The sequence below is a fragment of the Vitis riparia genome, chromosome 14, assembly GCF_004353265.1.
Source record: "Vitis riparia cultivar Riparia Gloire de Montpellier isolate 1030 chromosome 14, EGFV_Vit.rip_1.0, whole genome shotgun sequence".
Lineage (NCBI taxonomy): Eukaryota > Viridiplantae > Streptophyta > Magnoliopsida > Vitales > Vitaceae > Vitis > Vitis riparia.
In genome coordinates this window covers 3,485,762-3,556,418 of record NC_048444.1, presented here as the reverse complement: position 1 = coordinate 3,556,418, position 70,657 = coordinate 3,485,762, and the positions used below count along the sequence as shown (strand labels likewise).

General features: G+C 33.3%; 8 protein-coding genes across 8 annotated transcripts in view; 3 read left to right on the top strand and 5 right to left on the bottom strand.

The window, feature by feature from the left end:
- The window catches only part of LOC117930948 (protein SIEVE ELEMENT OCCLUSION B-like), a 4,142-nt gene extending 3,136 nt beyond the window's left edge, over positions 1-1,006 (bottom strand). The window contains exon 1 of the mRNA XM_034851763.1: positions 410-1,006. Coding sequence (XP_034707654.1) covers positions 410-949 — 540 coding nt within the window. The 5' untranslated portion in view covers positions 950-1,006. The remainder of the gene's footprint in view (positions 1-409) is intronic.
- A 10,860-nt stretch (positions 1,007-11,866) lies between these two features.
- LOC117929829 (protein SIEVE ELEMENT OCCLUSION B-like) lies at positions 11,867-15,002 on the bottom strand. The gene is made up of 7 exons (XM_034850252.1): positions 14,754-15,002; positions 14,521-14,628; positions 13,985-14,436; positions 13,676-13,785; positions 13,414-13,556; positions 12,637-13,134; positions 11,867-12,521 (listed from the first exon to the last, which is right to left on the bottom strand). The coding sequence occupies exons 1-7, from the start codon at positions 14,964-14,966 to the stop codon at positions 11,904-11,906; spliced, it is 2,142 nt and encodes a 713-aa protein (XP_034706143.1). The 5' UTR covers positions 14,967-15,002; the 3' UTR covers positions 11,867-11,903.
- Positions 15,003-20,633: 5,631 nt separating this feature from the next.
- On the top strand, positions 20,634-24,930 carry LOC117930115 (28 kDa ribonucleoprotein, chloroplastic-like). Its single transcript, XM_034850582.1, has 4 exons — positions 20,634-21,187; positions 21,487-21,588; positions 23,621-23,902; positions 24,626-24,930. Exons 1-4 carry the CDS (start codon positions 20,699-20,701, stop codon positions 24,689-24,691), a joined length of 939 nt encoding a protein of 312 aa, XP_034706473.1. The 5' UTR covers positions 20,634-20,698; the 3' UTR covers positions 24,692-24,930.
- Positions 24,931-25,597: 667 nt separating this feature from the next.
- Positions 25,598-43,002, bottom strand: LOC117930113 (GATA transcription factor 7). Its single transcript, XM_034850581.1, has 9 exons — positions 42,824-43,002; positions 31,004-31,369; positions 30,014-30,187; positions 28,324-28,449; positions 28,164-28,253; positions 27,692-27,781; positions 27,476-27,534; positions 26,314-26,461; positions 25,598-26,213 (listed from the first exon to the last, which is right to left on the bottom strand). The coding sequence occupies exons 2-9, from the start codon at positions 31,346-31,348 to the stop codon at positions 26,142-26,144; spliced, it is 1,104 nt and encodes a 367-aa protein (XP_034706472.1). The 5' UTR covers positions 31,349-31,369; positions 42,824-43,002; the 3' UTR covers positions 25,598-26,141.
- Positions 43,003-48,703: 5,701 nt separating this feature from the next.
- On the bottom strand, positions 48,704-50,097 carry LOC117930926. Its single transcript, XM_034851734.1, has 2 exons — positions 49,524-50,097; positions 48,704-49,290 (listed from the first exon to the last, which is right to left on the bottom strand). The coding sequence occupies exons 1-2, from the start codon at positions 50,055-50,057 to the stop codon at positions 48,970-48,972; spliced, it is 855 nt and encodes a 284-aa protein (XP_034707625.1). The 5' UTR covers positions 50,058-50,097; the 3' UTR covers positions 48,704-48,969.
- A 3,372-nt stretch (positions 50,098-53,469) lies between these two features.
- Positions 53,470-56,227, top strand: LOC117931086 (cytochrome P450 724B1). The gene is made up of 9 exons (XM_034851948.1): positions 53,470-54,007; positions 54,128-54,452; positions 54,547-54,699; positions 54,800-55,036; positions 55,125-55,211; positions 55,289-55,367; positions 55,469-55,575; positions 55,655-55,773; positions 55,924-56,227. Exons 1-9 carry the CDS (start codon positions 53,802-53,804, stop codon positions 56,033-56,035), a joined length of 1,425 nt encoding a protein of 474 aa, XP_034707839.1. The 5' UTR covers positions 53,470-53,801; the 3' UTR covers positions 56,036-56,227.
- A 4,457-nt stretch (positions 56,228-60,684) lies between these two features.
- Positions 60,685-65,601, top strand: LOC117931129 (ras-related protein RABB1b). The gene is made up of 6 exons (XM_034852025.1): positions 60,685-60,855; positions 61,067-61,206; positions 63,340-63,422; positions 64,216-64,420; positions 64,540-64,608; positions 65,219-65,601. Exons 1-6 carry the CDS (start codon positions 60,810-60,812, stop codon positions 65,303-65,305), a joined length of 630 nt encoding a protein of 209 aa, XP_034707916.1. The 5' UTR covers positions 60,685-60,809; the 3' UTR covers positions 65,306-65,601.
- Positions 65,602-68,139: 2,538 nt separating this feature from the next.
- LOC117931443 (pentatricopeptide repeat-containing protein At4g35850, mitochondrial) overlaps positions 68,140-70,657 on the bottom strand; it is a 6,844-nt gene continuing 4,326 nt past the window's right edge. The window contains exons 9-13 of the mRNA XM_034852444.1: positions 69,891-69,984; positions 69,235-69,300; positions 69,052-69,129; positions 68,821-68,922; positions 68,140-68,446 (exon numbers count right to left, since the gene is read on the bottom strand). Coding sequence (XP_034708335.1) covers positions 68,348-68,446; positions 68,821-68,922; positions 69,052-69,129; positions 69,235-69,300; positions 69,891-69,984 — 439 coding nt within the window. The 3' untranslated portion in view covers positions 68,140-68,347. The remainder of the gene's footprint in view (positions 68,447-68,820; positions 68,923-69,051; positions 69,130-69,234; positions 69,301-69,890; positions 69,985-70,657) is intronic.

Below are 70,657 nucleotides of genomic sequence, written 5' to 3'. Positions count from 1 at the left end.
TCTAATGTTCTTGAATTAAATGATTTCACCCCATGGAAGCAGCTCGAGCATTTGGAAAAAGAAGAAGAGTGTTATTGTGAAGGAGTTGAAATTTTGAAATAGATGTTATCCTCAAAACATATAGTAGGAAAAAGGTGGACTTCGGCAGTAAAAAGTTTGTTATTCTGAAAATATTTTAGATATAGATAAATGACTATATGGCGTAAAACTTTCTTGTGTTTTATTTTGTAGATAACATGGGAGTTGGCTAGTTAGTATGACATTGTGCTGGCTAGGAACCCTTGGTTGGTATGTGCATTTACTTTTGTTTTGGCTATTGAAAAAAATGAACAAGGTCAAGTAATTAAAAGCAGCCTGAACAAAAGAAACTTAGGCCTTCACTACAGAAGAGGTTATAGGAGTGTTATACCGAAATTAAGGGATCAACACCCGGTGTAGCCCGATTCAGGATGTCTTCCACGAGTTGGAAAAGAGGCTTAACATCAAACTCTCGGCCATCAGGAGCATGGGTTGCCTGAATTTGTTTCACCATCATGTTGTCATCAGACATGGTTATCATACTCCTATCATGCCTGATCAGTTGATGTAAGGGAACTGGGTTGATTTTGGTGGTTAATTCGTGCTGCATTGGAGTTGGGTTGACCGCTTGCTGCCCTGTAGATGGGTTGACCGCTTGCTGCCCTGGAGATGGGTTGATCACTTGCTGCATTGCTGATGGTTTCATCAGTTGATGCAATGGAGTTGGGTTGAGCATTTGCTGCAATGGAGTTGGGTTGAGCAGTTGCTGCATTGGAGTTGGGTTGATTTTAATCGCTTGCTGCATTGGAGTTGGGTTGATCGCTGGCTGCATTGGAGTTGGGTTGAGCACTTGCTGCATTGGATTTGGGTTACTGAGTTTGTTGGGCATTTGCTGCAATGGACCTGTGATGGCCTTGTTTGTAATCTCCATTTTGGGTATGCAAAGGAAGGCAAGTAGCGAAGATTTGAGGCAGAACGGAAGAGGAGAAGATGGCTTGTGTTCCTTTTGCAGACTGCTTGCCCTTTATATACCCTTTCACAAACGAATAAAGCGACCTCAGTGAATCAACTTCTTTGCTTCCACCATAATTAAAATCCAGAAACGTTTGGACCAAGACTTGCTTTCGTGACTCATCATCTTGTCTCACGATTTTATTCTTTCGGGTGGTCGCAGAAGCAGCAGTTACTTCTAAATCAAGAGCCAGATCTGGGTCCCGCGAATTTGGCACCAAAGAATTTTCTTACTCCGTGTAGACTTTTTTTATCCAAACATCCAAACTGCAAATCCCACCCGTTCCTTTTATCAAATTGGGTGGTCCAGTAAACCGGAGCATTTGCTTCTGACTGAAGATCCAAATTTGGATCCTGCCAATTTGACCCGTCAGGAATTTTGTTACCACGCATAGAACTTTATAAAAGCATCAAAAACGTGTTTTCATACAAGGTAAATCCTACCCATTTCTTTTATTAAATGGTTCAGTCAATGGACTAATTAAGCTTTTAGAGATGATCAGTAGTCAAGTTTGATGGCAACATGGACCCAGAAAAAAAAAAAGGGGCATGATCTGCATATAATGTCACATGAATGGCATCTATGCATGATAATTAGGTGCTTCCTTACCTGGAAGCTTTTATCAGTATGCAAAATCAAATGTGAGAATATTATTTGCTCAAAAACACAAAAAGTGAAAAGAGAAATAAAGTAGTGTCGGTTCCTTGCTTCAGTTTCTAGAAATAAATGGGTCGATGCATTAAAGAAAGCAGGAATGATGAAGGCAACAATCCAACAAAGGGAAAGCCAGATATATTTGCTTTACTCTTTCTTTTGGGGGTATATTTGCTTTGCTTTTTTTTTTTTCTCCTTTGGGAGATATTCAATCATGCCATGGAGAAGCATTTCAGTATAAACAATGTTTAAATAGGATCATGGTAAAACCTACTGGTTGTAAACCTACAACCCTAAGTATCCTTACCTAATCTCCAGTATAACCGGGTTCCACCAACAAATTTAAAATTTTAGGCCACCCCAAGGGCGCCACACTTTGAATCTGGTTTGAGCCTTTTGGGAAATTTTGAGCGACGTGATAGCATTCTAAGTTATTGTCTATGAAAAATGCATTCGAGCAACTACAGAAATGTATATGTATCCCATAAAAAATCTTGGATAACTGGCAGAGCATTCCTAGTCTTCAGAGCAATGTCCACAAGCAGAAGGCATGCAGTATAACTTTTCTAGCACTCTGAAGAATGTTGTTTCAGTGGAAGCTTCAATGCAAACATACTAATAGAAAAATATATACAAAAATAAAATCATTCACACAGATAAACAAGGTTTTAACATGGTTCAACCAACCATGCTTACCTCCATGAATAAAAGATGACATTTCACTATACATTAGATAATATTATAAAGGATAGAAACAGATACAATCTTTAGGTACTAGAATACTCTCACATTTTTCCACTCTTTATATTTTGCCTTAAACCACGAATCCTTTTACTTCATTAGGCGTCTCTCACCCTTCTTCACATCTACACCTTAAAACATGAGCTCTCTCTCTAATGGGTGTCACTTGTTCTTCCTCACATCTTTGTTTACCACGTATGGTCTTCATAAGTTTATATCTCTCTCATAACCTTTTCCTCTCATGACTTAGAATATTTATAGATATATTTCTACTACATTTTTGCTTATGAACTTAGGAAATATTCTATATATTATTCCTTCTATAAAAAATATATTCTAATTAAAAATTTAACATACCTCCAACAATCCTCACCTTGAGTCAAATTTCATTAAATAAATCTTTTTTCTCTCCATGATATACGCTTTCCTCATGCATTTTGCTCTCCTCATATTCCATGGTTCCCTTCATTCACCACGGTCTTGTCATGCGCAATGATCCTATTGCTTCTTGTAATAAGAGAATAATTGACTCCATCTTAACAAAAATTCCTTTTTGCAATTCTCTAGATCCTTTGTGCTTTGTTCTTTTTTGCTCTTCCTAAAATCTTCAAATAAGGTTCGTCCAAACATCTTCAATTGAGGGTCATCCAAACATCTTTAATCGAGGGTCTTCCAAACATCTTAACCAAGGTTAATTTCTTCCAAACATCTTCAACTAAAGCTCTTATAGACATCTTCAACCAAATTAAGCCTTTCCAAACATATTCAACATAAGCTTTTCTAAACATATTCAACATAAGCTTTTCTAAACATCTTCAACCTAGCTTGGATACCACTTGTGCTAACGAAAGCATCAATATAAATCTATTAATTTCAAGAAACAAAGATAAAATAGTTCTTACAAAGGTATAAAAGATTTAACATAGTTTGGTCAACCATGTTTATTACCATGGATGAGAGATAACAATCCATTATGCAGTAAATAATAATGCAAAAGATAAAAACAAGTACAATCATTGGGTCTCGATATCTCGCATTTTCCTATTTTTTCTATCTCCACCTTGAACTATGAACCCTTTTGCTCCATTAGGTGTCTTTTATTCTTCCTCACATCTACACACTAAACCACGAGTCTTCTTGTTCCATCAAATATTGTTTGCTCTTTTTTAGAACTCTATCTAACATATATAGTCTTTACAAGCTCATACTTTTCCCATAACTTTTTCCTCTCATAACCTAAAATATTTATAAAGATATTTTTATTACTTTTCCTTATTCAATGAAGAATCTAATTACAATCATATATGAACTTAGGAAATATTCCATATAATATTCCTTTTACAAAAAAAATAAATACATTCCAATTAGGAATTTGAGACACTTCCTAACAAAGAATTAATGTGTGATGCATTGTTGTCTTTCAATATGTGTGTTGTCATTAATTTGTATGTAACTATAACTATTCTCACATTTGTCTGTGTTGTTTTCTTTTCACTCTTTTTTTTTGGAGAGCTGGTTAATCTAGAATTTTTAATATGTGCAGTGTCCATCAATCTTCTTAATTTCTCCAAATTTACCAATGTATGAGTCTTTCTCTAACTAGCACCATTGCTTCTCCTATATTTAATGGCAAACTAGGCATATGTGAGGCTCTAAATCACCCAATTAAGAGGCAAGATATTCAACATGTGCCCCATAGGGTTTGAATCTTGTCTCTCTCTCTTTTTCTCTCTTTCTTTTTTATTAAATAATTTTTGCATGGTTATAGGAATGTGTATGTTTAGGTCTTGTATATAATTAAGATTTCTCCAAGCTTTTAAGCTCGATCTATTTTATCTACATCATTTAAGATTGACTTGGATCACATATTCTTCTTTTAGCTAAAGGATATTTAGTTAAAATAGATTGGGAATTCCTTATTATTGAATTGAATTGTAGTTACAAAATCCTAACCTATAATTTGTATGCAAGGGAAATTGTTCATAGTAAAAAACTTTAGATAATGAAGAAGTCACTTGATTATTCTCATGCATCCTTTACTATGAACGTCTAAAAGAACAACAATTAATGTATGCTAGGAAAATTGTGTTATTAACAATTAATGTTTATCCTTAATTTAAATCTTAGTATTTATCTATTATTAGTTTAACTTAGAATAGAAGATAGAGTTTGAATTAGAGTAGAAGATAAATTTGTTTTTGAATTAGAGTAGAAGATAGAGTTTGAGTTAGAGTTGAAGATAGACTAGTTCTTTTAATTTTAGTTAGTCAAGATTTATCCCCTCAAATTTTATCTGTATATAAATATTAATCAATTATCAATGAGAATTTTATGTCATAGTTTCTCCTCTCTTTTTTTCTCTTTATATATGGTATCAGAGCACTAAGCCCCTTGGCCACCAAATATTAAAGCAATTACCAACCAAACTACTTATTTCAAAGCCATTTTTGTTAATCATCATTCTTCCCATCAATCACCTTTTTCCCCATCTGCCAATTCTCTGCCACCTACAAACCCTAGCCTTAACATCCATGGCTAACGACCAAACCAATATCATCATTTTTCAAAATACCAACACACTTTACCCCAGTGCTCTTATCACCATCAATGTTGCCACTCAACCTCCCCTTAAACTTACATCCACAAATTATCTCACGTGGAAACTCATATCCATACCAAAATGGACTACTTCTATCTCAACAACCATACATTATCGATCTTCTTACCCACATTAAGATGGCTAAAGCAAACCTTGTCTCCACACTATTTCTTACAAGTTCATTGCTTTTCATTCACATTGGTTTTGCTCTTTATAATCTAATTGAATATCGTGTCATCGTTGGAAGTTTGTAATGTTTGTGTCTTACACAGCCTGACATAGCATTTATAGTAAACAAACTATCTCAGTTCATGAATTAACCCACTACCTAACGTTGTGCTTTTCACTAGCTCCTCTTGTGCTATCTTTGTGGTATTTCTTATCATGGCATGTTACTTTATCAAGACTCTCCACTAGCTATGCATGCTTTCTTAGATGCCAATTGGCCAGGCAACAAGGATGATTTCTCATTTGCTAGTATTTACATTATGTATCTTAGACACAATCCAATCTCCTAAAGCTTCAAGAAACAATGCACAATTGCTCGCTCCTCCACAAAAGTTGAATATAGATATGTTGTCGTTATTATTGTTGAACTCAACTGGGTGTGCTCTCTACTAACCAAACTACATGTTCAGATTTCTCAACAACTTATGATTTTTTTTTTTTTTTTTTTTTTTTTTTTTTGCAACAATGTCAATGCAATGCAATTATACTCCAACCTAGTGTTTCATTCTCATATGAAACATGTGGTCATTAATTTTCAACCGTTACACTACAACTGTTTTCTTTCTCTTACAACCAAGATTGGAATTTTTTTATTAGAGCTCTATCTTAAGGGGGCATGTTAACGAAAGTTACTGTTTATCCTTAATTTAAATATTAATATTTATCTATTATGACTTTGACTTAGAAAAGAAAATAATTATTATTAGTTTGATTTAGAGTAGAAAATAGACTTATATTTGAATTAGAGTAAAAGATAGACTTGTCCTTTTAAGTTTAGTTAGTCAAGGTTTATCCCCTCAAACGTTATTTGTATATAAATATTCATCAATTATCAATGAGAAGGTTATATCATATTTTCTCAATTTTCTTCTTTCTCTATAGATTGTTCATAGTAAAAACCAAGTACTAGTTTTCATGGCATATGTCATGTGAGTTCAATTATTGTGTGGTAATAGTGGTTAGATTCATCAATCCCGTGATTTGTAAGACTCAATTATCAAACAGCTATTTTTCCACTTCTGGGTTGCCCATTTTTATTGTTGACCAACCAATCTTGTTTTCCAAATGTGAAAACAAGTGAGAAATAAATTTACACCAAAATACACTAATATTTGTTGAAAAATATAATAGAAAGAGCTAGAAATGATTTAGAAAGATGTGACTTTCCTCACCATTTAAATAGCTCTTATGATGATTTCACTTGCCTAAGGTAACAATTTAGAGTTTGTATCAGGATATACAGGTTTCCTACCTAAATCTTAAGGTTAATTCAAGGATATGAAATCAAAACTATGATCATCAATCAAGATACACTATAATCTAAAATTATAGGTATGTTTGTTGAAGATAATGTGTTGTGTATAGTGTCTTACTCTTTGTACATAACTATGGTTTTGTGTATAGTCAAGAGGAGTTCCTGCATATAATGTTAGAAACTTTTTCCCTTATCTGATATGGGATATCACAATCATCCTTCCCATATACACACAATGTCCTCATCATATTCCATAAGATTGTGTAGCCAAACAAAAAGATACCCTTTACAACACCAAACAAACTCCTACATTATGGTTGAGGGCCAACTCTCATACTATTTATAATAACTTACTCTCTCTTTTGTAGATATCTATTGTGATGTCAATGAATTATCACGACTTTAAAACATGTCAACATAGTTAAGAAAAGTCCACATACATATATAGTATTAATAGTTTTTGCCTTATATGATATGGGACGGTCCCGGCCGTAAAGGGATGTCTATCTATTTAGCCCTACAATCCAATGGGACATGATAAGGATGTTGTGTTTTCATGAAATGATTGTGATATATCACACGGATAGGAAAGAAATTTTGACACTATATATGTGTGAGTTCCTCTTAACTATGTAAATGCATTTTAAGTCCACAAGAGTTTATTAGGCTCGTAATTGACAATATTTATAAGGTTGAAAGCTAGTCATTATACATACACTTTTGAGTCAAAGGTAATACCTAGATGTTTAAAGATAGTACCTATATTATTAAAAAATAATACCTATGGTTAAAAGTCGTACCTTTAATTAAAAGAAATCCTCATTATTTTTAAATAAATATATTAAGTTTGGATTTTATAAATTTGGGTTCTCATTTTCTGTTTTTTAAAATGTGTACCAAAATATGGTGTTTAAACGTAGTGTTTCAGTTAGAAATCTAAAGAAGAAGAAAGGAATTTCTGGCCAGAAAAATTCACAGCAAACTCAAATAGATTTCAACAATGAGTTTCTAGAAGCCTTATATACTAATCTTTGATGGGGAAAATTATGACTTCTGATGTTTGAAGATGAAGACCTTATTTTTATCAGTTGATTTGGGGGCTATGTTAAGAATGGCTATGGAGAACTAGACCAGGGAGTTGCATTGGCATATGCCCAACAAAGACAGTTGAAAGAAGACCGAGTGAAAATGCAAATGCACTTTCCATGCTATAGAGAGTTGTATCAGATTTCATTTTTCCGAGAATCATGGGAGCAACAAAAGCTATAACGAAGCTGGGGAGATTTAGCTGCTAGAATTCAAAGGAGATTTGAGGGTAAGAGCTATTAAACTTCAATCCCTTAGAAGAAAGTTTGAAAATATGAAGATGAAAGAAAGTGATTCTTTAAAAGAATAATCTACTAGATTTACAGAAGTTATTAATCAAATGAAGAGCTATGGTACAGAAATTGCAGATAAAAAGGTTATGGAGAAACTTCTTATTACCTTGCTTAAAAAATTTAGCCCAATAGTGATTGTAACAGAAGAAATGAAAGACATCTTAAAATTGAGTATCAAAGAGTTGTTGTGTTTCATTAAAATCATTTGAGCAAAGGATGATATTGTATTCTTAAAAAATCAGTTGAAAATGCTTTTCAGTCTAAGCTTAATATTGGATCCAAAAACTTTGAAAGACAACCTTACCATTGTAAGCAAAATAAGGGTGAAATGTCAGTAAGAGGTGGAAAACATAGTAGAGGAAGAGAAAGAGGTTCAAGAGGAAGAGGTAGAATCAGCTTTGATAAAAAATTCAATGAAGAATATTCATCTCAAAGATGTAAAATTTGTAAAAGAAAGTCACACAGAAAATGACTGTTGGTCCAAATGAAAAAAAACAGTGCTTTAATTATAAAAAAATTTAAGCACTTGCAAAAGGATTGTAGATTCAAAAAGATACAGTAAGAAAGTTATTCAACAGAAAATGAGGGTGAAAAAAAATTATTCTATACATGTCAAAGTACTCCAAACCAAAGAAATGAAGCTTGCTATGTGAGCAGTGATTGTGCTAATGATGAAGCATCAAAGTGGTTATTAGATGGTGGTTGTAGTAATCATATGACAGTAAAGAAAAATATTTTTATTGACATGGAAATAATTGGAAATTGTTATGTGAGGCTAGGAAACTGTTCTTTGGTGGATGTGAAAGGAAGAGAGACTGTTGGCATTCAAACCAAGAAAGAGTCAAAAGTTGCTTCAAGATGTCTTGTTTGTACCTGACGTAGACCAGAATTTACTTAGTGTCAGACAACTTCTGGAGAATGGTCATTCATTGCATTTTGAAGACAAATATTGCACAATCTATGATAAAGATAGAGAGCAACTGATCTTGGCAAAGTTGAAGATGGAGAATTGAAGCTTTCATCACTTAATTTCAAGCATGCAAATTATACAACTTGAAAAGTACATAGAATTTTTTATGATTCATGGTTATGGCATAGAAGATCGACCTGGGCACTTCAATTTTCAAGGTCTCAAGCTGCTTTATTATAAGAATGTGGCATAGGGGCTTCCAAGAATTGAAGAAAAACATGGAGCATGTGAAGGAGATGCTCTTGGGGAGCATCATTGGCAACCATTTCAGAGAGAAATAGCTTAGAGAACAAAAGCGCCACTGAAATTGGTACATATGGATGTGTGTAGGCCAATGCAAACACCTTCTCATTCTCAAAGCAGGTACTTTATCCTTTCCATTGATGATTATATAAGAATGAGATGGGTTTGTTTAATGAGGCAAAAATCAGAGGTGTTTACTATTTTTAAAAAATTTAAAGTGCTTGTTCAAAAACAAAGTGATTGCTTTATTACAATGCTGAGTGATAGAGGTAAAGAATATACCTCAAATGAGTTTGAATAGTTTTGTGAAGATGAAGAATGGAAAGACAATTGATTATTGGTTATCCTCTATAATAAAATGGAGTGTTGGAAAGGAAGAGTCAAAACTGTTACGGAAATGGCAAAATCAATGCTACATGAGAAGAAGCTTCCTAAAATTTTCTGGGCCTGAAGCTGTTTATGCAGTTGTATATTTGATTAATAGATGTCCAAGTTGTGTGGAACCAAACTCCTATAGAGCCTTGGAGTGGAAGGAAGCCTTCTTTCAAGCATCTCAAAGTCTTTTGATGAGTATGTTATGCACAGATTCCAAAGTTAGAAAAGATATAAACTTGATATGATAAGTGAAAAGTGCAAAGTGCATTTTTATTAGTTATAGCTTAAATGTCAAAGGGCTATAAGATGTTCAACTTGATGAGTAACAAGGTAATCATTAGTAGAGATGTTTTGTTTGGTCAAAATGCTATGTAGAATTGGGAAAAAGAATGGAAGTTGAAAAGGATATTGTTGTTCCAATTTTTTTGCCTCAAAATCAACAAATGAAGATGGTAATGATGGAGGTTCAATTCAGCCAAGCTCACCATCCTTACTACCAAGTTCAAGTTCACCCCCAAGTAGTCCTTCAGTAAGTTCAAATTCATCATCATAGAGTTTAACTCCCAAAAAAAAAAAAAGAGAGAGAAGCTTGAATGATATTTATCAAGCATGTAATTCCTAAATCAGAAAATTTTGAAGAAGTTATGAAAGAAGAATATGGGAAGAAAGCTATGGAAGATGAGATTGAAGCAATCCCAAAGAATCATACTAGCGGGCTAGTTGATGAACTAACAATTAAAGAAATCCTTGGAGTAAAATGGATCTATAAGGTGAAGCATAATTCAGATGATTCAATTCAAATAAAGAAGACAAGATTGGTCGCTAAGGGCCAACTACACACAATAGCTTGGGATTAACATCCATGAAACATTTGCTCTGGTTGCTTGTTTAGACACTATAAGAACACTCATTGTACTTTCTTCTAAAAAAAGGTTGGTTATTATACCAACTAACTGTCAAGTCAACATTTCTGAATGGAGAATAAGGAAGAAATATTTGTGTGCCAATCTCAATGATTTGTTGTTGAAGGAGAGAAGTAAAGATTTAAAAGCTAAAGAAAGCATTATATATAAGGACTCATGCGAGCTCTTAGAGCTTGTTATTGTCAAATTGATGGTTATTTCATTGACAAGGGGCTTCATAGGAGCAAAAGTAAAAACCTACTTTGTATGTGAAGCACCAAGGTGAATTCAATATTTTCATCATTACTCTATGTTGATGATTTGATATTCACCTAAAATAGAAAGAATATGATTGAAGAAGAGTTCAAAAGGATATAATGACAACATATGAAATGAATGATTTCGGGCTACTACATCATTTTCTTGGCATGGAAATCTATCAAAATGATGATAGAGGTTTTATTTCTCAAATATATATAATTCTTTGACAATTTAGAATGTTTGGGTTGCAACTTAGTTGCCACTCCTCTTGTTTGCAACGAAAAGTTAATGAAAGATGGTGGTGAAAGAAAGGTAGATGAAACTCTTTATAGAAAACTAGTTGATAGCCTCCTATGGTATTATGTATACAAGAAGCTTACTTTCAAGATTCATGAGCAATCCCAGTCACATACACTTAGGTATTGGAAAAAGAGATTTGAGATATATCCAAGGCACAGTGAATTATGGAGTCAGATATACAAGAGCCTTGGAATCAAAATTATATGGTTTATGCATGCAATAGTGATTGGGAAGGATGTGCTAATGATATGAAAAAATATTTTAATAATTCCGATATAAATTTGGAATACAGCCTTCCATCTCGTCCTTTCTGCTAACGTTGGCTCACATTGTCACACAATATAACTATCACAAAACTGTCTCTTCTCCTAAGCTTCAAAACACCCGCTATGTTTCCAACTTGAACTTACCTTCAGAATAACTCTCAAATAGCTCAAAAGACAACCCTTAGGCATTTCATTTATTGTGCTGGCTTCAAAACAATTGAAAATGGTGTGGAGGTACTACCTTCTAATGGAAAAAGAAAATTCAATGAAGATAGAATTGTATGTAACTATTGAAAGTGAAGGTGAGTTCAAGAATAGCATATTAAGGAGGAGAATCTTGAAGATAATGTACTGTATACAGTGTTTTACTCCTTTGTATATAACTATGGTTTTGTAACAAACACAAGTTCAAGTTAAATACATTTATACATGGATGGCTCAAAGGCAACACCTCTACACCTGAGATTGAATCTTGAAAAGGGTTCAAGAAAGCCATTTTGTATCCTGAGAAAAAGTGAATGAAAAAGTGGAGAAGAAAAAAAAAAATCAGATTCGTCTCTTCCTCTCTTCTGTCTTGTGCAGATATTTTTGGTCTTCTCCGCTGAAACAACAGCCAAGAATGCTACTGTAAACCTAACACAAACAAGAAGCAACCTTGACAAATAAGAACAATTATAATAGAAATTAATAATGTGTCCATTTATACATCACAGCAGCGGTAAACAAAGAACTTCTCCATTTTGCGGCCACACTCTGAGCACACAAGTGTTTCAGGAATCATCCCAGCAGCAACAAGGAGCTCGAATTGATTGCAGTGATGTGGGGGGTGAATTTGCAAAAGATGATCATTCAGTGCCTGCAGGAAACCCTTTTTCTGCACATGCACCTCCCACTGATTATACTGCCGTAAACAAGTTAAAAATGAATCCCCTTTTGCCTTTGTGATCTCCTCTGATCCCTTACTGAGCAGAGCCCATCCCTCATGGCTGTTATCGAAACTAAGCATCTTCAAGATTTCCTGCATTGTAGGATCCTTCTCAACAGTTTGGCCAAGTCGCATTTTGGAGTACAACATGCTCTCTATTCTAACCCAGAAGTACCAAATTGAAGTCAGGCCTTTCAAATGGTGACTCAATTTGTCCTCAATTATGGTCTTAATATTTGTATAGACAAGTTCCTTTGGATTGCTCTTTCCCACATAAACCATCTCCAGGGAAATGCCTGCTGATTCTGCAACCTTCTTTGCAATGGTTGTAAACCTCTGGATCCATTCTATGTCATCTCCTCCATATAGGCATATGATTTTTCCAGCTGCTATCTGATGAAGCCAGAAATTATTGTGAGAACTATATAAGCATAAAAAATGAACCAAAATAAGGGGACTACTTGAGAACATTTTTAAAATGTATGAGTAGTCATGATGGTGTATGTACCCATTCGGAAATCCTTGGATCAATGCCATCCACCAGAAAATCAAGTTTCCAAGTTGCTTCCTTCCATAGATCTTCCTCCCTTGAGGTAGTGAAAGGGAAGGCCTCATCCTTCCAAATCCACATCATATGGAGAGCATTTTGGCACACTACCTGTCCTCGCGGACCTAAAACCACGAGAATAGGCTTCCTTCCATAGTGCCACTCCTTTTTTATGAACGTAATCACAGCACCATCTTCCGGTGAAGGGCTGCGCAAAGGGTCATGCCTGGTGTACCATGGCATTCTGGCCCGATGATTCTCAAACAACTTTTGACTGCTCTCCATCCATGGATCAGATTGGTCTATGATTGGGAGCCATACAATCTCATACTGAATACCAGGCCTCTTCTTCAGTGACTCTCTGTATATATCTTCAAGAACCTCAAGTTCATCATGGGAGATGTCTAAGTTTGATATGAGCAAAAGCACATGTGTGTCCTTAAAGACGTCTATGTCAACCTGTTTTTTGTCACAAAAATTCCATCTGCATTAGCGGTGTCCCAGAACAAGGAATTGAATCATGTCTTAATAACAGGAGTATAAAAGTAAATAAAGACACCAGCTAATGCAGCAATGTAATCATTCTAGAGCTATTTAGGCTAATTAATCCAGAGCTGCGATCCCTATCTTCAACATACATGTGAACAATAGGCCAACTCTGGAACCTTTTGGATATCAAAGTAAAAATTTTGCCAAGTTGTTGTGATAAAAGAGTGAGATAAAGATTCAAGAGAAAACCCTTCTGTGGGTGGCTCCATGAAAAAGTGGATTCTGGTTGTCTCTTGCATATATCAATGCTTTGAGAACCTTCATGTTGTCGCTGTGGGACGTCTTGAATAATTCCAAAAGCATCTGGTAAGCTTCCATGCGTCTCTTGTCATCTGCATCAAATGATGGCTTCTTCTTGGACATAAGAGTCTATAGGTTTATTTTGAAATGTTGCATTACTTGCATGACAAATTAGCATCACATCCATAAAATTGCAAGAGATCAGGCTCACCTATGTGCTTATGGCAGGCATCTAGTTTATCCCTGAGGTGGTTATGTATGTTGCTGACCTTATGAACCAAGGCTGAGATCTCCCAAGCCTCCGAAGTTGACAGTGGGTGCCTGAAACGCATATGAGAAACTCATCTTTCACATACTAGCTGCGTAAGGAGCCGATACAGCTTTATAACAGTATACTACTCAGGATTGATAGATTGTTATGCATCGTCTAGTACAAGGATAGATATATTCATTTAGATGAAGGATCAGAGATAATTGAAACAGAATAGCATTATGTTGAAACTTAGCTTTGAAAACGTACTCGTCACCCTGCAGCCCTTTAAGCCTAGCAATCTGGGAAGCACAGGCCACAACACATCTAATTGTCCAATACACAGCTATGGGAATATTAGCCAGGGCTGTGGAGAATGCTGATTCATCTGTGGTAATGTACTGAGATGGGAGCTCCCTAAACTTGACAATGCAATTGGCGACATCTAGCATGGCTTTTATAAGGTCTTTGATTGAATTGAATTGGGGTTTCAGCATGCTTGAACGCCCCAAGATCTCAGGTACTTGTTTAAGGATTGCCATAGATTTGGCCAGATCATTTGAGTTATATGACTGGAAAACAAGCCAGAACTCTCCATAGTTTACTGCAAAAGCAGAGAGAGTCAGCACCAATTTGGCATCCCATGGATGGCTTGATACCATGTTCAACACTGAGATTGCCCTTTGATGTGCTTCTTCTCCGCCAGAGCACTTGCATCTTATCTGTCAATACTATGATTAATTAAATGCGGGCATAAACACACCACATCCTGCAAGATGATATTCTATAGTTTTATACTTCATTACCTCACAGGAAATCCTGTCAATGGTATAGGCCAAAGCTTCAAGCGTGGAAATGAAGCCAGCTTGGTGGGTCTTGTCCTCCAAAGCTTCCACATCATTTGTTTTCAGGTCCTAAAGATTACAGGCAGATCAGCAACATTAACTAGTTAACTGCATCGAAGCTATAAGCACCTCTTCCATATCAAAAGCTAAATGTTTGATTCTAATTTCCTTTTTCTAGTGCTGGAAAATCATACCAAACTATCGAAAGTGACATCGCTCTTTGGGGTAGCACAGGTAAAGATCTGCTCCACAAGATGAAGAAGAGGTTTGACATCAAACTCTCTCCCATCAGGCTCATGAGTGGCCTCAATCTGCTTCAGCATCATATTGTCCTCAGAAGCGGAGAACTTGAGCCGGTCAAATTTGATCAGTTTCTGCATATTCTCTGAGGTTTGCTCACTGGACATCTTGAGCTATACAAAAGGCATAAGCTCTAGTTTTAAGGTGATGGAGTGAAGGATGGTTCTGCACTCATCTGCCTGACCTTTTTATATAATACAAGGAATGGAATAAAGTAAAAGTGAATCAACTTCCTTGCTTCTATGTGTAGTTTAAAGCTTTGAGGATTGAAATTTGAGACAATGCCATGGAGCTTTAATCGATCATCCCAGACACTTTCCCTTTTTTTGTCTTGGACAATAACAAAAGCTCAAAACCATTGGAACAAAGTGCAACTCATTCAATGCTTTTGTTATATTTGTGGGTGTTGTTGGCCACCTTTGTCTCCCTTTCTCCTTAATAACAGTAGAGGAAAACTGATGTACATGAACATTGAAATAAAGGTTCTAATGTGATTCACTTTGTTTTAGTAAATTGAAGGCCTTCCAAAAGTGCTTATGGAATGCTACAAAAGTGACTTGATTTTTCAGTTTTTTAAATTGCAGAAGAAATATTTGAAATATTTAGATCATCTTTGTTAACTGTTTTTTAAAACAGTTTTATATTTTTCCAAAAAAATATATATATACAAATATAAAAAAAATTAAAAAATAAAATACTACACCTAATGGAAAATAGTTTTTATTGGTCAAAATAAAAACCATTGGTATTTTCAAAAAATATCTTTGAATCATCTTCACTTGTTTTTCAATAACTATTTTAAAAAGTAATTACACAAATATAAAAAATAAAATAAAAAAACGATACATATAAAATTTAATTTTAAAACATATTTAAAATATATTAAAAAAAATGGATTAAGAATATTTCAAGTTTCCAAATATATTTATGTTCTACAAAATATCAAAAAACTATTTTAAAAATTATTTTCAATAATACTAATGTTTTAATTGTAAGCATCAAAAATCACTTAGGCTCATAAAAATCACTGAAAATCATTATTAAAAAGTGTTTCTACTTGTTATTATATAATTACCAAAACATGTTTTTGTTTTTAATTTTTAAAAACAAAAAAATAAAGTTAGAGTTACCAAACATGTTTAAAATTTTAAAAATCAAACAAATAATATAAAATTCATTTATATTGTTTATTATTTAAAAAAAGTTTAAAAAATAAAAAATGTATCTGAAAAACTACCTAAAGGTATAAAAAATCTTGGATTCCCAAATTTTTTTTTAACAAATTTTAAAATAAAAAATTGCATTTGCAACTCAACCACATTTTATTCCATTTTATGGACTCAACAATATTGGTATCTCAAATATGAACATTGAAAATAGCCAAATTCAGCCAAAAAAAACATTGAAAAATCATCCAAAAAACAACTAGCATAGATTTTTGGTTTTTTATTTTTAAAATTAGAATTAACAAACATGTTTCATATTTTTGTAAATTAAAAACATATATAATTGAAACGAATATTCTTTGCTTTTAAGAGTAAAAAAATGAAAGGGTATCAAAACCAAACTTTCTAAAAAGAGGTAACAAATAGAGGTATCAAAGAGGTAGTTACGAAACTTTTCATTCATCTTAATCATTGAAAGTGTATGATTTCAAGTACGAAATAAAATTAAGGTACAATGCAATGAAATTAAACTTAATTCAAAGTAATATGATATAAATATATAGACACATATCACAATGTGATTAGTCATATTCGTTTGTTACATATCTTCAATACTAGAGACGGATCCTAAAGTGGTGTGTACATCAAAAAAAAAAAAATTAATAGAATAAAGTGAAAGATATGGGATTGAATGCAAATATTGGTTTTTATTTCTCTTCTGCCACAAGAATTACAAACGTTGAATATGAAAATGCTCAAGGATTACATATATGAATTTTTTGTTAATAAAATATATTATATAAAGTAAATATATATCATACAAAGATGGAATCACTTGATAAGGGTTATTTGTCATCTTTATTACTCAAGTCTTAAAAAATTTACTTTTATTTTAATAAAAAGTATCACCTTTTCACCTTTTATTTTTCAAGCTTTAACTTCGTTATAATACTTAAATTCAATTTCCCACACAAAATAAAACCAAATTTATTTTTAAAAAACCTAGACAAGTACTCTTTGGTTTGTTGTTTAGAATGGTACCTTAAATGTTGTTTTGTATTGGAAAAAAATTAAAGAAATTCCATTCAACATTAGAAAAAGAATAAGTTTGTGAGACAATGTAATATAATACAGAAGGTTAATGTTATAACTAATTAGAATGTTAAAATCTCTTAAATTTTCCATTCAATAGCAAAGATAATCGCCTCTAATCCAACATTAGGTGATTTTTCCATTCATTAGCTTATCAAAATATATCATTGAAGGATAACAATTTTAATTAAATAAAAGAAGTACTATGAAAATTTCTAGTAAAGAGCTATTTTTCTTTTACAAGTTAACAATGTAAAGTGTAAGTCTTTGAGGATAATTTTGTGAGAAAATGTAAAATAATACAGAAGGTTAATGTTATAACTAATTAGAATGTTAAAATCTCTTAAATTTTCCATTCAATAACAGAGATAATCGCCTCTAATCCAACATTAGGTGATTTTTCCATTCATTAGCTTATCAAAATATATCATTGAAGGTTAACAATTTTAATTAAATAAAAGAAGTACTATGAAAATTTCTAGTAAAGAGCTATTTTTCTTTTAGAAGTTAACAATCTAAAGTGTGTGTGTGTAAAGTTAACAATGTAAAGTGTGTGTGTGTGGTTTTAAAAACTTAGTTTAGTGAAATTTGAATAATATTAGCAAAGATGTTATTGAGAAGAATGTGTGTGAATGTGTGTGTGTGTGTGTTGGGGGGGGGGGGGGGGGGTTTAAAAACTTAGTTTAGTGAAATTTGAATAATATTAGCAAAGATGTTATTGAGAAGAATGTGTGTGTGCAAGAGAGAGAGAGAGAGCACATAACTCCGGTTTTAAAAACTTAGTTTATTTGAATAATATTAGCAAAGATGTTATTGAAAAGAATGTGTGTGTGAGAGAAAGAGAGAGCACATAACTCCGGTTTTAAAAACTTAGTTTAGTTAAATTTGAATAATATATATATACACTATAAATTAGTAAAGATGTTATTGAGAATAAAACTAAATATGGCTTGAATAAAAAAATTTTAATCCTTTTTTCATCTTATTTCTCAAAAAAATTTAAATTCAAAATTTTTTTCAGAAATTATTACTCAAAAAAGAACCAATGACATGAAAATATTTTAATTTGAGTAAGAAATTAATTTAAAATAAATTCACAAAATTTCAAAACCCATACCAAAATTCTACCCAATGCAACAACTATTTTTGTTTCTCATGATTTATCTAGTTCTCAACAAAATTAAATTTCATATTTTTTTTGTATATTCCTCATTTTTAAAATAAAAATAAACAACATTAAAAATCATACCCTTGTTGTACAACATAACCAAAATAAACTAACAATCATCAATTTGAACAAAAAAATTTAATTAAACTCCATAATCATATATAATTCACATTTATCTAAACATTTATCAATATCAGCGATGCTAATTAATTTTGAAAAATAAAAAAGTTGGGATTTAATATTCTTTTCCAAAGTAAAAATCTAAAAATTAATGAATTAATCTCCCAAAGATTTCACTCATAAATTTACAACTCCCAAGATATGCCACATAAAAATAACGTTAACTTAGAAAAATTCTGTCATTTTCCTTGCAGCCCAACCATAATTAGAAGTTCTAATTATTTCCCAATTACCAATTTCTTACTAATTATATAATTAATCATAAAAAAAATTTATTATCTTAATAAATTCTGATATTTTGAGATATATGGAAATATATTAAATTAGTTTTTTTTTTCAAATTAAAATAAGAAGAAATACAATAATTAATTTTACAAATGGTTTTTAAGATGTAAAAATAAATAAATTTAGTACTTAAGTGAAAAACAAACAATTTAACATTTAACAGCATTCAAATATTGATATAAAAAATTAAAAAAAATAAAAATCAATTAGTGTAAACACTTATTTAAGTCTACTCTAATTCAAATCAAATTTAGATCTATTTAAACTTCTAGCAAACAAATAAGCACAACCTAAATCTTTTTATAAACTTTTTACACCATTGGGCATTTTTATTATTGTAAACTGCAACTTGTATGTAATTGTTCTTTTTCAAATATTCTTCAAATTTGCAAAGCAATGAAATAGAAATAAAATACCTAATAAAATAATTAGTTTTAAGACAATTTGAATAAGGAAAATTTTGATAATGTGAAATTATTAGAAAGTAAAAAATAGATGAATAAACAATAATAATATATAAGTCATTTAATATATAAATAAATTGAAGTTTTGCAAATGTATTGTTGTAAAAGGAACCATCGCGACTATCATGACTTTATAGATGTTGAAGAAAAAAATTAGTTAGATAAATCATAAACTTGTTTTAATTAATTTGTTAGTTATGTGTCTAAGTATTATTTGATTTGGTTTTGTTTGTTAAATGGTGGTTTTATTTGTTAGATGGTTGTTAAAACTTGAGTTGTAATTGATAGAACCTTGGCTTGAATTCCATTAGTGAATGAAATCAATTACTTCATAATTTGTTTCACTCTAAAATTTGTCTTTCATCGATCACGTTATAACTTCCCTATTCAACAATGGAAAATCCTTCATCATCAATCAGAGGAGCTTTTTCCTCATCTTCTACAAAATTCATCCTTCTTTCCTTTAGCCACACAATCTTTATTAAACTTGATAATAGTAATTTTCTTTTCGAACACCATGAAGTTCTCACTGCAATTCATAGTCATAAGTTTTTATATTTCATTTTTTAATCAAAACCACCTCTAATGACATGTCTTGAATCAAATGATGAAAGTATCAACAAGATCAATCTTGCTTTACTTGATTAGGAACAATAAGATTAATTATTGGTTTCATGGCTCCCGATGACTATAGGTGCTATAACTCTAGTAGTAGGGTGTAAAACTTCTTGTTAGATTTGGCTTGGAGATCTATTTTATATTATAGATAAAGACAAAGAATGTTTTGATTTTTTTTAACTAATTTAAATTAGTACAAAAAGAAATAGAGTTTTTAAAAAAATGAAATTAAGATGTCATCTAAATGCATCTCTTTTTTTTTTTTTCTAAAATTTATTATTTATTATTTTTAAAAATAGAAAATAAAAAGTATATGCATAATTAATTTATTTGGTTTATTTTACAAAATACTTAAATTGGAAAATACAAAAACATGGGATATAAAAACTAAAATATTTATAAATGGTAAAAAAAAAAATGGGAAAATGAGCTATTATGGAGATTAAAAAGGAAAAATTGGACATCGTGACATCGTACGATGTCGTTAAGGGAATGAGATCGGTGGAATGCTCTAAACGGCGTCGTTTTATGTGTCTCTAAAATCTACTGTGACGCACATGGACCCTCTTCCCAATAATATCATGGCACGACATCAGCAGTTTAACTATTCAACATATTAACCCTAGAAGCAGTAGGAGAAACAGATTCAAAATTACTATATTATCCTCGTTCAGGTCAGATTGCAAAGAAATACATATGTTTTTAAAACACCAGATAATTTTTTGCTTTTTGAAAAAAATAAAATATCTAAGCCTGCAAAATTGGCCTATTTGGACCATATCCTAAGCCCGCTGTGACCCAAAGCCAAACCCCTTCCCTCTCCCTTCACAACTCCTTATCTTCTCCATCTCTCTCTCTCTAGGGTTATGGCTTCTTCGAATGCTCTCTTGAAGCCATTTTCAATGGCAGAAAGCTGCTTAACCTCTGTACCAACTACACTCTTCACCACCAAAACCCCACACCCGCTCCTCTCACTCCCACCAAAGCCCGTCAGACTCTTTCACCTCTCCTGCTCGTGTTCCTCTTCATGGGTCTCCCTCAAAACCAAGACTTCACCGACCACTTTGGTCCCATTTGTGGCTCAGACCTCGGACTGGGCTCAGCAGGAGGAGGAGGAAGAGAAGGGTGGGTTGACGTGGGACAGTGAAGGAGGGGAAGAGATTGAGGCTTCTGGCTCTGAGGAAGCTTGGGAGGGTGAGGTTGGGGAAGATGGAGAAGAGAGTGAAGGGAGTGAAGATACTTTCAGTGAGCCGCCTGAGGAGGCTAAGCTTTTTGTGGGGAATTTGCCTTATGATATTGATAGTGAGAAATTGGCTCAGCTTTTTGACGAGGCTGGAGTTGTGGAGATTGCAGAGGTAAAATTTTTATTTTTATTTATTTATTTTCGGTTGTGCTTAGCGCCTCTTTGGTTGATGAGAAAATTGGGGAGAAGGAAAGAAAGTAATCGTTTTTTTAATTATATGTATTTATTTTTCATTTTGGTTGAGTAGAGTATTATGATTTCTTGAGTCCCATATGATGAAAAATCAAAGGCCCCAAAAAATTCATTTCCTTTTCTCAGTAAGGAAATGGACTCCAGTCTCTCTTAATTATTGGAGCATAGGGGATTTTCTTCGCATTTGGGGTTCTGATGTTTTTCTTTTTCTATTTGTAGGTAATTTACAATAGAGAAACAGATCAGAGTCGTGGGTTTGGGTTTATAACAATGAGCACTGTTGAAGAAGCCGAAAAGGCTGTGGAGATGTTCAACCGATATGTAAGTTGCTTGTTTTCTATCAATCATGTTACTTTGTTGTTTTCTGGTTTCCTGTGGGTGGGTGGTGGGGAAGTGAAACAAAGCATGAAGATGATACTTTAATTGCAATACTTCAATTTGTGAGGGCCTATATGGAATTCGACATTCCAATTTGTATGTAGTTTTCATAATGTTGTATCTGCATGTTAATTGTCTGTGATCTATTATATGTAAGCCTAACAAGAAGATGAACAGAAGCTTTAGTTGTAAGATTTCAATTGGTAAAAGCCTATATGGAGTTGAAACTTTCAATTTTTTACACAAGGTTTACTAAGTAGTAAATGCGGCATGTTAGGGGTGAGTGTTTCCTTTTCTTTCCTGTACATCTTGGGTTGCTATTTTAGTTCGTCTTCATAGTACAATACTTTCCTTACTTATAAAAAAAAAAAAAAAAAGTAGTAAATGTGGCATGTTAATCTTTTGAGATCTTGTTTGAGATAAGGACTCTAGATTGAGTTGATTTCTGGCAGTGCAATTTATGGTCTCCCTTTTATGCATCCTTTAAGTTACTACAGTAATAATCAAATTTGGTCCATCAGACCAGATTATCTCAGTTTCTTTATAACCTACTTTGAACTGGCGGTACAAATGTTTTGCTAAGGACACCACTTTTATTGAGATCCTGAATAGCTTAGTCTATGGGAGCATAGACCTCTCACATGCATGTGCTGGAGGGCAAGTCCCACCTTTAAGGAATAATCCATATGAGTGTCTATACTCATAACCATAATTGTGAAAAGTGCGCTTAAGCATGCCTAGGCTCAAGGCACAATCACTCCCTAGTTATAGTGCCTCGCTTATCAAGGCATGCCTAGTCTACTCTACTTTTTCTTTTTAATACACTTTTATTCTTTAAATTTCTAACTATATTTTGAAATTTTTATAATTTCATTTCATTTTTGTTGAATGTCCTTTTTAAATGTTTGGAACCTTAAATTTTTTGTTGATTGAATTGGATTTTGGATCATATCTTATAAAATTGATATGCATCATAAGTAGCATTTCACTTCACTCAAGTGTGCCTTGTGTTGCACCTAAACCATTGGAGACTTTTTGCACCTTGCACCTTTTAAAACTATGCTCATAACTACCTCATCTGATAGCAAACTTTTATTCGGTAATTGGTCCAGGCAATGGATTGACTATATCTTTTAACTCTTATCATCCATTGTCACCCAACAGCATTGTTTTCATGGGTTGTATAGTACTTCTCAACTGAGGTTGGTCAGATTAATGTTTTCCCATCTATTCTTTGATGCTTTTAAGAGAAATTTCTGCAACAGCAGCAAAGCTAACTGCAATTGGAAACAAAGATTGGTGAACGGAAAAGTATGTGAGGGTTCTTAAAGAGAAATGTTGTAGATAAACTCAATGTTCTTACAAACTAAGAGGGATTTATGAGGGGTGATATTAACTGTCTTATTTCCAAACTATTCAACTTATCTCTATCAAGTGATAACCTTTAAAGAGTTATGGAAGATAAACCACCCAAAGTGTATAGATTTAGCACATGGCTGCTATATCTTCTTGACTGTATTTTCTGAGTTCCAAAACCCAACCTTTTGTTGAGCAGTGCTAGCTGACCAATAGAGCTCTAGTCTATAGCATCAAGGTCTCTTGGAGTAGCACGAGAACACCATTGATTACCTGTTACTGCAGTGGGCATCTCCAATGCCTTTTTATGGAGACCTTTCAGTTGTGCAGCCCCAAAGTGGATGTGCATGAGTCATGACGACAATTGAAATATGATAATATAGGCTAATATATTTCATTGAAATAAGGTAAAATATGGTAATATATTTGTAGGATAAACCCTTATTGGGTCTCTCTCTCTCTCTGTCTCTCTAGTTTTGCATCTATAGCATCTAACTTGGGAGGCTACCCCATGAATGATTAAAATGCTCTATTTCTTAATTTAGAATGCATGCATGCTTGGTAAGTTTGCACTTCTGTAATTTTATCGGGATGTGAGAGTTTCATTTATTCTGAACAGGATTTAAATGGAAGGTTTTTGACCGTCAATAAGGCTGCTCCAAGAGGGTCACGTCCAGAACGACCTCCGCGAGCATTTGAACCTTCATTCAGAATTTATGTTGGCAACCTGCCGTGGCAAGTGGATGATGCTCGTCTGGAGCAAGTGTTCAGTGAGCACGGTAAGGTGGTCGATGCCAGGGTAGTCTATGACCGAGACACTCAACGTTCACGTGGATTTGGCTTTGTGACAATGTCCAGTGAGACAGAACTGAATGATGCCATCGCTGCTCTTGATGGACAGGTTATATGCATGCCTCCTGTTTCATATATAAGTTTTGAAATTTCTATTTTCCTCTCAATTGAAACCCATACTTAGAGAGCTAGGAACCACGCAGAGGTCAATAGTCAGTCTAGTGAAATTATCACAGCCCTATTTGATGCTCAGAGAGCAGTCCATAAAAATTTGGTGGTCAGAAGGATGCAATCTCTTTATGGATATCAATGCAACCTTGAAGATATCATTCGGGGATTCCACCCAAAAATGGAGGAGAGTCTTGAATTTCCTACCGATTAACCTGGGTAAAACTTAGTTGTAACAGCTTATGGTAGTTCAGCATTGTTAAGGGCTTTAAACTCAATAGAAGCTTTTAACCTGGCCCTTTTGAATTATGGAAAGTGGAAAAGATGAGAAAAATTAAAAATAAAACACAATAAAGGACCGCGAGTAATTGCTGATTCTTGCAGACACCTTGAACTGAAGATTCTTTTTCCGCTTTTCTGGTATTAATTTTCATATGAAGAGACCAAGTTCAAATAGAAGCATGTTCAAAGTGAACAAGTAAAACATAGTTAGAATGACATTCAGCAAAGAACTTCTTTGATTTGTTTCTATTATATATTTTAAGACTTAAGTGGGCTTGCTATTTTCATTTGATCACAACAATTGATCTGTTGGGGCTAGTGATTTACCAGCTTCTCATTTTAGTAAACATACAGCCTGATTTTACATTTCTTGGTGTTTCAGAGTTTGGATGGCAGGGCAATCAGAGTAAATGTTGCAGAGGAACGGCCGAGGCGTGGCTCCTATTAATTTCTGGAGGTTGTTTTTTGAGAGGTTTACCTGAACACTTAAAGGTCCAGTGTCTCCTTTTTGACAGAAGATATCTTAAGGCACTTTTTATGTTCTCTGTTTTATTATTTATAATTACCTTTTTTAAGGGAAAAAAAAAAGGCTCAAAGTAACGGCAAGTTTTGTATTAGGAGTTGGAAGCTACTCAAGTTTTCTTGTGATTACATTTAGAATGCATTTGACAGTGATTCTAGGAAGTATTTCTAGCTTTTTTAAAACTTAAAAAATTTTATCTTTTTAATGTTAGAAATGTTAAAAACGTTTCCAAAAATTTCTACCAAACTGATATTTATTCAGCTTGGTGCAATGATCCAATTAATCTCATTAGATAATCAAATCTTGTACTGAAACCAATAACACTGTTGATATGTTGTTGGCTTAAGTTCCCATTTCTGGGGATGAGAAACTGCTAGGAAAATGAAATATTGCACAATATTTTTTGAACACAAAAATCTGTCTTCCCCCAACCCTGGGCTTACAATGAAGGTCCTCTGCTGAATTGGTTGGGCACTGCAGTTTATTTGACCAACTTGTGCACTGGGGATGGTGCTTAAAACAATTGGAGTTGAATCATTTACCTTAATGGATTTCCAAAGAACCTGGCAAGATACAAGAAAAACAATGTATCTTGTTCCCTGTTTGCCTGTCAACTCCCAACTAGTTGGTTTAATCAAATTGAGGTGACATTATGCATGCCCTGCGTCCAATTAACACAAAATTATATTCTTTTAAGCCTATGTTTGGTTCTCATAAAATGCATAGCATATGCTTAGAAACTATATTACTTGCTGCAATGAATCTTATTTTTTGCCGGGGATTACATTGCCTCCCATAGTTGATACACAATTTCAACATGATCCAAGTAAATTAGAAAAGAAAAAGAAACATTAGTTAGAAATCCACTTCAGCGATTAATTTCTAGTATGAAAGTTACATGAAATCTCGCCCACGCTATACATTGTTTAACTCATTCCGCAACCCTAGAGAATTGCATGCCACACCTACATTAAATGTTTAGCTAACCAATGCCTGAACTTGAACGTGAAAACGCCTGTGTCTTTGAGTTTAAAAATTTACAGTATGAATATCTGAAGTACTAGACATCATGAACAAAGGGGAAATGAAGAGTTCAACTGCCGAGACCTACCTACATGCTGCAGAACCTTATATCCCAATTCCTTGAGAAAATGGGGTATGCTTGAACCTTTTGCCCTTGGTTCTCTTAGTATCATTTTTACCAGGTCGATTTGCATGTAATTTTGTAAATTTACTCAAGTACTGAAAATTGGTGTGAGAGGCTCCCATCATCTCTTCTGTAATCAATCTTCAGAAAATTAAGTTGAGGCTACGCACTTCAGAGTTCAGCAAGGGAAAGCCCCCTCTCGCCCTGATACAGATTAATTCAGTGGAGCTACCTTGAAAGCTTCCTAGCCTTTTCAACTGCTTCAACGTAGTAATACAATCTCCACAATGTTGCATTATCCTATACAAATAACAACACAAAATTGGCATGATTGGCTTGGTGAAGATCTTTCTCTCTCTATATATATATAGGCAATCATAACTTGATGGTTTTTACTTACTTCTTTTTCCAGATTGACATGGATTTCATCAGAGTGTATTTCTGGTGGCTTACCACGCTGGATAATTTCCACAGCACGTTCAAGATTTTTTGGAGGTAGCTTCTGAATCATTTTTTGAAGCTGTTGCTTCTCACGGCGGGTCATTGGCCTGCAATTTAAGTTAAGATCTCTGGTGTTACTGATTCAGTCAAGTTAAAAAGCAAGGCACTGGGGCATGTCATTCACAGATGTAAGCAAAGCCAGTCATTAAGGGACAAATAGCAGTCAATTAACAGATAGAAAACTATCAGAAAATAAATAATTACAAAATGCACATTAAAAAATGGCACCATCTACGGGACAGTATGACAGAAGGCAAATGCATCTTAACGGATGAGCCCGCAGGAGCCCGAAGGAGGTAAAATTTCTCCATCTTGTGTTTCGTGGAATGCTAAGGAGTTAAGATACACACCCGGTCAAACGTAAAACAAACGCAAGTTTTGTCACGGAAAATATCTGGGCTACCATATATCCCAAGCAGCTGAGTTCTGACTTAACTCTCATTAAATCCCATTCCTTGTTTAATTTAGTTGTTGGGGGGGTTGGTCAGCTTGAATGGAATCCACTGGCTCTCGTGTCTGAAGCTCTCTTCCACCCAGAGCTCATGCAACAACAACCTTAAGGCACAAGGTGGGCATTCCATGGAATAATATTATTCCAGGAAGCAACAAAACAAAAACCTCAAGCCATACATGGGACATCCTAGAGAATATTATAATTCCACTATGGAAATATTCAGATCATACTTGATTTGAGCTGTTTGAAACCTAATGATTCCCTTCACTTGGGGTTGACTGGCTTTGGCCTGAGCTAACCCACTTGAGTCATAGCTCGACTGTCAAAGGCTGCTAAATCACGTCACATGTCTTCCAAAAAGTCAATGTAATTTTTTATATTTGCACGAGAGAAGTGCTGGCATGGACTTCTAGAACCAATCATGCCAGCCAACTATAAGGTTTGCGCTTTCCATTTTCCTATAAAACCACCAGTCCTTTATAGCCAAAAGCTTTGAGAGGGCATATATTTTACATGCATAAACCCATATGCCTTTTCAGTTGAGAACAAAGGGGACAAACCAATCAAGCTTCCCCTCAACAAGTTCAATGAAATCGAAGCAATGTACCTGCACTGGCACATTACAGTGTCCAGAAGTTCTTCAAGTTGCTGCTCCATAAGCCCTAGCTGAAAAAAAAAATAAAAAAGAAACTTTCAGCATACGAATTTCTGATTCAAGGCCAGCATGAAAACCACAAAATAGTTGGCATTGTAGCCATAAGTAAGAACAATAAGATAAGAAATGCTTTGGAGTTTGGGAAAGAATGAATTTTTGGAATATTACTGTTCCAGATAGTTCATCCGAATATTTCTTCACTCTCTCCTCAACCAGTGAGCAATCATTCTCTAGAAGGATCTTCAGATCGTCATTCACCTGGGACAAAACAAATTAAGGCCACCCACATCCATAAGTTTTCCATGACCAACCATAAAGCCCAAATGTGTACACATAAACTGACTTTAATTTAGAAGCCAATAGAAGTATTCTTTTGTCTTTAACAGAAGTAACAGAATTATTGTGAATAACAATTATACACAGAAGAAGAGCTGTAACCATACTGAGCTGAAACTCTAGTGAGACAGTTGGAGGGACAGAGGAGGGAGGGAGGAGCAAGGAGGAAGTTACTGGCCTATTGCATGCCACTTCCTCTCCAACCCTCTGATACCTCCTCTACCACTGACCACTGCACAATATTGAACATTCCAAATCCAGCAAATCTATCTAAGATCTAAACATCAAAGTTGATTGTTCTTACTTCTCCATTTTCTTTCTCAGCTCCTGTATTTGAACAAAAAAGAGGCTCCCTTTGCTTTTCAAGTCTGATTCCACAAGCATCACATAGAGACTGAAAATGGAGAACCAAAATAAATAATGTATACAATATATAATGGAGTAAAAACAGAATTGATAGTCACCTTATGCCCCTCTGGACCAGTTCGCCACCTCAAGGTCTCTGTAGTGTGGCAATGAGCACAGCTTTTGACAATATTGGATTTTCTTTTTTCCGAAGAAGCCCCATCCACGCACTCAAATGCTGAACCCTATATATTTAAAGAAGGGAGAGAGAAAGAGAGAGAGAGAGAGGAATCTCAACATTTGCTCAGTTTCATATCAAGCTTTGCATGCTTCATTCTCTAGAAAATAAGAAAAAAATTGATCACTATTAACAAACAACCATTTGTCGGAAATCTTAAGGGAATTTCACTGAACAAATGGAGGCAAGTAGAGGAACAAAAGCAAAGAAACAATAGAATGTTATTGCTGAGGGGAACAACATTCACCCTAGAAGTCATCCAAAGTCAAAGCTTCAACTTTAGATGACTTTTTTTTTCCTGGAAATCAGCCTTTGAATTGCGGATCAAATAATACAAAATAAAAGGCAGTTTAATACTCTTGAAATATCAATGACTTCTCTCATTATGTCAGCATTCCATGAACCTTTAGCTACCACAATCACACATGAGAAAACATCAAAAAATAATTTTCGCACGTGGCCACTACAAAAAACTTTAATAGCTTTAATAAAGCAGCAAGAACTCTAACCAAAAATAAAACCACTAAGCTTATACATACATATTCATATAAAGAACATCAATGAAAGAACAGGGCAACTATTCTAATGATTCTCTTCTATCTTTCTATGTTGTTTTATCTTAAGCAATGATCCCTCAGTTTTGTATTAAAATACGTAATCAAATGCATGTTTTCAATTAGGATGATTGTTTTTTTTTTTTTTAATCAGAATTCAATTATGATGATTATTGCCAACATATATTCAACAGGTTCAATTCAAAGTTCCAAAATAACTTAGGTGTCATTAGGACGCACTTCCTATTTTTAAATTTTAAACAAAAGGTGTGAACTTACCTTATGTTCTTAAAAATTGTTTCTAAAATTTTTCAAATTAGAGGTGGTAAAAGTTTTTCAATACCTCAATTTTTTAGAAATGGTTTTTAAAAACCATTATCTTTTTAAGGTACATCTGCAAGAGTTCTTGCATTTTATAGGAGTTACTACCACTTTATGTTTTTAAAAACAGAAAATAAGAAATGTATCCAACAGACAGTTAATTAGTTGTTTAAGTAGACCATCCAAAAGACATCTGCAACATCAGATGCATAAAACAACAAAAACAAGGAACCACATCTAAACATAATTTGAGCCGTGTGCCTAGTCTATTAAAGTCAATTAGAGAAATACATATTACTAGATTTGAAGATCTAACTAAATGCTTTCATCTATATAATGATGTTTACAGACATTCTTGGGTGCATATAGAGTTCAGCTTAAAAAGAAGTTTATTTCATATAATTCCAATTATCATTGTAATCAACCAAAAACCATATTAAATCTTGTCAAGTTAATATCAAACAAGAGGCGGAATAGAATCAGTTTATGGGTTCCACACAACCAACTGAATAAACTTGAACTATCTTTCAAAAGCAGAGAGTATGAGCACTTCCATCAAGGTTCTGAGGGTAATTTGGCTTATAATTTTAGAAATATAGTTGTGGACCATCAAGGGGTGTGTATGTGTGTGTGTGTTAAACAAATATTTAAACAGAAATAGAAATTATCATTATAAAGAGTTCACAAAAGGCTAACCTCTCTACTAGATCCACAACTGATATGACTAGCATTTGGAGAGGACATCTTACGCTTCTTACAGGGAAATTGCCCTGCACAACCATCAGATTCACCATTCGAATTACGGGATTGATGCTTTTTGTATCTTAAATGTGCTTGTATCTGACGTATAGCTAGAACAGGATCGAGCATCTGCTTCCAAATGCCATATAGATGAATATTGAAACATTAAGATTCTTAAAAGTATCCAACATGTGACATATAAGAATTATAGGGTTCAATAATTTAAAAAAAGAAAAAAACAGTTTTCATCAGAATGTTTTTCACATCCTGCAGGAAATAAAAATGCGTCCTCAAGGTTAACATGTAAAAACAGTCTTATATTGACAATAAAATAGTTAACAGATTTTAACCTTTTCATACTTCTGAGTGGATCACATGAAACCAAACTAATGAACTTAAAAAGTATGCCTCATTCCATAGGTCATTTCATTGTTCAAAGACATGCCAAACATTAAATAACCAATCTTCAAAAATTCATATTCCAGGAACCTACAAGTAACCGGAGTTTGCTTCTTTATTTGAAAAAATAAAAAATAAAAAAAAAACGCAAAGATTAATTTATTAAAAGCACCTACTTAAAAGAGAAAGGAAGGGGGATGCACCAAAACAGTATAGAAGAAAAGAGAAAGAGAACAAAATATTAAAACAAAATAAATTAAATTAAAACCTCTTCTTAACTACAACCCAACCAATCAACAAAATCTAAGAGAAGGATGTCATATCCATAAACTTTCCGCACTAAACAAGAAGAGCACAAAGGAATGAACTTTTGAGAGTGCATGACCAGAATGCTCCTCATCATAAAATGAAATGTGATTTGTCTCTTGTCATATAGTCCAAAATAAACACAAGGGAAGTTTGCTCATACTGCGCATCTATGCTTTAAACAGGGGAATATAATTAAATTTACCTATATGAATGAATGGGTGTATGTAATTAATTTACCTCATCAACTTCCTGTGTCAGAGAAGTCACACTCTGCCTGAGCAATGCTTTCAATCTCTCATTTTTAAAATCTGAAATCCCAGCTCCAATGCCATTACTAAACAAAGAACCAGAACTAGAAGAGCTCTTGGCCTCTTTACCATCACAACCATGCTTTATTTTATCCCCATCCCTAACTTCTCCACCTGTTCTTGCAGATAATTCAGAGGCTTGGGAAGAGCAAGGTAGAAAATCCTTATCTTGCGAGAGTAACTCTGCTACTTCACGCACATAGAAACCAAAGTAATTTGGTCCTACTTTATTGTGTTCAGCAGAAGCAACCACACGCTTTGATCCTTCTGACATGTGAAAGGGAAACCCCCAACACTGCAAATGAAAACAATAGTTTATCAGCACATTTTAGAACACAATCCTGAGTCTTTAGTGATAAGTAATTAAGGGAAGGGCTCAATACAAGCCTTCCCTCCTTCTATAAGGAAAAATGGTGTTGCAAATTAAAACATTATATATCGAAGGTGTCAAAAAATTATGATACAGATATGATACATATAACATAACACTTTTTTCATGTAAAGTTATATAAAATCAAAGGTGCTTATCAGAACTTAGTGCATTTTATACACACACACACAATGATGGTGGTTACACATGACATTTATTGATTATGCATGACAATTATTATTGCACTTTGAATTCCAAACAACCCAAGGTCTGAGGTATGAGCAAGTTAAAATAGGCCCTAAGGTTATTTTATTACTGTTTAAGCTGTACCTAAAGATTAAAAATGGATGATAAAAATTAAAGGAAGGGAGAGGGATGATACTATACAGAAACTATTGTGCGCATGTCGCCAAAGGCGCTCGCAAAAAATTAATGTTTGAGTGTAATTATTATTCCAACGAATATTGAGAAGGTATTAGTTGAATTAAAGATATATATCATTTGGATGATTTGATGCTGACAAGACTAATAATGATGGAAGAATGAAAATGTGTGTTTAATTTATTAGTTTTCCATTTTTGAAGTTCTTGTGAGGATGGTAACAAACTTTAAAATGTAGAACATTGATCATAGCACATAACACACATATGTCAATAGTCCATGTGAATATAACGTTAAACTTGTATATGATCATAACTGCTCTACATATATTGGTTCGGCACTGTTAGGAACTTGAAGATTTTGGTGTAACAGTATTTATTAGCAGACTAGTTGGAACATAGAACTAATACTTAAAAATTTACGAAGTTAGAAAACTTATTTTGTAGCTTTATCAAAATGTATGCATTTAAAGTTTACATACATATATAATATATAAGGATTAATATATTTACCTTTTTTAACCTCAATATCTTTTCACAAAATTAGTAATATATTTCTCTACGTTCTTGAAATAAAGGTTTTCATATAAAGTTCAAATATTATTTCTGTTTATTTCCTAAACTTAGATATATATATATATATATACACACACACACATACACACCTTAAAAGCTAAGAAACAAGGACACTCCTAATTCAACTTTCCCTTTGCCATGCCATACACCAGCACCATTTTTGGCACTAATCCATTGTCTTCAGGGTTCCATGCCAAACATCTCATATCTTCATTGAAAACTAACACCAATGTTAATGTGTGCTACAAATTTACAAAAATAACTCTACACTTGAGGCTTGGCTCAAGTGGCAAGTGGTTGAGGTGAGGTTGTGCGAGGTTTAGGATCGAGTCCTAGTGAGGACCCAGAAAAAAAAAGTTTACCCGTGAAAAATGATAATAATAATTTGCAAACATAACTACATATGCATGAAGGTAACTAATTAAAAAGAAATACATGAAGAAGAAAATCGAGAAATTTTACTATTAATGTAAGACAGTTAATGAAACAACGAACAATTACCCAAAGCACTTTGCAACAAAACAAGAAAAACTCGATTACAATTTTTGCAACATAAATCATAGGCAAATGGTTGAATCATTGTCATTAGAAAGCTATTGCTGAGGATCTTCCAGATTTTTTGTCTCATGTTTGTTATTTTGATTAGCGAGGAACAAAAGAGTTTTTTAAATGAGCAATGGACTGTTTTGGACTAAATTCCCCAACCTTTATTTTATCTTGAGATCCATTAATCTCCTACTCTCGAAAGGAATAAATAGAGTAATAATTTGATTCTTCATTGCTATACTAGGTAGTAAATAGGAGAGAATAGAATTTGTTTTATCTTTACAAAAAAAAAAAAAAAAACGGGAGTAATTAAGTGTGACACCTTCACAAAAAAATGGCAAACAATTCATCCTCCTTGGTCACTTGTAAGGATCAATTTGGTCCCTCCCAGGATTTTGGTAGACATGATGATTGTTGCCTTTCAAGAGTCCACAGGTCTACTAAGATCAGTGTTATCAAAGGCGATTGCCTAGATCACCTAGGCCATCAAGCCCGGCAAGGCAGATAAAGGTCACTTCTTAAAGACCTAGGCAAGGCTACTTCAAAGAGGCAACGCCTAGGCAATCACCTTGGGATAAGGCACAAAGCATAGAGGCGATAGCCTTTGACCATGAGTTAAGATTAAACATACCTCAATCATAATTTCATTCAATCTAGCATTGGATTAAACAAAGTATAAGATGAAATATTATATTATCAATCATAAAGATAATAAGATAGGCCTATCAATCTAGTCTTGATGGAAGTGATGACAATTTTAATTTCAACGATGCCTAGAGCTTCTCTAGAATGTTCAATCTCTTATTTTGTTTTTTATTTTGCTTTTTAGATATTTGAAAAATTAGAATATGCATTTAGACAAGATGAATATCTCTAAACAATATGATGTTTTTTATGATATAGGATATAATATTTAACGCTTTGAATAATTATTACTATTTTGTTAACTTTATAAGACATCATAAGCAATGAAAAATTAATAGTGCTAATTGTTGAAGATAACACTTATATTGGTTAAGTATCGAATAGATAAATATATATATATATATATATATATATATATATATATATATATATATATATATATATATATATATATATATATATATTTTATCACCTTATTATAGTCAAGTTATCACCTTGTTTTTCGCCTTTCGCCTTATGCTAGAAAGAGTCATATCACCTTGACATCACCTTTTGCTTTTGACAAAGTGGTATAGAGTTATGTGGAGAGTGGCACATCTTGCTTTGATCTAATAATCTAGTTTGAGAGAAATGCCAAAAACATTTGAATAGATGAGGTTGATGGTTGTTTATAGGAGGTTATACATTATCTATCTTCCTTTGTGGCTTTAGTAACAAAGTCTTTTTAAAGTTCCATTGCGGTGAATCATACTACTCTTTGTCTGGGAGGAGTGATGATGAGGTGCAAGCTAAGCAGAGACCTCCACTACTAGGTGCCCTTAAGCTAAAGTTTGATCATTGCTTTTTGGGTAACCCGGGTAGCAAGGGATTGCAATCATGATTAGGGATAAAATAGTATTATGCTAAGAGCTTTCTCTAAGACTTGTTGGACTAGGATCAACAATTGAGTCGAAGATTTAAGCCTCTTCAGAAGGAATAAGTTTGGGCTAGATCTTTAGGGTTGTGCACTCTCATAGTTTACAAAGATTCTACTATTGGATCTCCTAGGTATTAAAGTAAAAACAAGGTTCATGGAAGCATGAAGGATGATTGCATCAAATAACTCAACAAATGCTAAACTTTTATGTTTCTCCTTCACTTAGATTTTCTTAACTAATTAAATATCAGATCATCTAGCTAAGGATTTGGCCAAATAGTTGTATGATTGGAGGAATTTCTATCTCCATCAACCGTAGTCTTGGTTCTTGTCTAAAGAGTTGCTTCATTTTGAAGGGTTTTTGGTAATTATCCATTGTAGTTCCTTGTTTGCTTTCTTTTCTACTACTCTTTCTCATTTTTGGTTAGATTTAGGTTTTTCCCTTTTTTTTAAGGACTACTCATCCTTATTTATATATTCTTGTAATTAAATGGAATGAATTGTTTATTTCTTAAAAAATAAATAAATAAATAAATAAATAAAGGTGGAAAAAGAAAAGAAGAGAAGAAAAAAAGAAACATAAGAGAACTCCAAATTATGTAAATAATAACATCATGTCATCATCTTGAGTCTTATTGTAAGTATTAAAATCAAAGTTTCCAAACCAAGACTATTTATTCCTTAATAGGTAAATCTTTAAGCAATAAGTAACTAATTCAAACCATATTCTACATAGAACTTCAACCATCACTAATGCTCCTAATGACTCCAAATTTCATTACAAGTGACCAAACAACTTCAAATAATAGAAACATATCTTACATCTTTCAAATATCTTGGGTGGCAAAAATACAAAATATTTTTTTTCACATATCTTAGGTATCTCGGTCAGCAAAAAGTAGAAAATCTTCTTGTTCCTTTTTTTTCTCTAAGCATGTGTTGCTTTATCAAGGCTACCTACTATTAAAATGCAAGGTTCAAAGTATCAATCAAGAAGGGTACTACTTGGCCGAGTTAAATCCAAAACAGCCCTTGCCAAGATGTTTCAAGACTTTTTGATAGGTAAAAGCAATTGTCTTAAAAGCCCCTAAAGAAGGGCGCCAAGATGTTTCAAGACTTGTTACAAGATTTTCCAATTGAAGCATTGAATTGCCTTTTACAATCCTCATGCCGAATTTGCACCATAGTGTGAGTAAATACAACCTCTAAAGGCATATTATACTAATTATGAATTGACAAGTAAATCATCTAAGCTAAGAGAATCGAGCTTTGAACAACTTTACAACAATACCCCTATTACGCAAATTACCAGCCCAATTCAATTTTATTTTTTTATTTTTTTGGATAGGCAAAATAAAGATAGTGTTGAATAAGAAAAAATGGCACCCAAAAGGCATCCCAAAGCATATAGGAAGTATGCAATTGTTGCCTAAAGACAAAACCTACCAAAAGGAGGAGCCACAAAAAATCTCACCTGTCCTCATCTAAAGCCTAACCAATCAAAAAAATTAATTAGAGAAAGAGATTTTTCATCTATACACGACTTTGTCCAAGACCAGAAAGTACAAACAAAAGAATTTTTCAATCTTTGTACCAAAAGCTCTTCGTTATCAAAAGCAATTCTATTTCTTTCCTTCCAAATTGTCTAGAAGATGCATAAAGAGGATGTCTTCCATTGCTTTTCGCGCTTCTTGCCCATAAAGCAGTCATGCCAACCAAGGAGAGTCTCTCTAATCAACAAGGGTAAGACCCAAGACATGCCAAAAAGAGCAAAAAGTAACTACCACAACACCCTAGCCTTAACGCAATGAAGTGATCTATGGTTTCTTTTTCAACATGGCCAAGGAAATATCAATTTGCTAAAGACCACCCCCTAGCCCCTCCTCTTCACCTAATCCAGAGTTAAGGCCATTCCTCACAATGCTTCCTAAGCGAGAAAAACCCGCCTTAAAGGTACGCAAGGGCTCCAAATGATAATCCTTGTAAATGGGACTACACCTTCTAGCTCCAAAGCAACATAAAGGGACTTAACAAAAAACATCCCGCTCTTTGATTTTGTCCAAAGCACCTTATCTTCCAAGTCTTGGGACACCCTCTTCTCTTGGATTCTCGAAAGGAACTTTTCCACAATTCAGCTCTCAATCATTAAAAGGCCTAGAGAAACTCATATTCCAACCACCATCCTTAACCGTGGAGCCCCAAACATCTACCACTCGTGCCTCTTTTGAAACCACTATGGCAAATAAAAAGGGAAAAAAAACACACAAAGCCTCATTTCCACACCACTTATCCTTCTAAAATCTTCTATCCTAACAAGTGGCTTCTTTAATGTATCTAGAAATACTCATCACAACCTAAACATAGCCAAAAACATGTCCCACAACTATTTGGTTCACTTACATTAGGTAAGATGATCTATTAATTCTTCATTAAATTTACAAAGATCGCATCTCTTTACCTTTTCCACCCTCTACTCATAAAGAGATCAACAGTTAGGATCTTCTCTCACACATCCTCCCAAGCAAAAAAAAAAAAAACATATCCTTAAAGGAACACAAGTACCCCAAACTTCCTAAGGCTCCTTTTGAATTCTCAACACATAAGGAATTATAACAAGATTTTACTTGGAAACTTCCCTTCTTTCCTCCCTCAACCCTATATTATCCTTTCCTTTTGCTTGGAAGGTTTTTTTTTTTTTTTTTTTTTGATAGGTTTTCCTTTTTCTTGGAAGCTCATCATGAATGAGCCTTAAAAATTAATCATCTTCCTATCCCTGAAAGAGTCATCTAAAAAGAAAGGGCTAATGACCTCCACACTCATTAACCTCCCATGATCTGCCACTCTAACCTTTTATGAAGAAGTTAGACTTAAAAGTAAAAGGAAAGCCTCTCTCAAAGAGTGGAGTAACTATTAACCAATACGGACATTTTCATTAGTCATTATTGATATAAAAAATGAATATGCCTTATCCATCTTTGTTGAATCCCATTTTTTTCCATGACAAACAGGAGGAAATTCAATTCTACATTGTAGTAGGCTTTCTTTCTATCCCATTTGCATACTAAGCCCACCCTAGAGCTTCTCTTCCTTATATCAATAGCTTCATTGGCAACCAAGGCTGCACCTAAAATTGGTCTACCTCCAACAAAGGCATTATGAGACTTCATCACTACCTTCGCGATCACCCTTCTCAATCTATTCACTGACACCTCTATTATGAGTTTATATAGGCCTCCATGTAAGTTGATTGGTGTAAAATCTTTAATGTAGTTTGTTCACCATTTTTAGGGATAAGAACTAGAAAAATAGCATTAAGGCTTTATTCAAAGGATTCATTCAAATAGAACCCCTTGTAGAACTCCATTATTTCTCTTCCCAATGTAGTGAACAAACCTACCAAAAAGCCATTGAAAAGTCATCAACACTACATGGGTTATCTACAACCGTACCTCAAAATGTAGTAAATACCTCCTCTTCCTTGAAGGGAACTTCCAAACTTCTTTATCCAAGTCATCAATGAAATTGATAAAATCACCCTTAGCATTATGTCACAACCTACTAAAATTACCCCTCACTTGAGCTTATATGGGGGTAAGAAGCTTCCATAAGAAGCTAGAGACATCTACTCATCTCTACAAATGGGTAGGAGTCCTTAGAGTTGTGTGGAGTATTCTATAGAATTTTTACATATAGAATATTCTAGAATTATAAGGAGACATAAGGGTTGTAAAGAGTTCCACATGTGCCTATAAATAGGAGAAGGCCTCATTTAGCCAAAGCGCGAAGCACTTAGGGGCTTCCAAAGCATTGTAAAGTCCTTTTGAGTACAAAACTCTCTAATTATTGCCTTCTTTGCTCATCTCTTGTTTATGTGACATGTATCATTACTTATCATTGAAAGCTAAATTTGGAAAAGACTAACTTTGCAACTTCTAGAACCTTCAATTGTCTAAGTGTCGCATGATTGCTTAAGAAACACCTAAGTCTATGACAATTAAGACTCCTACATTGTGGATTCTCAAGTATAAAATGAAAAAAAAAAATGACAAACCCCACCCTTTGAATCTACTGCCTTGGAAAATGATTCCTTATTCTCTTTGAGCCTACTTATAACATCCCTCGTATGCCCCTTCTAAAACTGTGATGTGTTATTTTACTAAACGTTGTTAATACATTTCTTTGCTAGCTTATCAAAAATAAAATAAGATTCTTTCTCCAATAATCACTAGTCATGCAATGAAATTTTTTCATGTTTTTATTCTCTTCCTTAAGCCATAGAGGCCTTGATTTTTGTCTTCGAGAAATTTTCTCTAAAATGGCTAAATGACTAAATTTATCATCAACCGCTTTTGGATTATCCTCATCCTCCTAAGACAAAAGGTCCTTCCCTTTGTTTAACATCTCAAACTCTTGTCTCATCAACATCTAAAAATCTTATCTTGTCCAAAACTCCTTCTTTCCTGAAGGACATATTGACAAAGACCTCTTATCTTGTCCAATGTTGCATCTTTCCTAAAGGGACACATTGTCAAAGACCTTTCAATATCATTTCTTTACATGTTCCTTCATATTTTTCAGCTTTTTAACAGGTATAAAATTGGGATTGCCCCAAACTCATAACTCCACCACCAAATCTTGTCAAAATCCCCAAAGCCCTCCACTTTTAACACCAAGCCCCAACAAAAGAAAACAAAGGAACAAGAGATAATCTAAGATGGGCCTTGGAAATAATTGTTTGGATACAAAGGAAATTGTTCCTCCTAAAGTGGCCCAAATGAGGTTTAGACAAGCCCTCATTGTAAGTAAAAACACCTCCTTTTAGTGGAGGATCCACCAACTCAAAACTCCTCTGTAGATTTTGAGAATTCCCTTATCACTAATGTTATTTGACTACAATTTCATTTTTCACTAGATATTGAATCACATAGAATTCCCCAACTAAATACAATGTTCTTCCCACAAACCTTTAATGGAGCCCAACTCCTCCCATATCTCCATTCTCTTCATCCCCATCAAGACCCTAAATACTTATGAACCCCTAAATGAAATTGGATCCACAATTTATAAATAACAAAGAAAATCTACACTACCCTACCTCAATTTCCAAGCATTCCAAGAGTTTGCAACCCCACATCAATAGAATCCCTTTGGCTAAACCCTAGCATCAAGATAGCCTCACCCATAGTTGTTAAAGGCAAGGCTAGCTCAAGGCACAACAATTCCCTAGCTATAGCACTTTGCCTACCAAGAGGCCCACCTCATCTATTTTCTTTTCTTTTCTTTTTTATTTTCTTTTCTCTTTTTTAACACTTTTACTGTTGAAATTTCCAAATAAATCAAAAGTTTGCATAATTGCAATAGTTTTTTGTTGGATGCATCTTTTAAATTCTTGAATTCTTTATTACTTGGATTGAATTTTGGATCATATTTTATAAATTAACATGCACCCTAGATTTTGCTTCATTAAACTCAAGCTCACCCTAAGTTGCGCCTAAGCCTAAGCCTCAAGAGACAACTTAGATGCTTCTTATGTCTTTTAGCACTATACTCTATCCTAAACTCCAACCTAAGCCCAAGCTCCTACCTTTCTCAAGGGTTATTTAATTGATTTTTGTTTCCTATAAACAAACAAAATTGCGTTTTTCGCATAGTTTTAAAAGGCTCAAGGCACACCAAGGCACAAAGTACTCTTGGAGCTTGAGGCGCAAGAAGCACCTAAAGCGCGGGCTTTAGTGAAGTGAGGCGCACCCTAATTTACATATATATTTTTATACAATATAATCAAATTTAATAATCATTTATTTGTCTTAAACACATAAATCATCAAATATTATCTAAAACTTCAATTTAATCAACAAAAAAATATAAAATTAAAGAACTCCAAGCATAAAAACAAAGCATCATGATTGCTAATACATATCCAAATCCAAATCCAAATCCAAAGTTTCCAAACCAAAACATGAAATTTGTCCACAATTCAAAAACATCATTAAACACCAAGGTTTAGGAAAGGTAAGTCTATTTTTCCTCCATTTTTTCCTCCTTTTCTTCATTCTCATCGCTTCTTCACAGCACAGCAGAGGCTAGGGCAATGTTTTGGGGTGTTGTCTGGTTGAAAACTACCAGAAAAATGGGCTGGAATGAAAGACAGGGTCAAAACAATGTCGTTTTGGCCTATTTTTTATTTTCAAAAAGCAGGCTCCAAAACATCGTCGTTTTGGCCTGTTCTTTTAAAACAACGGGGAACAAAACGACATCGTTTTGACCCTTTTAAAAAAAAAAATTAAAGGTCCAAAACGATGTTGTTTTGGTCTCACTTAATAAAAAAATAAAAATAAAAAGCTTCTTTTTGCCCTTTGCAACTTGTCGCCAGAGAAGAAGACCGGAAGAAGAAAAAGAAGAAAGAGATAGGAGGTGAAGGCGCACCTGTGGGCGGCATCGCACCTTGCTGGAGGCGAGCGCCTTGCGCACCTAAGCAGCACCTTTGTGAAAGGGCGTCGCTTGCCTTCAGGCGAAGCGCCGAAGGGTCACGTCAAGCCGCTTGGAGCCAAGACGCGCCTTTCACAACTATGGTTTTTCCCCCACATAAAGGATTTAATCACTTTGCTCTTATTTGGATCATGCAAGCCTCCAATTTTCCTCAAAAGGGCAAAAACCTAACAATTAGTTGCATTCTCAACTACTTTCTTTCTTGGACAGGTTCTTATTACCTACTTCTTTAATTTGATTTGAGCTATTTAAACCCTTGCTCACCTCTTCTCGCATCAATCTCCATTTATACCCCCAAAATCTCATTATCATTGCCTTTAATGAGAACTCCCACATCCCTCCAGAACCAAAGAAATTTCCTATCGCTTTTTTCCTCATTCCCTTCACCAAGAGGGGACCAAAGCATTCTAATATGTGGGTGATTGGAAAGTAACAAGCATCCAAAATAGTTTTTCCTAAGAATATCTCCCAAAAATTGCTAACATCAACTTTCAATCCTCGCATAAGATATAAGGCGGCTCATTTAAGTGATTCTCGTAAAAGCACTTTTCAGCACTTCTATCAAAAATACTTTGATAAAAAATCAATCAATGTTTAAACATCTATATCTATAACCATATCCATACAATATATAAAATTATGAAGAATTCATGGACTTTTTTTCTTCCCAATGTACCTCAGCCACATCACTTATTTCCCCTCATACTCCACATTTTTATTATTCACGGGTTATAGTGGATGAAATTAAATTCATTTTACTTATTTTGCACTTCAAAATTCTTTTTTTTTCTCTCTTTTTAAGATAAGAGTTTTTATTTTTTTTTATTTTCTTCCTTTCCTTCCAAATACTTCCATTTATATTGGGATTCACTTGCAACATAGTAGATATCATTTATGTTTACATAGTAAAATTAGCAAACAAATTAGTGAATATTCAAGCCAAATCTAATATATATATATATATATAATTATGTAAGGTAATGTTTTCATATAGTTTATTTTATAAAAAATCTAGCTTGAGTTGTAGTCCAAAATGAAATCCTATAATTCAAAATTTTTTACAATAGCACTCACAAGTTAAAAGCATCAAAGAGAAAACTCCTCTGTTTGGTTTCCAAGAAAATAGAGCAATAAAAGAAAACACCATTTTCAATAATTTGTTATCTCCCATCTTTTCCTTCCAAAAAGATGAAAAAAGCAAAAACACCCGTCACACCAATTAAGCCAAACAGTCAGTGTGAATTGTAATTGGCATTTTTCTGTATTCCAGAGTCATCGCTTGTGAAAATTGTTCCTTTCAAAATTTTGTTACTTTTTTTTTTCATATTTTCTCTGTATGTAAACTAAATCTATTTTTATGCAAGCGAACATTCCCAGATGGCAAAGACCGCTAATCTAACAAAAATTTCAGTCATCCAAACTAACAATAGTTCCACGGTTATAGAAAGAGAACCCTAAAATTCAAAATTTCCAGCAATAGCATTCACAAGTTATAAAGCACTCAGAGTGAAATCCGACCCTCTGGTTGGTTACGAAGAAAATGAAAGAAAAAAAAAAAGACATATTTTAGTTACTATGTTATCTCTCTCACTTTCCTTGCAGCCGAAAATACAAAACAAAAATAAAATTAAAAAACTCGGATCAACAAACCAAAGAGTCATATAAGTCTTAGATAAAGTGCAATTTTCTATCTTCTCAATCCCTACATGGTGAGAATTCTACAATTCAAAATTTTCTTTCATTTTCTCATTATTTTTTCAGCATTCAAACGATCGTATCAAACGTAGAAGTCGATCGATTGAACTGGAATAGAGAGTGGAACAGTACCTTGAACAAAGAGCTCGACCAAAACGAAGCGTCAGGACAAAGAATGATTGAATGCTTCTGTGTAAACAGGGATGGGGCAAGGAAACCCTAAAGGGCTGTGGAACGTGAGTTCAGTCGGTTAGAAACTCATGATCAAATTTTGCCATTCGTACACTTTGAGATGATAATTCCGTACCCAGTTATGCAGCGGTTCTTTTAGAACCGCTAGAAACGCTTTTAAATTAAAATTTTGTATGATATATTATATAATTAAAAAATCATTTTGAAAATGATTTATAAAAAATTCTCCCAATTTTTAAAAATAATTTTTTAAAAATTGTTAAATATCCAATCTCTATAAAATAAAATAAAGCTTTTTTAATTTCTAACGCTTTTCAAAATCAATCATAAGATTCTTCATCAAATTTAAGTCTATGAGTTTCATAATAAATAATTTTAATTTTTTTTTAATTTGTATATTTTATATTCATCAATATATTAATTTTATATTTAATCCATTAATTAATTATACTTTTTAGATTGCTTTTATATCAATTTTTTATTATTTTATTCATGATAACAACATTTTCATTTTAATTGTTTTATTTTCACTTGATTCATATATAAATTACTTTTTATACATTTATATTTCAAAATATTTAATTCGTGCTTTTTTATTTTTACTAGTAATTAAACACATGCGCGTTTAACATGGGTCAGTGATGTTGGTTTGTAGGTTGTCCAAAAACATTATCTAAATTAATTACATATAATATATAATATATAATAATGATAAAATACAAGCGTACATAATAGAAATGATAAAGCTATTTTTGAAAAAAATATATATTTAAATATTTTGTACTTTTATATGTAGCATAGATAAATTTATCAAACAAGTTATATATACAAATTTTATTAATTTGAAAAATCTTTTATAGTTGTGTTATATTTACCTTTTTTTAAAATGGAAATGATAATTTAGATTAGAAAAAGTTTATATTTTAAATTTATATATTTTTAAATATTAAATTTATAATTATTGATATTTTGCATTTGATAAATATTAATTTTATATTTAAGCGAATTTAAAATTTTAATAGTAATATGATTTTTTACATATGGATATAATTATTTTACAAAAAATATATTACTTTTATCCAAGTTAATGTAATTTTTTCACCTCTCCCCAAAAAGATTATAAAAAATATCTATTTAAAAAAAATTGTTTTTCCAATTTCCAAAAAAAAAAAAAAAAAAAAAAACAATTTTGTATGTTATATAATCATCCAAAGATAATAAAAAATAAATTAATTTTAAAAATAATTCATCAATATTCACAAATGTCTCAAGAAAACACAACCTATTAATTTGATTATTTAAAACTTCAAATAAATTAAAAGGAAAAAAACTAAATAAAATTTCTATTATTTATGTTACAAAAACCCATAACTTTTTTACAAATATAAATGAAAGTTCTAAACGATTTTAAAGTATTGGATTAATAAATATAATCGCCATCGTGTACCTACATTTTTCGATCTTTTTTTTTCAAGAAAAGTGTGTTGACCTCCTTGCTTGCCAATGAATTAAAACAAAAAAAAATCACAAAAAAAAAAAAAAAAATCAATTAATTAAACAAAAGCAAATATATATCCTTACAAAATAATAATAATAATAATAATAAAGTAACAAGAAAACTAATGATTCTTTTCAAAAAAAGGAAAATTTTGAATCTTATAACAAGTTTGACCAAAAAATAAACCAAATGAATAAACCCAAAAAATATCAGATCTATAATGAAGAATCAACATAAAAAAATTGATCTCAAAATAATAACCATAAAGAATCAATATAATAAAATCTTGATTCCCTAAAATAAAGAATATATGTGGTAATAATAAATTTAAAAAAATTAAAAATTAAAAATTAAAAATTAACAAATCTTTAAAAATAAGAAATGTTAAATAAGTAAAAATATAACAATCTATATTAACAACCTATTCATAATTAAACAATTATAAAAAGAAAATCTAGATACTTCTCAAGACATATAATATCTATGCAACAAATTTTTTAGTGAGGATTCTTCATCCTTTTCGCATGTCCTCTATTTTTCAAATATCATAAAAATATATTGAGTTGTTGTCTACCTAATATGAAGAGATGAAAAAGTGAGATCGGACATGTAGTTTGTGAAAATTTTCTATTAACTACTTCATATGAAATAAGTAATATAAATAAAAATGATAGACAATGGAAGATGTAGAAGCATATTAGAATTTAATAAATGAGTAGAAAATAAGAGTAATAAATAAAAGGAAACGTAAAAGCATATAAAAATTTACTAGGACAAACATGTTTATGGGGTAAATTAATGAGATGAAAAAATTGACTTTTACGTTTTAATTTGTTAATATTTATTATCTTTTGAAATAAAAGTTAAAAGATCATGATAATTTTTAAATTCATAAAATATTGATGATATTTAAATATAATTTTTAATTAATAAACTTAAAAAATAAAAGGAATTATAAAAAGTAACATAAAAACACGAGGAATATAAAATAAATAAATAATAATCATTAACATTTACCAAGATAATTAGAATCCACAGTATAATTTATTTTTAAGAATCTTTTTACACAATAAAAACTCAAAATACAAATTATAATTATTATAAAAAAAATTTAAGAGAAAAACTCATAAAACAAACATCATAATTAATTACATCTAGATATCATATATGAATGAGTACATATGAAAAGTCATATATATAGAATTAATTGATACGAATGAGCGTGTACAAAAAGTCATTTTAGGGAATGAAATGATGTGAAAAAAAGATATTTTTTTAATGGGATATATAAAATAAATAAATAATGATTTTTAATATTTATTTTGATAAATAAGTATTCATAAAAAATTCATTTCAATTAATATAACAATATATTAAATTTTTTTATGAAAAACTTATAACATCTTCAAAAAAATTGAAATAACCATTAAAACAATAATATATCATTATCATATTAATTGAATACACCTTAAAGAAATATTTTTGTTTAAAATTTGGATTCAAAAAAACAAATTAATTCAAACCAATTTTGTGTATTTATGTATTTATTTGATTTTCATTTAAATCTCTTTTTTTTATTGAATAAATTAAAATTTAAAAATTAAATTATGATAAATTTATCTAAATCAAGTTTTTTTTTTAATTTTAAAAAATTATGATAATTTTTTAAAAGAGAAATATTATCTAAATTAAGTTTTTAAAGGAGAATCATTATCCCAATTTTTTAAAAAAATAATGATAAACAATGGATATAAACGTATATAATAAAAATGATAAGGCTATTTTTGGAAGAAAAAAAAAGTGTTTATACACTTCGTACTTATATATGTAGTATAGATAATTATAATTTAGTACTTCAAGTTGCCCAATTGGTTAAGATGATTATCAAAATATGTAATAGGGGCACATTGTTCTCATCTCCATTATTATGACCCATTTGATATCTTAAATTACTATGTGTTGCTTGTAATAAGTGCAGTAAGCACGGCCAAGTTTTGGATCCCCATGGAGAGTTCGAAGATCTCGACCATGGAAAGTTTTTCAACTATAAAAAAAAAATTAAGATAATTGAGCAATGATAAAAATTTTATTTTTTAAGTTCATTTGTTTTGATGCTTAATTTTTATGTTATTTAAACTAACAAATAGTAGACTTTTCATCATATTTTATATATGATTGAGGGCATTTGGTAAATTAAAATAATATTTAGTAAATCAATTTTAATGATTTTAATATGGTTGAATGACTTGACATAAGTGAGTAAATGTTTAATAAATTAACTTTAATGATTTAATATTGTTGAATGATTTAATATAAGTTATTGACTAGGAGGTGGCAATTTCTCAAGTTAAACAAGTTACCTATCATGCCTTAGTTCTATTAGTATGAGTATGAAAAATGTGTTAATTAGGGACGGGACAAGTATGAGGACTTATTCAAATCTCAAATCGGGTTTAGGGATTTTGCACCAACCCGCTTAGACCCACCCCTCATATAAGTTTACCAATTCACCCTCCAAATAAATAGTTGTTTCAACCTTCATTTGTAGGTTCTCTATGTAGACAACTTTTTTCCCCAATTCTTTTGCCCTAAAACCACAACCTATTTTGTGAGCTTCAAGTTAACGAACACCCTTAGTAGCTCCCTTAGAACCAAGTTACTACTCCATGTTATATGTTTCTCAATATCTCTCTCATATCATTTTCTTATTCGTAAATTTCTCTTAACCTTTTTTCTTTGCAATTGTCTTTTCTCTCTTCAATCTCAACCTTTACACTTTTACATCAGTCATGAAGATCCAATGGGATTGTATAGAATGGACTCAGACATTTTGATATTTAGGTGAAGTGGTTTAGTTTGGAATTAGTATTCGTAGAACTAAGAATGAGTTATGGAATTATGAAATTGTTTAAGCTCTGTTGACATATACAAAATCTAATATTATTTATGTTTACTATTCGTTGACCCTAAGATTTAGTGTTTGACATATGATTTTGTGTTAGAACCTAACCCAACAAAGTACACATTTGAAGCAAAATAGGACAAGACAAGGCTAAATGAGATTTTTTTTTTTAATTAATTTATTTATTTATTATAAACAAGGATGGGAACACATCAATCAGCCTTGTCCTGAGGTTTGGGGCGAGGATAAGAACTAATTATATAATTGGGATGGGAATGGGATAAAAGTGTTTTATCCCAAACCCACCCCATTGTCATCCCTATCATCGATTGCATGTTTGATAAAATAACTTGATATTGTAACTTAACATACAAATTGACTTTGATAAATTAATTTATAGTTTGTTAATAGTGATTTTAGAAAGCGTTTCTAATTTTTTTAATATTTGAAAATTTTTATCATTAAAGTATAAAAAATTGTATAAATATTTCCTAAAATCACTACCAAATACACTTTTATATAGCTTAATACAATTTAATGTGTTAAATATAGTTTAATTTCAAAAACCATTATGATTTAGGGATAATTAAAACAAATAATAAACATAAGGTCCACATATTTTGCATTATTAATGCAAAGGACGTGAAACGAAACAAGGAAAAGTGAGTGGATAATTTTTTTTGGACGATCTTTACTCGTAGTTATTATAGTTGAAGTAGATAATACATATAAGGTCTACATAGTTTGCATTATTAATGCCAAGGACATGAAATGAAAAAAGGAAAGCGAGTGGATAAATTTTTTTGGACTATCTTTACTCGTGGTTATTATTATCATCATCGTCATCATCATTATTATTAAGGTTGTTGTCTTAAAAAAAAATTCGGAAATTGTCATATTCATCTGCATCAATTTTAACTAATATTTGCTCTCGTTAAATTTAATTAGTATTTACCTTCATTAATCTTAAATAATAAATTTATTTGTTAGACATCCACTTTAAAAAGTCTTGTAGATGTTTAAAACAAATATGAAATATTTTTGTAAAAAATAAATCATAGATCTTAAATGTATGCTAAACCAACATGAGTTAAACACCCGATACGTGTTGGTCTCATTTTTATTTTTAACAAAATTAAATGCCAATACCCATAAATAATAACACAATAAAATACTTGCAAGTAAAAAAAGGTAAAGAGACACAAATACAATTTTACAATTTATAGTAGTTTGGCACACCCCGAACTTACAGCCATTGTCAACTTGGTTCGATTTTAAGCTTATGGAAACATATTATTCCAATAATCCATCTACTTTCAGTTTAGGAAGCTATTAAAATTGATTTAACAAGTGTGTACGTTTATGATTAGAAAAAGGTTATTAAAAAAATTTTATTTGTCTATGTTTTCCACCAAGAACATAAATTTTGTCACAAATTTGGAAGCTATTAAAATTATAGCATGTGGATCATACAAGAGGTACTGCTCAGGCATCCAGCAGATACAAGGAAAATCTATGGTTTTCTGTGTGCTGCAAAAGATGGGAATTATAGCATTTCTAAACATGAGTAGATAGAACCCATGAGGAGAGAAATTATCAATGGTGTTTGCTCTAAAGGATTGAATCTTTTCAAAGCTGAAAAGGGGTGAGCTTATCAGCCTAACCCAAAAGCAGATGACTTAAGAGTCATTCATATAAAGGCTTAAAGTTCTTGTAAGCTATAACTGCATAGAAGGGGTCTGAACCGGACAAAAATCCCAGCAACCTCGTGATCCAACTGAGAGGCCCCTTGTCCTCTTGAGCACCATTAGTAGCTGGTAATTTCCGGATGGTTTCAGGTTGTGTGAATCCTTCCACACATTGGAAGTACTGTACTACTAGTTGCACCCGGCTGTATGCAGTTCCATCTCTCCATGCACTGATGGCTTTCTCGTAGAATAATCGGTTACTGAAGCTGACAATGAACACCCCTCCTGGCCTTAACACCCGAAACACCTCTGCAAATACCTGTAGTAGGGTAAATTCAGGTCACTTATTAAGTCCTAATCTTACTCAAATTCTCAAGGTCTCACATTTTTGCTGATATGTGAATGTCTTAGTGTAGAGAAATACCCCACTTGTAAACCTACATCAGTCTAAATTGGCATACATATTAACATATTGGGGTTTTTTTTCCTTTTTTCTTTTTTTTTTTATTTATTTTTTTATTTTTTTAGGTGAGCGAAAAATTATCATCTGACCTTTTCAGGATATTGAAGATACTGCACACTAACTGTGCACAAGACAGCATCGAAATTGCAACTGTCGGATTCCAACTTCTGATCCTGGTTGAGATCCTTCACAAAGAAATAATCTAGCCTGGGGTTCTTGGCAAGCTCTTGTGCATTGAGCCCATGTCCCACCACTCTTTTGTACTCTATTTCTTTAGGTAGATGGCTAACCCATGAGCTCATAAGGTCCAGAATCTCTGAACCAGGGCTCAACCGTTCCCTGTAAAGATCGGTCAGTGTGGAAATGAAGCCACTGTCAACATGGGTCACAAAGCGTGGGTAGGCATAGAATTCTCGATCTGGGTAAGCGTTGAATTTGGTTCTACCTTCTTGAGTTAGAACAAGACGCTTGATTTTGCCTGCTGAGGATTGCTTTGGTTCATTTTTTTCATTGATACTGTTTGCAATCCTTGAAGGGAAGCTTCTGGCTTTGAATGGGATAGAGGAGAAGTTCGTTGGAGTAGATGGGTGCCACGGCTTGGGATTTGGGTGAAATGTGAGCATGGTCCTTGGATCAATACAGTTCTTTTAAGATACCTTCCAACTCCAGTATAGATATACGTTAAGGGATAAGGAGTTTAGTGGTCGTGAGCACTTGCAAGCTGTAGCTCCCCAAAATGGGTTCATGATGTCTCAAAAGTCAGAACTTGGGTGGAAAAGAACTCACCAGCATATGTGGGTGATCCCAATTCCCAGCAGCCCATGAGCTGTTTTCGGCCATGGCCCAGCTCAATCTCTAGGCATATTTCTAAAAGGAACAACCACCCAGCAAAAGCCCAGCCCTATAGAGACAACACCCCTGATTACCAGCATTTTGTATAGTAAAAATAAAAGTATAGTTGGCCTTAAAGCCGATTTTTTCTGGCACTTGTTCCTTATTCATTATGTGGGACCATCTTCTTTCCATCTTTCCTTGTGAACCAGATGAAGATGAGCAAATAGTCCTCACATACTGCTTTATGGTTTGTTGGGATAACAATGATTAATCAAGGAGAATGAAAATGCAGACGTGCGTGTATCTTTGATTGAGCTTTGTGCCATTATATTTCTTGTTCTTTATTTAGACTTAAGAGAACAGAGTCATTCCACGTCTCCATCATCCACATTTAGAGGCTTTTTCTTTTGATCAAAAGAAGGCAAAATGAGGACTGGAGCTGTCTCTCATCTTGGCCAAAACTCCGGTCCCCAAGTCTATATCACCCACATTTAGGGGCTTTTCTTGTAATAAAAAAGAAGGCTTGACAAATCGGAGTTCTGGCTCTCTGGGACTATTGTTGTCACTCCAACTTAGCCACGACCATGAAAAAAGACAAGACTAATGATGATTTGCTTGCACAAACGTGTATTGAGGCCTTGTAAAAACATCAAGAGAGATGATACCATATGTTTCTCAAAAGAAATGTCACGAATAATTATACCCCCCACCCAGCCCCCGGGGGGGCCCTCCCCTTCACTTGCCTCCCCGCAAATCCCAACTTCCCTCATTCCAATCATCACTTTGCCCTTCTCCCCCTGTAAAAATTTTGGACATTCTAGATGCGATTAAGGTTCAAAAGGTCTTCACACTTTTCTTTTTAGTAATAAAGAAGTTTATGAGGAAAATGTAACGACCCGTACTCAACCATGTAGATATTGTTCGCTTTAGGTTTAAGGGGCCCTCACGGTTTTAAAACGCGTCTACTTGGTTAAGAGGAGTCTCTACATATATAGCGTCAGGAACTTGCTCCCCTATCCGATGTGGGACATCACAGAAAATCTCCTTAAAAACATGAACATGGTATTAATATCTACGAATCTCCGTGCAAGCACGCACGCACAGAGACACACATCCAGACAAAAACCTTTGCAAAGAAACCATGTCATGTCCCTAAGGTTGGAAACCTTTCACCCCCAAGACGAAAAAGAAGAATTTGGATGCAAATTGAATAAAAAAGGGAGAGGCAAAGAGAAAGGAGCAGCCCACAAGGCATGATTGCAAGAGCAATTGAGTTCCAGCTCATTAGACCTTCTAAAGGGCAATCCAATCCAATTCAATTGGTGGGTCCAGACTCCTCTGCACGTGCAACATGGACACTGTAGAGAGGGACAAAGATCAAACCCCATTTGCCTCCCTCTTTTGCTTTACCAATGGGGTCCCCTACAACTCAATTGGTTGTGTTCAAACTCACAAACTGCCGAAAAAATGTGTGCGGTGCTGCAAACCGGTGGGTCTACAAATTGGTCTGTTCTCCATTCCAAATATCCACATCATGCCCACACAAACCAACCAAATTTCATCAACCCTTTTATACTCCCCTTTTGCTATTGCTTTGAAAAGGGATTTGAATTTTCACCGAGTATGTTCCCTTGTGGCCATGCCTTTAGGGAACCAATGCCCACTACTTTATGTGGGTTGAAGTCTTTGATTACTGTTTGAGCTAGTGTTTTTGTGACATGCCCACGTAGGGTTGAAGAAAATTTGCGACATCCAAAAGGGTTTGTAGCCTAGCAGGGAGGGTAATTGAGTATCCATTTATAACAATATCATTCGTGAGGCTGAAGATTGATTTTAATTGGAGGCCAAAATTACGAGGATTTGGGGTTTGAGGAGGGTTAATTGGGATGACTTTCCTTTGAATTTATTAAAAACTTTTTTTTTTCCTCTCTAAAAGATACAATGATGGCACCTTTGTTTTCATCTTTCCTTGAATGTGCCTTCTATATGGTGTTTTTCTTTAGAGTAATGTTGTACAAATTCATGGAAGATAGTGAATAACAAAGTTTTTTTTTTTTTTATTATGAAAAGAAATTGCAAAATAGAATATCTACGTATTTGATTGAAAAAATAACCATAATATTTTTCAAAATTAAACTTTATAACATCTCTAAAAAACTCTGACCTTCAAGTAAAAGATTTTAAATTATAGATATTTTTTTGTTAAATAATCTAGTGTTCTGTATATTTGTTTCTTTATAAATATGATAACAAATACAAATATTAAGTTCTTGAATTATCTTCTAAATATTTTTCATTAACAACGTACACAATAAAATTAGGAAACATTATACAATAATTATTGACGCAATCTCCATATGTCTACTTGTAATCATTTTTATTATACCATTAGGATTTCTAATAATTCATTCCGATACACTTTTATTAAGTAAATAACAAAGATGTAACTTTTAAATTCTCTTTGTTTAATTTATAAAAGTTAGATTCACCTACAAAGAAAAAACAAAAAATGAAAAAAATGAAAAAAACTTGGAAAAAAATCATGTCTCTTTGGCTTTTCCTTTTTTTTTTCAATCCTATAATAATTATAATAAGGTATTAAAGATGGGATCAGAGTAAATCCCCATAGTTTGAAAATTAAAGAAATTAATATATATATATATATATATATATGGATATTCTTCAAATAAGACTATATAGAATGGGATATCATTCTCTCATAAATATATTCCTAAACAAACAAATTTTTGTCCTTAGCCTTTTTGTTTCAAGACAAGATTAAAAGAAAGGAAATTAAATTGAAAATATTACATTCTTCATTTGAGTTAAAAAAAATTTGGTAGTTAAGAGAGGGAATGAGAAATATACCAAAAGTATGTTCTTTCAAAGATTTGGCCAGTTATATGGCCAAATGAATTGAAGGAGCAGGCAGTAAAAATGGTAACTGTGATTTATTGAAAGCAAAGTGCTAATGAAAAATATTATTAAAATTGATAATATTAGTGGGTGCATTCCAATGTTACTGATCAAAACAGCCAACTAAGTACCACACAAAGCCATAAATTCCCACAAGTCATCATTGCATGAAGACACGGCCAATTGAAGTCAAGTAAGGGGCAAAAAGGAGGAAAATAAATGTTTTCGTCATGAATTCTGAAGATTATTTTAATCAACATCGAATGGCATATATTATATATAGTCACTTTTTTAATTAAAATTTGGGATTGTTTTTCAATCTCCATTTCTGAGATAAGACCACACCCTGTGTAAAAAGAAATCAAAAAGGCAAGAGGGCGATTAATTGAAAAGATATCAGTCCTTATCTCTTATATTTTTATTTAGAAACAATTGGAGAAGAGAATCTGAGCCTTGTATCATTAGATTTGGTCAAGGACATATATATTAATAAGCAAAGTTGCAGACCAAGAAGTGAGCAGTGGATGGTGGGTACACGAGTCAACCTTGTGGGTTTGGTCTCCTCTCCTCAAGAACTCCCTTGGTAGCAACTAGCAAGTGGGTTCAAATTGATCACCATGGTTGAGTTGGGGGCCTTGCCAACAGTATTGGCTCTATTTCTAGGACTAGTTTTGGCTTTTCTTGTGAAATTCTTCTTTTCCAGAGCGCATACGAACTTACCTCATGGGAAAATGGGATGGCCCCTTCTGGGGGAGACTCTTGCCTACCTGAAGCCACATAAATCCGACTCTATAGGGATCTTCTTGCAGGAACATTGCTCTAGGTGAGCAGTTACTTAACTCAGTTTATTTTATGTTTTATCCTTCGTAACTTGCATTTTTGCTCTGTGTTTTGATTGATGAGTCTTCTACAATATTTTTGTTCTCAATGGTCTCTTTTTCAGGTATGGGAAAGTCTTCAAATCACATCTATTTGGTCACAGAACCATAGTTTCCTGCGACCATGAGCTCAACATGTTCATTCTTCAGAATGAAGAGAAGCTATTCCAGTCCAGCTATCCCCAGGCCCTTCATGGCATCTTAGGAAGAAATTCTTTGATTCTTGTGTCCGGGGACGTTCACAAAAAGCTAAGAAGTCTTGCTCTAGGCATGATTGGTGGTACTAAGTCGACAGTCAACTTCCTTCCTTCCATAGAAAGCCTGTCAATATCAATGATGGAGTCATGGAAAGGATGCAAAGAAGTTGTCTTCTGCAAAGAAGCTAAAAGGGCAAGCAACTTTCAACTTCTTTACAACCCCAATAAAAAATAGGGGAACAGTTTTTAGATGTCTTTTTAATTCTGCCTTCCTAATGAAAATGCAGTTCACGTTCAATCTCATGATGAAGCAAAGTCTAAGTATTGGACCAGATGAGGCAGTGACCGCTCAGATATTGGAAGACTTCCATACCTTCATGAAGGGCTTTGTGTCTCTCCCAATATATATCCCAGGAACCTCCTATCATAAGGCTGTGAAGGTACCAACCCTGCAGCACCCAGTGCTAGATAAGATAAATATTCTCCTATTCAAATGTAGATCTGTGTCCAATTTGTGTTTTGGTTGGTTGGTTTCTTCAGGCTAGAGAAAGGATCACCTCCACTGTCAAAGGGATCATAGAAGGAAGGAGGAAAGAGAATAGGCTTCAAAATGGAGACTTTCTAGATGTGATTTTATCAAAGGAGAACTTAACTGATGAAGAGAGAGTGAGTCTTATTTTGGATCTGTTGCTTGGAGGCCATGAAACCACTGCCACACTGATGGCTTTACTCATCTACTTTCTCGCACATTCACCACAAGCTCTTCAACAGCTGAGGGTACTTGTCTTTCTCTCCCAATCCTCCCTCCCTTCATCACATATTTGTACATGCTCTAAAGGGTCTTGTGGTTCTGATAATTATCCAGGAGGAACACCTAGCCATAAGGAAAAACAAAAACGATGGAGAGCTCTTGAGTTGGGAAGATTACAAGCAGATGAACTTCACCCTCAATGTACTTCCAACTCTCTTCAATAGTCCTGTAGGTTTGTTATAAATTTGGAAATAACACAAGTACTATGCATTTCACAGGTCATATATGAAGGCCTGAGATGTGGGAATGTGGTCAAGTTTGTGCACAGAAAATCTCTTGAAGATATCAGATTCAAAGGTTTGAGGAAAATTTCCCAATATTTGTTACATCTTTCCTAGACTAGCTTCATTTAAATGTCTGCTTGTCTTACTGATTGAAGTTATAATGTTTGCTTTTAGAGTATCTCATTCCTGCAGGATGGAAGGTTCTCCCTGTCTTTACTGCAGTGCACCATGATCCCTGTCTTCATGAAAATCCTTGGGATTTCAACCCTTGGAGATGGGACGTACGTAGCCTTTTTCCCTTACATTTCTATTCATTTTAATATCTACTAATGTATGTTCTTATATGATTGTATTGAACAGGATCAAGCAACCAACAAAAAGGTCAGCTTCTTTGGCGGAGGACAGCGGCTGTGTCCAGGGGCAGACCTAGCCAAATTGGAAACCGCTTTCTTCCTTCACCATCTTGTCCTCAACTATAGGTAAATATTTCACATATTTCTCCTTCAACACACCTTTTTTTTTTTTTTTTTCAATTTTTTTGTACGTCTTAGTCGTATGATGTCAAATCTGGGATGCGGTTGGGACCACGATATTTACTTAATATTTTCTATGTATTTGGTGTTGAGCAGGTGGAAAATAAAAGGAGATAATTTCCCTCTTGCTTACCCTTATGTGGAGTTCCACAAAGAATTGGCAATTGAGATAGAGCCAATACACAAGACATTGGAACAGAAATGTTAGATGTATTTTAGCCATTTTTACATTTGCTAGCAAGAACATGGCCACAACTGTACCTAGCGCTTCATTTAATAAATGGCTGTCTTACAAAATGTTACTTTTTGTTGTCAGATGCTTTCTATGTACTATAAATAATGGATTTGTGTTGTAGATTGAGTCAAAGAACACATATTGAGTTGTGTAAGAATGTGTCCTAGATTCTCAGAATTTTGCAAGTTTAAAAGAAATATTTTAAACCTTCGTAACTTTTTATGTATATCTTTTTGGATTATCCGAATTTATAGCTTCCAAAAGATGTGTCAGTAAGACGGACTCTTCAATGGACATGTCTAGTGTTTTTAAAACATATTTCTTTTAATAGTCACCAACAAAATCTATAAATAAGGTTTTTACTCCTTTGCCTTTTTTATATTCATTCAAACATTCTTTCGTTCTCTTCATTTTTTCTCATTTCTAATCTTTTAAGCTTTCAAGTCCTTTTTAATTATATTCAATAATGAAAATATCGATAATCATAAATATATTGATATTTCAATTTTACGAATATATCAAGGATATATTAGGGAATGTATCCCTATTTCATTTCCGACAGATACACGATATATCAACGAATTTCGCCCTTGATTGTATTTAAAATAGTACAAATTACCAAGTGATTCGTTATTTCTTATAATTTGAAGTGTTATCATTACAAGAAAATGATTGTTATATCCTAAAAGACAATTATTTTTATCATAAGCACCTAAATAAGATGAGATTTGTTTTCACGATATAGAATTTAACTCTAACCTCAATCAACCTTACAAATCCATCTAATCAAGAGTTGGAAAAACAGTTTTTGCGTTCATAATACAAAAGCCCTTGTATACCTTAGTGGATTACCTCAAAATCATTTTGAGGTTCAACTATCCGCCTTTACTTCTTGTTTTTCCTTCATTAATGGGCTTTCAATTTTTTCTAGTCAAAATCCTGATTTTTTTTTTGAGAATTTTTTGGATTAACTATAAAATAATCATAATATATTTTTTCTTTTATTCTTCCCGTGTCTCCTATTTAAGTTACAAAAAATAATTTAATAGATTTGGAAAATGAAAACCAACAAGGATACAATATTTTGAATTTTCTTAAAAAAATTTAGACTTCCTTTTACATTAAATTTAATTTTTGCATTACCTAACAAAATCCAAAATTACATGTTTACCTTATTTCTAAATTCATTATCGTTGTAGCAAAGTAGTCTTGAATTAGTATTTTTTAATGTAAAACTTTGAATTAAGGCGATGTTTGGTTTTTAGTTAAATAGAAAAAATCAAAATATTTTATTTTTTTTCATTCAGCTAAAAGTAACATGTTGATATTAATCAAGGATAACTAAACTAAATTTATTGATAACAAGTTTATTTTAATTATATTAATTGATATCAGTAAATTAATAGAAAAAACGAACCCTACCTTAATACTATTTTTTATTAGTTTCATTTATTTTTACAATATTAATATTCTTTGGTAAAAAGAAATGTGGTATAAAGTAAAAAGTAATAAATATGTTAATAATTGTACTAGCGAGGGATGCTTAATTTGGGTAAATTGACTAATAAACACCTTAATCCAATCATTTTTATCACATCCCAAGAATGACCCAAACCCATTGACCCCCACAATTGATCAACACCCTCTATCCAACCTGCTCCCATAAAATATATTCAGGATCAATCAATCAACCATTGTACAATTCAACCAACTCCAAATCAATTTATCTTTCGTTCTCCAAGGTTTTAAAAACTTTCATAAAAGATATTCAATATCCAAAGGTGAATTTACTTTTGTACCTTGCAGGAGAGATGGTAAGCTTACAAAGAAGAGCATTAACCCAGTTTCAGATGATAATTCCAACCCAATTTCAGATTCACCAAGTATAAATATGTATAATATCGTTCTTAAACCCGAGAATGGTTCGGCAAAATGGTAATTGTATGTCATAAAAGATTTGATTTACCCCTACGAATATTAATTGGTTTTTAAATAAGATGGTTAAAACCCGAGTCCAAGAGACTGAATTTGGATGCATCACACGTTCACCAGTTTTTTGCTTTTGATCTAACATGTTAGAATGCATGCTCACACCTTCAAATGGGAGGTATATTACCATAGCTAATGCATTGCTTCGGTGCTCGCGGAATCACAGAGATGGTCAGCTTACAGCTGCTTCGGTGCTTAGTGGGATTGAAGTCACTGGACCATCTTCATGGGCAGACAGTGTATCTTTTTGACATTGGAACAGACAGTGTATCTTTTTGACATTGGAACAGACAGTGCTTCTTTTTGACTTGTATACATTTGATTTTGGCTTTCATCTTCTGCTCTCAAGATGTACCCTCATGGGCCAACCAAAATGTTGCCATTCACCACCATGGGTTCTGACTGCTGCGGAGGTGACTTTGATACTACTGAATGCTCATTTATTGGTTTCATTTACAAATTCCCGTTGAATTTGAGTGTCTGAATTTTTCTTCCTGGAGAGATGGTTTGAAGGATGAGTGTGGTTGACTCTACTTAGCTTTTCTTTCCCTGTTTTGATTCTCCTCACTGGTATGAACTTGGCAATCAAAGTCGTCGTACTTGAGTTTTTCGTGCTCGTAGAGGTTCTCTTCATGAAGATCAATAAAGTAGCAATGGCATCGGTGAAATCTTTCCCGGGGGAAACACAAGTTCGCTGTCTTTTTTTTTCCAATTCTACGAATAGTAGCCATATCTTAAAAATGTAGAGTATGTTTCGCCGAATGATTTAAAAATGGTTTTCTGTTTTTAAAAACAATTTTAACTGTTGTTATTTAGAAGCAATTTTAAAAAACAAAGTGAAATAAAGAACAATTTTTTAAAAAACAAGTAAAAGTTATTTTTCTCAATTTTTAAAAACGGAAGAAAAACATATACTTATTTAATCATGTTTTTTAAAATAATTTTCAAAAAATAAGGTCAAACAGACCCTTAGCTTCATTAATTAAGGAGCTTGACTCATGTCACGCACATTAAAAGCAAAAATATAACATAGGTTAAATGAAAATGTTATTAATAACAACATTTTGTATAAAGAAGTATAAAGTCTAATAGAGCATAGCATATGTCACATCATGATTTTTATTTGGCATGATCATAGACTATATTTGAGAGAGCTACATGTTTTAATTACCGAATTTTACTTTAATCTTGAGTCACAATCTATATTAAATGAATGTTGTTACAAATCACATGTTGTACCCAAAAATACAAAGTATGTAAAATGTGATACAATGTTTTTGGTATTCAAATTTGACTTTGATGCCACTGAGCAAACTTCTTACACGACAAACCCTTGAGAATGATATAATGTTTTTAGCATTTAAATTTGATTTTCATGGCCCCTACAAACGTCTAAAGCGACAAACCCTTGATCTGGAACATGACAACAAATCTTATTCTAGTGATGGGAGAAATAAAAGATATCCACAAACTAATAAATAAATGGATTTCTATTTTTCTATAATAAAGTAGTAAAAATAAAATAAAATAAAATAAAATTAAATACGTGACTAGAATTTGACTCTTTTGTCCTTAAAACAAATTTGTCTAATTCAAATGATTACGACTTAGTAACAAATTGTCTCTCATGCTATAATGATCATTTCCTTGTGATAATGATACTTGAAATCATAGGAAACGATTAATTAAACAAATTTTATACTTTCTACAAAATCTCATATGCTTTGAAACTGCATACTTTTTGTTGAGCTTTCTTATTAAGCCCACATACATGTGGGCCTAAGTTGGGCCTAGGTCCACACCTATCTGGTCAAGCCTATGTCAACACCTATTTGGTCCGACTTGTGCACATGTGGGCCTAAGTCAAGCCCAAGTCCACATCGATCTAGTTGAGTCCACGTGTGTGGGAAACCCAAGTTCAAGCCCATGTTTTCTTTTGAACTTACAAAATTCTCATGAATTCCTCTTTCAACAAATAATCTGTGATTTGAGATTCCGTCTTTTGATCATATTTTCTATGAACATATAAATTGCTTTGATTTTAATTTCTCATTCACCTCTAAGTCATTTCGAGCATATAAAAGCATAAACCTGCATTGAATTGATCTGATACAATAAAATAAAATTACATATCCTAAAATATCTTTTTTTTATAACCAACGTTATATATTACCTTATGTTTATAAAAAACATAATGAAAAATATATTGTATTTCAATATTCGATATTTTTTGAAAATAAAAATTATATAGCATTTTAATATTTATTATTTAAAATACATAAAATCTCACATATATTTGGCATCATTTAAAAATTATTCTATAATTCATAATTTAATAAATAATTTTTTATTAATAATATTTGACATTAAAATATTTATTTTAAAAAAATATTATATTATTAAATATAGAAAATAATTTGTGTATTTAAATATCGTATTAAATAATGCATATATATATATGATTATTTTACGGTTTCTTTTAGCTTGAACAAACCGACATGAAAAGCAAAGATTTAAAATATATACGATAAGAAGACGTATACGTGTATCCATATTCCAGAAAAAACCTATCGTGTCCTCCATTCGGTTTTTTCGGGGGGTTTTTAAAAAATTATTTTCTCTCTGCCCTTCTGGCTTTTAGCTTTTGGGCAAAGTAATAGAATCTTGGGAGAAGTGTCTGAAAAGCCCTGCGAACTCACGGAGCTCCATCCTCTTCATCGTCATCATCTTCATCTCCCTACACGGCATCGTTTTAGAAATGTCTTACGACTATCTCTTCAAGTACATCATCATCGGCGACACAGGTTCATCTCTTTTCCCTTGTTTCTGTTTGCTTCCGAGGAACTGCAGAAAAAACTAAGGCAGGCTTGGAATTTGGCAATTTTTTGGGGTTGAAATGGATTTTTCAGGATTAGGAGATTTCTTTTGTGTGGAGAATTTGGTTTTCTTTCTCAATTTGAAGTGTAGGGGTTTGAGCAGCATGTCTTGAGTTTAGGGTTTTGTTTGGGTTTGCAGGTGTTGGGAAATCTTGTCTGCTGCTGCAATTCACAGACAAGAGGTTTCAACCGGTGCATGATCTCACAATTGGAGTCGAATTTGGGGCCCGCATGGTCACCATCGACGGAAGACCCATCAAACTCCAGATTTGGGACACCGTGAGTACTAACGCTCCTGATAAAATGAGATATTGATTATTTACAATATTGAATTAGGCTTTTTATAAACGTCCTTGAAGGAAAGTGTTATGAGTACTAGTAAAGATTGCATTGTTAGAAAGTATCAAACTGGCATTTGATTGCTTGAAATTACGTGGTCATCCTGGGTCCTGAACTATTAAGTTCTGTAAGACTTATCATCTGATGTTGTAATACAAGTCCTTCTGTTGGAATTGGAACTCCAATTTTACGGATTTTTTTATACGTACCCTTCCCTTGTGATAGTCACAAATTTCATCCATGTAGAATTAATTTAGTTGAATCTTTATCCCTGAATGAATCCATTTTTGAGGGTGAGTAGATTATAATGTATAGAACAATGTCACCAAAATAAACAAAGAAAAATACTTGGAACAAACAAGTGAAAAAGATTTTTAGCTGCCTCATGTCAAGAAATAAATATGACAAACGAAAATCATAAATAACGTATGAGCCAAAAAACTGGGTATGGAAAATTGGGGATGTCTCCATGTCATTGAATCATAATGCTTGGATAAAGATGCATTTAACAAAGTTAAGAAGAGGTATACTTGTCACTGGAGCATCTATACACTCTAATAAGATATTCTGATCATTACAAGCATTTGATGACAAAGTGTGTTTGATTACACTTCCTGTTTCGTGTTTTTAAAATCAGAAACTTTTATATAGAAATAAAACATCTTGTACAAAAAATATAGATTATACACTCTAATGAGACTTCTTGATCATTACATGCATTTGATTACAAAGTGTCCGATCACTCTAATGAGACATTCTGATCATTACATGCATTTGATTAAAAGTGTCCGTTTGTTACACTTGTTGTTTTTTGTTTTTAAAATCAGAAACTTTTATATAGAAATAGAACATCTTGTACAAAAAGTATAGATTTACCTTTTATTTTTAAAAATCATTTTCAAATATTTAAACAGTTTTTAAAAGTATTACTTTTTCAATATAAGTGTCTTAAGTGTTTTTGTATTTTATATAAAAGTTACCACTATTTTCTGATTTCAAAAACAGAAACGGGAAGTTTATCTAAACAAGCACAAAGTTGATTTGTTTTGTTATATTTATAAAGTTCATCTGGATATTGGGACTTTCTTAACAGAAAGTGGCAGACAAGGACTTCAGATTTAGTGCTTAGTCATGCCAAATTCTCATGAATTTCAATAGTTGGGTCAATATATATATATTTTACTTGCACTTTATAATAATTGGGATGAGATTTGAAGTCTCTCCTTTTTCAGAAATACCATAATCGTTTAGGCGTTACGAGAATTCAATTGATCCTTGCATTATTCCCTTGCTTCTTTCTCACCAGGATTACTTATCCAGCACCAAATGGTTGTTTGATTTGCATATCAGTTCTTTATCATGTGAAGTATGAGGTTGTGAATGTGCAATAGTGGACATTTTTTATGTTCTCTACAGGCAAATTTATTTTCTACTGGTTATATGAAAGTTTAATTTTGTTTGACTCTAGAAATGCATTGAGGAATTCTGCATTCTTGTTACTTCCATATTATGATAGCACAAAAACTTAGGTGGATCTAAAGGAAGAGATAATCCTGAAAAATGAGAATTTATTTGCATGGCCTCATGAGTAATTTGTATAACTTGTTTAGTTCTTTGTATAGACTGAGTGCTCGGTGTCTTATGTTGTCAGACATCCCAATTGTTTGCTGGTTTTCAGGTGTCAGATTTTAGTTTATTTAGGGCATGTTTGAGACTTTGGTGCTTGGTCCATATTTTTTAGGTCTTGATATCATGAATCAAGGTCATTCTCACACATTTAAATTAATAGATAAATTAAGAAAATTCATATGTACTTCATTTATTCTTTATATGGTTTGGAGCCTAGTTTTTCCAGACTTTCTTGATATGGTTGACCATAAAAGACCTTTTTTTTTACAAAAAGAGCTTTTTTTCCCTCATTTCTATTATTAACTTGTAGCTCAGCATTCCAATAAGTTCTTATGCTGAATTTGTATCTTTTTTTTTATACATTTGTATTTTGTACTGAATATTATTTATTTATTTAGTGATTTAGCTATTTATTTATTTTTAACAATGCATATGATCTTCCAGGCTGGGCAAGAATCATTCAGGTCCATCACTAGATCTTACTACAGAGGAGCAGCAGGTGCTCTTCTGGTTTATGACATAACCAGGTGGGTATGTGCATGTGTATATGTGAGAGAGAGAAAGGAGAGAGGGGTATGTGGTTGTTGTGGTGGTGTTGGAAAGTTATGTTATTCTTGGCACTGGGAGACTTATTTATTTATTTATTTATTTGTAACTGCCCTCTTACCTAAAGAAATGTAGTTTGAATCTACCTGGCTCGCTAAGATGTCAGTTGATGGTTTGCTTTTTTTTATTTTGTCTGTCAAATACATGCTGCAAGCTGTTTGAGCAAACTCCTTTATCACAGTCACACCAAAAATATGGTTTTGGCTAGAAGAGATCTCAGATTTTAAATCTGATTTGCATCTAATCAATCATACGGCTCTTAACAAGCCTTGATTTGTAGTAGCTGCCTGCTATCCGCCAAGTATAGGCTCTTAAGGAAATTGGTAACCAGCTTGTGTTTGTTATTATGGATAAATTGCAGTAGGACATTCTCCAGAATGTTCAATTTTTTATTTTATTTCTTTCTCTTCATTTTTTTTTTTTTTTTTTTTTACATTTTTATGTAAAATTTCAAGAATAAACAAAATTAAATGTGTGTAATTATGCTTTCAAAAGTTGGCTTATCAAGGAGATGGCACTCTCTTACCTGTTCCACACCCATCAACTATTTTATGGTGTCCTTCATATTGCACACTTTTCATGGTATGAGCCTTTCCATATCTTTCTGGGCATTATTCTGGCCTGTAATTCCTATTCTGTTTTTGTTTCTGCTCGAATTCCCCATTCTGTTATAATTTTGAGCAACTGAAACAACCAGGTTGTTCTGTTGTCTAGGAGAGAGACCTTTAATCATCTAGCTAGCTGGCTTGAGGATGCACGACAGCATGCAAACCCCAACATGACAATCATGCTCATAGGGAACAAGTGTGATCTTGCCCATAGGAGGGCCGTCAGCAAAGAGGAAGGGGAGCAATTTGCAAAGGAAAATGGACTTCTATTTTTAGAGGCATCTGCAAGAACAGCACAAAATGTTGAGGAGGTGATGGGAACTAGACCTCGACCTCATACCCTTTACATTTGTTTTTTACAGAACTAGGTTACAAATCTTATAAGTTAAATTTCATTTCATTGTGTAAACTGAGATGGAATATCTTACAGGCCTTCATAAAGACTGCTGCAAGGATCCTTCAGAATATTCAGGAAGGCGTGTTTGATCTATCCAATGAGGTAAGTACTGAGTCACTTAGCTGAAGGGAATTATTTGCTTTCAGGTTATTATCTTGAACTCTGGTTATTGTTTTTGCTCTTTTCAAACTGGTACTAGAGTTCTTGACTTTCATGAGACAAATCATAAGGATTGTCAGTCATTCACCCTCATTGACTAATTGCATTACAAATATGGATTGTAATTTCTCTTCTGGGAAACCTGCTAGATTACAAATTGCTTTAAGACTTAAATAAATAAAAAATCAATAACTTAATACTTAAAACTATTTAGTACGATTTAAACTTAAGTTTAAGTACAGTCTATTTGGATTTAAGACAAAAAAACAAACACAACCTAAGTATTCTCATTTTATTTAAAATGGTAAAAACTTATTTTAAACCTTTTTGGTTTTGGGTAAAATTTGCAGTCATCTGGCTCTTCATTTCTTAAGTTTTTTCCTCCTTTTTTTTTCTCTTTTTTTTTTTTTCTTTTTTGGTTTTGCTTGTACATAATACGCTTTCTGGAAACCTTGTAAACAACACAAGTATGATGTTTGAGGTTGCGTCCCCACTGTTTTGCCTTGGCCTTTTTAATGAATTGCATCACTTACCAAAAAACAATTTATTGCAGTCATCTGGCATCAAGGTTGGGTATGGGCGGCCACAGGGTCCATCAGGAGATGGAACGGTTAGTCAGAGAGGCGGATGTTGCAACTAATTGAAAAATAGAAGCTGCTGTATTCCCATAGCTCATTCTTCTGTACACTGCCCTGGGCCTTCATTACAACTATAATCTTTTCCACTGTAATGTTTTTTCTGGAGAATCTGAAATGTACAGTTCTGATTCAGCTGTTGTTGTGGCATTCCCTTCTGTATCCTTTGTGCACTTTCTCAATCCTTGGCCCATACCTATTGACCATAGCATTATATCTTTTAAACTGTAATGTGTTTTCTGGAGAACTTTCATGTATAGTTCCAATTCAGCTGTTATTTCAGAGGGACGGTTTTAGTCAACAGTGTGTTTTTGGTTTGCAGTTTTGTCATTTTGATAACATATGCAGCTGTTGGTATCTCTGAGCTACAACTCCTTGACCTGGCCCGGGTCCCTCCTTTGTAGAGCATAGAATAGTGGATCTATTTTCTGATAATGATAATGGTTCCTTGTTTTATACTTAAGGTACCCAAATTAGGTGATCAATGGAGGGCAACATATTTGTATTCCCTTAAGAAGGCTGTTAGGCTTCCGGGCTATTTTCAGTTCTTTGATTCAATGGAAAATAAGATGAGGAAAATGATTTGATTCATGTTGGAAGCATGTGTACACTCTATATTTTCAGTGTGCTTGTAAATTGTCATATAATGGAAGACCTGGATCCTAGCGGAGGTTTGGAAGACAACGGTGGTGATGGGTGGCAGCTTTATACGGAGCAGTGGCGGTGGTCCTGGACCGGTTCCAAGAAGATGCTTTCCTCAATGGAAAAGATAAGTCAATACTCACCTTGAGAGGATGGACTGTACCAGATTCGAGGAGTACGGAGGATCCGGACCCGGCACGTATCTGGAGCGGAAACGTTGTGGAGCAAAAGAACCCCGGCCTGTATCTGCTTCCTCTCAGTGGTTAGAAGGTGCTTCCTCGACACTGATCTTCCATTGATCTTGACGCCGGTAAGGTGCTATTGGGCGAACGACGGCCGGGATGCGACCTTGGGCTGTGTCTCTAGTGGAGACTTTGCTTCCGGTGCACTCTCTCGGAATGGCTCGGATCACGTGCTACACAGAAACTGGAGGTGTTGATGAGAGAGAAAATGACCTAGGATTCAATACCGCTGTTCTCAGGCGACCGGCGGGTATCAATGTGTGGGAAGGGGTTTGTTGCCGCCACATTCTTCCATCGCCATTCTATGGGGTTGGATGGCCTTTTACGCCTAGCGTTTCCCACGGCATGACATTGGGCCTGCTCTGATTACGGTTTTTAAAATTCAAAAATATGTTTGGTACATTTTTTGAATTCAAAACAGATTTAAAAGAATTTATCTGAACATTGGATTTTTTTCAAAAATAAATTAAAGATGTTTTTAAAATCTTTTAAAATAATTAAAAATGTGTAAAAAAAAAGTTTAAAAACTTTTATATCATATTTAAGCATATAATAACTTTATAAAAAAGAATTAATTAATTAAAATAATAAAATAATTCTCATATTCATCAAATTAACCCTTTCATATTTTTATTTAAATAGTAACTAATTGTATATATATATATATATATTAAAAAAATAATTTTGATGGGGTTATTTGGCAAATATATACTTTTGGAACCCAATTTTATGAAATCTGAAAATCAGCTTTTAATGTGAAAAATTATATCTTTTTTATGCACTCTAAGCCAATTGCATTTTTTGTACTGAGATTGCCCTTTTTTTTTTTTTTCCTCCTGTACTCACCATTCGCCTCTCCCTCCCTCCCCAGTGAAACCGGCTAACCAACGTCATCATCGGCCACCACTCACACCTCTCTTTGGTCGACAATCTCCCCCTCTCTCCCTTTCCCTTCCCTTTTTCTCTCTCTTTTCTTCCATTTCAACAACACCAAGAGAGAAGAAGATAGTGGCAATGGTGGAGAATCAGGGCCGGAAAGAAGAAGGTGCGGCTAATTGCCATTGACGGTGGCAACCAGCAACTCTCGCGGTCATTGATGACAACGACGGCGACAACGGAAGCACCAACGTAAGGAGAGAGGTTGAGGAGGGGCAAGAGGGAGGCCGACAAGGGCGAGGGCGAGCTCACCTCTAGGTAGAGGGGTCTCTCCCTACGTTGGTGCTTCCACTGCCGTCAATGACCGCGAGAGTTGCTAGTTGTCGCCGTCAATGGCAACCAGTCGCGCCTTCTTCCATGCGGCCCTGGTTCTCCACCATTGTCACTGCCTTCTTGTCTCTTGGTGATATCGAAAGGGAAGGAAAGAGAGAGAAAGAAAGGGGGGGGAGATTGTCGACCAGAGAGATGTGTGAGTGGCGGCCATTGATGACGCCGGCCAGCCGGTTTCACTAGGGAGGGAGGGAGAGGCGGATGGTGGGTAAGAGAGGAAAAAAAAAAGGGGGGAAATCTCGGTACAAAAAATATAGTCGGCTTAGAATGCATAAAAAAAAATATATAATTTTCACATTAAAAGCTGGTTTTCAGATTTCATAAAGTTGGGTTCCAAAAAGTATATATTTGCCACATGGTCCAATCAAAACACAAGGTTCCCAAAATATTTTTGAAAAAAATGAGAATGATTTTATTGAGACTAAAAATAGGTTGAATGTTAGATTTCCAAAATTAGGCTTAATAACCCCTTCAATCAAATAACCCAGGAAAAAAAAAAAAGTTTTAGAAAACTATTTTTACGTTAAGTTTATTTATTAAAATAATTCAAAACTATTTTTCAAGAATTAGTTTAAAAAATCTTGTGATTTGGAAAAAAATTAAAAATAATTGTTAAAGACATAAATATACCCTTTTTTTAAATAAATAAAAAAAATCACACATCATCAATGGTAGAGTAATAAACAATGTAGTACAAAGATGACCACATTAATTTCATATGACGCTTTGGTACATTGTTATTAAGTGATCCATGCCATTGCGCAAAATCTAATACAATGAAAGTTAGTTCTGCCAACAGCAATTTCCAAAGGAATTATTCCCTTCGAATTTTTTAATAAAAAAAAATAAAAAAACAACAGTCCCAGACGATGCTTTCCTTGATGTTCCAACTTCCAACTAAGGTCGTCCTGGACCAGTTCCAAATCTTAGGCGTTGGTTGTCATAAGCCCGAGAAACTAGTAAGAGTCTTGCATCATCTTCAGGTATTTCACGTTCCTGGAAAAAAAAAAGAATTGTGTGAAATGCAGACAATTAGAAAATTCAAAAATCTGAATACAGGCATTTAGTAAGATAAAAAATCCAAGCACATTAAGCAACCACTGCAAAGATCACTTGAATGTTTTCTAACTGTGTCAGTCATTTCAGTTTCTAGCATTGTGATGCTGCTATTCACTATAACACAATCCAGGGCCATTTTTTAGGATTCATTAGCTTCTATCAGGAATTTCCAATGCACAAAGCCCGAGTCCGGTTCCGGACTTGAGCTGAATTATTTCAGGGTCACCCTTGATATCAAACTAGAAATGAAAAAGAAAAAATATAAAATAAGTGAAAATTTTTTGATGGATTATCAGGGCAGGAAGACTCACTCTCAGGCCATTGTAGTATGCTTCCACGGCTGGAAATGAAGGGGTAATTTTGCGAGCTTGCATCAGGTCCCATATATAATTTGCAGTGGTATATCCACCAGTCTGCAAAGAAATAATTTTAACCAAAATATGTAAAGTTATGAAGAGAATTTGATGGAAAATAATTAGCATTTCCCACATCAACTAACTTATACAGATCTTCATCAAGTGACCAAAGAATTGTTTTCGTACCTTTTCACCAGAGGCTACCAGGAGGAGCTCACTTCCCATTTTGGGGCTCAAGAAAAAGCCCCTGGCATTCATTTTGACCTGCATTAGACCAGGGAAATCATTTATGAGCTATAAAAACCAAAAGTGTAATCATAACATCAGCTTCTCAATCCACAACCAACAGAAAAACCCAACAAACAATACCAGTGTGTCTTGAGCGAGTTCCATTCCCTTGGGAGTATAACCCACCATAGCTCCCTCTACAAGTGTCTACAGTCATGCAAGTAAAGCAGTTTAACATCCATACCACACCAATCAATTTGAATGTGCATTAAGTTAAATTAAAAAAATTCAGCCCTTTGAATGGAAGAAGTGCCCAGCTACAGCAACAGAATAGAATAACTTAAGAGGAAAAGAGGATTCATAACTGGTCAACCATAAAAATTTCAAAAAAGAGTACCAAAAAACTTAACATACGGAATGAAGGGAATGACCACTGGCAGATTCCTGGCAACTCCACATGAATCTCCAATAATCATGTGCACTAGTTCATACCCAACAAATTAATGAGATAATCAATAGAGATGAAGGATATTCACAAAGGGTGTACACTTTTGTAGGGTTACATTTCTGTAACCTAGAAAACACAACATGGTTTTCAAGCTAATTACCCTGACTGCAGAATGCACATCCCAACATTATAGTAACATGACATTAGGTTGACTCAAAAAAGTGCATCAAGTGTCCTCAAATTTAACCAAAACAGCATTTGAATAACAGTAGAAAGCATTAACATTCTCAGTTAAAGAATACAAACTTTTGTTACCATATTGCATAACTAAATTTGTCATTAAACGCACCACATATAGTTCCACCATAGCTGGCTTCCCTGAGTTCATGTACTCTTCAAAAATTTGAAGACCACGATCAATGTTTCCAGAATGTAGATAGCACCTGCATAAAAATAGTAATTAAATACTGCATAATCTGCAGAGAATTTTTATTGTGTATCAGCCAAACTAAATACTAAAGATACAAAATTAATTTAGTAGATAGATCCTAGCATCCAAACTATTTTCTAGTGTATAGAAGACAGAGTTGTCAATAAATACTTACAAGTATTACAACTGAACTACAGTAAAATAGGAGCAAGCATATAAAGATACAAAGCAAGCCTGCTAAAGATAAACCATAGGAAAGACTAAGAAAGGATTCCTGTATTGAAAAAGGTGATAGACAGTTGGCAGTTTATTCAGCAAGAGTTTAATCCTGAGGTTTCTTTCGAGAGAAACATGTATGCTAAAAACCGAAAGTTATTTCTACTTCTAGCATATTTGTTGTAGTGCATATAGCATTGCATAAGTTGCTTTAATGAAAATGTTAGTTTGGCAGCATGTATCACTGTTGCACATTAAAGGAGCCACCATTTCGAACAAGGATTTCTATGGAAAAAACGCTTGTCAATCACTGCACCAGTTAAGTGATGTCCAAAGATGACCATAGTGTCACAAATATCAAGAAAAAAAGTAAACTAAGATATAATTTTGTGATAACCAGTTAATACAACAGATTTCCTCAATTTACTCTATTGATTGTTCATTTCAAGGATTAGCTTCCTCCTCTAATC

What these genes read in the sequence shown, in the direction of transcription:
- LOC117929829 (XM_034850252.1), bottom strand. Translation starts at nt 14,966, where the DNA reads ATGTCCAGTGAGCAAACCTCAGAGAATATGCAGAAACTGATCAAATTT. An exon ending in ATGGAGCCACCCACAGAAGG is followed by an intron (nt 13,135 to 13,413) that starts GTTTTCTCTTGA and finishes GACAAAAAACAG; the next exon opens with GTTGACATAGACGTCTTTAA. An exon ending in ATCCAAGGATTTCCGAATGG is followed by an intron (nt 12,522 to 12,636) that starts GTACATACACCA and finishes TGGCTTCATCAG; the next exon opens with ATAGCAGCTGGAAAAATCAT.
- LOC117930115 (XM_034850582.1), top strand. Translation starts at nt 20,699, where the DNA reads ATGGCTTCTTCGAATGCTCTCTTGAAGCCATTTTCAATGGCAGAAAGC. An exon ending in GAGTTGTGGAGATTGCAGAG is followed by an intron (nt 21,188 to 21,486) that starts GTAAAATTTTTA and finishes TTCTATTTGTAG; the next exon opens with GTAATTTACAATAGAGAAAC. An exon ending in TGGAGATGTTCAACCGATAT is followed by an intron (nt 21,589 to 23,620) that starts GTAAGTTGCTTG and finishes TATTCTGAACAG; the next exon opens with GATTTAAATGGAAGGTTTTT.
- LOC117930113 (XM_034850581.1), bottom strand. Translation starts at nt 31,348, where the DNA reads ATGTCAGAAGGATCAAAGCGTGTGGTTGCTTCTGCTGAACACAATAAA. An exon ending in TGACACAGGAAGTTGATGAG is followed by an intron (nt 30,188 to 31,003) that starts GTAAATTAATTA and finishes ATTTGGAAGCAG; the next exon opens with ATGCTCGATCCTGTTCTAGC. An exon ending in CGGATGAACTATCTGGAACA is followed by an intron (nt 27,535 to 27,691) that starts GTAATATTCCAA and finishes TTTTTTTTTCAG; the next exon opens with CTAGGGCTTATGGAGCAGCA.
- LOC117930926 (XM_034851734.1), bottom strand. Translation starts at nt 50,057, where the DNA reads ATGCTCACATTTCACCCAAATCCCAAGCCGTGGCACCCATCTACTCCA. An exon ending in ATCTTCAATATCCTGAAAAG is followed by an intron (nt 49,291 to 49,523) that starts GTCAGATGATAA and finishes ACCCTACTACAG; the next exon opens with GTATTTGCAGAGGTGTTTCG.
- LOC117931086 (XM_034851948.1), top strand. Translation starts at nt 53,802, where the DNA reads ATGGTTGAGTTGGGGGCCTTGCCAACAGTATTGGCTCTATTTCTAGGA. An exon ending in TCTGCAAAGAAGCTAAAAGG is followed by an intron (nt 54,453 to 54,546) that starts GCAAGCAACTTT and finishes ATGAAAATGCAG; the next exon opens with TTCACGTTCAATCTCATGAT. An exon ending in TGAAGATATCAGATTCAAAG is followed by an intron (nt 55,368 to 55,468) that starts GTTTGAGGAAAA and finishes GTTTGCTTTTAG; the next exon opens with AGTATCTCATTCCTGCAGGA.
- LOC117931129 (XM_034852025.1), top strand. Translation starts at nt 60,810, where the DNA reads ATGTCTTACGACTATCTCTTCAAGTACATCATCATCGGCGACACAG. An exon ending in AACTCCAGATTTGGGACACC is followed by an intron (nt 61,207 to 63,339) that starts GTGAGTACTAAC and finishes ATGATCTTCCAG; the next exon opens with GCTGGGCAAGAATCATTCAG. An exon ending in TGTTTGATCTATCCAATGAG is followed by an intron (nt 64,609 to 65,218) that starts GTAAGTACTGAG and finishes AATTTATTGCAG; the next exon opens with TCATCTGGCATCAAGGTTGG.